Source organism: Trichosurus vulpecula, chromosome 4 (genome assembly GCF_011100635.1).
Source record: "Trichosurus vulpecula isolate mTriVul1 chromosome 4, mTriVul1.pri, whole genome shotgun sequence".
Classification (NCBI taxonomy): domain Eukaryota; kingdom Metazoa; phylum Chordata; class Mammalia; order Diprotodontia; family Phalangeridae; genus Trichosurus; species Trichosurus vulpecula.
In genome coordinates, this window is record NC_050576.1 from 435,217,603 (window position 1) to 435,289,691 (window position 72,089).

Here is a 72,089-nt window from a genome sequence, read left to right on the forward strand (position 1 = left end):
TTTCCCCTTCCCTTCCCTCTCCCCTCCCCAAGATGACGTGCAATGTGATATAAGCTATTCCACATTAGTCATGTTGTGAAAGAAGAATCAGAATAAATGGGAAAAACCATGAGAAAGAGCAAACAAAGAAAAAAAAAACAAAAATAAGAGAGAAAGAAAATAGTCTGCTTCACTCCGCATTCAGCCTCCATAGTTCTTTCTCTGAATGTGGACAGCATTTTCCATCATGAATCTTTTGGAATTTTCTTTGATCGTTGTATTGATGAGAAGAACTAAGTCTTTCAAAGTTGATCCTCATACCATGTTGCTGCTCCTCTGGTTCTGTTCTCTTCAGAGAATTTTTGTGCCTCTTTTGCCATTAGGCCCATTCTCTTTTTAAGGTGTTATTTTCTTCAGTATTCTTTTCCCAAGAGGTTAATTGTCTTTTCATAATTTTCTTAAATCACCCTCATTTCTTTTTTCCAATTTTCCTCTAGAATTCTTATATCTTTCTTTAACTCATCCAAGAACGTTTGCTGTCCTTGGGTCCAAATAGAATTTTTCTTTGAGGCTTTGTTTGTAGCTTTTTTCACATTGTCATCTTGTATGTATGTCATGGTCTTTCTTGCCCTTATCGTAGCTTTTTATGGTCAGGTTCTTTTGTTGTTATTGTCGTTTGCTCATTTTCCCAGCCTATTTCTCCACTTTGAACATTATGTTAAAGTTGTGCTCTGATCACCTGGGGATAGGAAGGCCCTGTCCCAAGCTTTAGCCTTTTGGTGCTGCTGTTTTCAGAGCTAGTTCTGAGGGAGGTGAAAGTTTTTGGTATTTCCAAAGTGGTGTTATCCTAGGAGATGTATGGTCACTGCTCTCCTGGTTTGTGCTCTGCTCTTTACCCAGGAAGGGCCCCTGCTCTGCTTCAGCCACAGGTACCAGTATTCCTCATGGCCCTGAAACTGTGACTAGATGCCCTGAAGTCCCAAAGCCACAAAACCTAGCACTCCTCTTGACCCTGGAACTGTGTCCAGGGTCCCTGCTCCTGTGTGACTGATGATGAGTGCTTCTCTCTGTCCTGAAACCGTGACCCAGAAATGCTTATGGTCAAGAGAGTTGTCAATTAGTACCAGATACATCCAGTGCCAACAAAAGGTCCCCTATAATGTTCCTGACCATTTGGACCTCCCCCCCCCCCCCCCTTACAGTCTCTGGGCTGCTGTCAAAGATACTGCTGCTGCTATGATGGCAGCCTCCAAAACCCACCACTCCTACTCTTCTCATGCTCTAAGCAACCAGCTGTGTCACTGTATCCCAAGGCTACCTACTCTCCTTTGGAACAGATGAAATGGTTAGGAAATTCTTCCTGACATCAGACCTGAATTTGCCTTTTTGTGAATTATATCTCTTGCCTTAGTCCTGCCCTTGAGGACCAAGTAGGACAGATCTAATCCCTCTTCCATGAAACAGTCCCACAACACATGAAGGCAGCTATCATGCCTTCTCCAAAGCTTTTCTTCTCAAGGATTAATACTGCAATATCCTTTAAGGAATTCAGTGCTGACTGGAAGAGCTCCCCCTGCAGTGGGAACTCCTGGTCCCCATATCCTTGGTCCCATTCCCGGCTCTACTTAACAGATGGGCCAATTTATATATGATCTCCTTGTTTCTTCTGTCAGTTTCCCCTCTGTCATTCCTAAGGTAACCTAGACGCAGCTCTGGCCCCCTCCAGTAGCAGCTGACAGATCTGTAGGCTCAGAAACTTACAATTCCATGGAATGAGATAAGACAGTGGCTTGGAATACATTCCTCTTGGAAAAGAAGGATTATTACTTTCCAAGAGGAAAAATGAAGAGCTGCATGGTCAATTAAAAGTCCTTGTAGTGAGAGGTGACAGTTGCCTGATAACACCTGATAGAGATGCTACAAGTATCCTAGGCTTCGCATCAGTGTGTGTCATGGGTATCTGCCCATTGGAATTCCATATCACCCAAGTTAGGGGTAATCCCTGGCCTCTCCACTGGCTACAAAGCTTGTTCACTGGACCACACTGTTTTTTGATGGGAGATAGCCTGCTGCTGAAAATTTTCAGTCAGTTCCCTCAAGAACTCAAATTCCACCACTGACACATACTTTCTTTGTGATTCTGTGCAGTTAATTTACTTCTTTTAGGACTCAGTTTTCTCATCATTTCACCTTTGAAGAGCCACTTTGTATAGAATTGACCAACCATCAATTTGGTTGGCTTTGGGAGGTCAATGTGGTAGAGTAATAATGAAGATACTGATGATTGAGGATGATGGTGGCGATGAGGGTGATGATGATCATGATGAGCCCATTATATTGGGAGCTTCTTGGGGGAAGGCACTATCTTTTGCCTCTTTTTCATTTTGTATCCACAGTGCTTAGCACATAATTAATTCATGGCACATAAAAGGTGCCTGATACATATTTATTGGCTGACCCCTCCTCCTCTACCTCCTCTTCTTCCTTTTCCTCCTCCTTGTCCTCCTCCTCCTCCTATTACTACTACTATTTAGATTTAATAAAGATCCCTTAGGTTATTTACTATCGCCCTCACTCCATGTTGACACGAAACCCATAATGACTGAACTGTTTAGGAACAGAATATCAGAATTAGCTATACCATCATCTAGCCTGTATTTCTCCAGCTTACCTCCAAAGATAACATAAGAGACTTTGTCTGACTATTTGCTAAAATTTTAATGTGTTATCTCCAGTGCGTTGCCCTGATATGTCAGTCTGGTTGTCTTACCAAAAAGGAAACCAGAGCATCCGACACAATAGGATACAATATCATCTACAGGAAATATCTGAGTCTGGGAGTCAGGAGAGATCAGGGCTTGGCTACATGACTTTGGTTGTCTTAACCTTTCTGTACCTCAGTGACTCCACCTTGGAAAATGGGGACAATGGATAAATGAACAATCGAGTCAATAACAACAAGAATGCACTTATTAAGCCGGTGTCTTGTGTCAGGCACTGTTTGAAGCTAGAGGACACAAGTACAAAGAGAGTATAGTGCCTTCCTACAAAGAGCTTACAAGTTAGTAGGGTTTGAAGACAACAGAAAAAAGTGTGCGGTGGCCAGGGAGGGATCTTTCCATTTAAGATGTCACAGGGATGGTGAATGGAGCCACGGCATATTGGATTGATGTAAAGCAATGAAAGTGGTTTTCTGCTTATTTTTCCAGAAGCTAGAGATGGAAAGCAAGGCCTGGCTGGAGGAAAATGGAGGAGATGAGTGGTGAGGGGAGGCACAGCATGGCATGACACATGGCGAGTATGGGTCAGGATACAAAAAGAGAACTCACATCCATCAGTCACCCAGGGGCCCAGGGAGGGAGCTAGAATGCTGGCTGTGGAAGCTGAGTGGAAACCCAGGAGGCATAAGATGAAGGTAGACAGGGAGCCATAAATTAATATCTAGGACATGTACATAACAGGATTATCAGGCAGCTCGCATGAGCTAATGTTTAAAAAGCATTATATTGATGTCAGGTATTACCTGTTGTTGGGGAAGCCAGGACCCAGAATGATTACTGCTTCTTTTTCGACATACTCATAAGCAATCTCTTCGATAACACCTTCTCGAATTCCCCTGCCTCCCAAATCAAACTAACTGGCCTATAGTATGTCGACTCTTTTGGAAAACCAGAACTTTTCCCTCTCCAGCTCCATTCTTCTAATGAGGATGCTGAAAGTGAAACTTTAAAATGTTTTACATAACCCAGGAGACTGGAAAAAAGTGGAAATTGAGCCTTGATTCTAAGCTTGTTTTACTCAAGAACTTAATGCCAAAGAAAGCAACTGGCAACGAGGAAGAAAGGACTAGGAGGGTGGGACAGAATCAGGAAGGAGAAGTGCCACAATGTAAATGAAAAATACACAATAACTCATAAGAACTTCCTCTTGGGGTTTCCCCTGGTAGGGGAAAACCTGAGCCAGGTCCTGCTGGCTTTTCTGTTTGGGTGATCTGGATGAGGCCCTGTCCAAGTGGGAACGACTCAGGCTTCTGGACAGGGAAGAATTTGTCAGATGGAGTGTCAGGAAGGCTTATATCCTCTACAGAGTTGGAGCTGCAGTTCAATGTTCGACTTTGGGTTGTTGAAGATTAGAAGGGTTTTTTTGTCTACTATAAATGCTTGGTAAAAATGAGTAACTATATGTTAGGAATATGATAGGATTCTCTGTGATGCCCCTCACCCCACACCTATTCCAACCTAAATAGATCCTTGAAGTTTACAGGTGGAAAATAATCTAGTTTATCCCAATCAAAGACCAAGAATCCTCTCTAGGTCATATCTAGCTAAGACTCATCCAGCATCCCCTTATTGGTGCCCAGTGTTATCTTGCATAAGAAGAACTGGACCCAAAGTAACAGTTTTCTCCATTCTCTGGACTGGAGGGGACATTATGGCAATTTACTGGAGTACAAATGATTCTTAAACATGAAGCCCCTCGAGAAGTCACCCAAAAAGTGCCCCTTCCCCAGTCTTTGTCTGAGGAGCTTCAGTGAGGAAGACCTTTCTAGTTCCTAGGACAGCCCATTCTGATTTAGGCTCGCTCTAACCCAGTTGAGGGATTGGGGTTCAGAGTTGGTTTTTTGTCTTTACTTCATTGTATCAAAGGGCTTCTTTCCCCTTCTGAAAAACAAAAACCACAAAAAAATCCATCATAATTCTTATATTATAAGAATGTTTTCTCCTCCCTTTTCTCTGCTGTTTCTCCCCCACACCACTCAGACTCCTTCATCATCTATTTCATCCTCCACTCATTTCACATGTAAAGGTGGCCCTCCTCCTTGCCAAGGTAAATCCTCTTCATGCACCAGTGACACCATTCCATCCCCTGTCTTTCAGCAGATTGCCCTCTCTCAACTATCCTCATAGTCCCCCTATCTACTTTCCTATCTATCCCAATCATTTAAATAAAAAAGCCTCATTCAGTCCTACTATAATCAGTACCTGTCATTCTTTATCTCTTCTCCCAGGCTCAGTGTCTTGAGAAAGCGATTTTACGTATGTTGCTTGTACTTTTTCCACTGCCTTGCTTCTTAACCTTGTGTAATCTGGTTTATGAACTCCTCATTCGAATGGAATTGCTTCCTCCAAAGTTACCGCTGCTTTCTGATTTGCCAAAGCCAGTGGTTTTTCTTCCATCTTCATCCTGCTTGACCCCCACCAGCCTTTGACACTCAGTCATCTGCTCCTAGATAACCTTTTCTCGGGGCTCCCTATTATGTCCAGGATGCCATATAAAATGCTCCGTATGGCTTTTAAAGCCCTTCACAACCTGGCTCATTCCTCACTCTCCTGTTTTCTTTATATCTTACTCCCTTCCACTGACTTTATGATTAAGAGTACCAGCTGCCTTGCAGCTCCTCGAATTGACCACTCCGTCTCAAGACTCTGGGTCTTTTCCCTGGCTGCGCCCCTCCCACGTGGAAAGCTCCCCTACTCCCCTCCTCCTAGATCTCTTGGCTTTCTTCAAGAATCCCTTCCTATCCTCTCTTCTGTAGGAAGCTTGTCTTGGTCAACCCTTGCCTCCTCCGTGCCTTCCCACCAAGGTTACCTTCTATCCACTCTGTACCTAGGCAGCATGTGCGTTCTTGTTTCCATGGTATGTTTCCAATGAGAATATGAACTCTTTGAGGGCAGGGACTGTCTTTTTGCCTTTTGTATAAGCAGCACTTAGCACAGCGTGTGACAGACAAGTGCTTAATAAATGCTCGTTGACTAGGAAAGTTCCGATTAGCCCTCCTACACTGGTAAGCCACTGCGAATCAAGCCCATATTCCTCAGTCCCCTTGGGCTCATCATCTCTGTACAGAACTAGGTGCTGTATATACCATAGGTGCTAGGTACCTATGTACCAATGCTGTATATGGATAGGTGCTATGTATACCAAAGGTGCTCCATAAATACTAACATAAGACACTCCATCTCCTAATTCTGAGCCCTTTCACTGGCTATCCCACAGCCCTAGGATGCTGTCCCTCCTGATGATGTCCTTGAAGGCCCAGCTACAGTCTCGGATCCTATGAGGAGTCTTTCCTAATCTCACTCAATGTCAGTGCTTTCCGTCTGTTAATTATCTTGAGTTTTTCCTGACTATATCTTCTCTGTACAGAATTGTTTGCATGTTGTTGTCCCCATTAGACTTTAATCTTCTGGAGAGCACGGGGCTGCGCTTTACCTTTGGCTGTATCTCTAGCACTTAGTACAATGCATTACACATAGAAGATACCTCATAAATGCTGATTGACTGCCTGGCATCGAGCGAATGAAAAATTTGTTGAACTTCTCCCCATCTCTCCGCCACACTGTTGCTTATGCCACTGCTAAGAGCACAGTATCTGCCACATAGTGGACAAGGCCATTATTTGCCTCCTGGTTTTGTTAACGAATAGTCACAGTCATGGGATTGTTGCAGAAAGATGCATTACTGATGCTTTTGCATCAGTGAAGGTACAGTATGATCTGGTAGAAAGAATATGAACTTAGAGTAAAAAATAAATCTGACTGTGTGACCTTAGCCAAGTCATTTAACCTCAAGACCTCAATTTCATCTTCTGTAAAAGGAAGAGGCTAAACCACATGAAGTCTGGGACCCTATGATCTGTCACTATCTGTACAGTATTTTATGATCTTATCCATTGGACATGCCATGATGGAAGGAACTTTGGGACTGCATTTTTATTCTACTTACTTATGGGGGGGGGGATTGTTCTGTGAATATTACTTCCACTGATGCAGATGGACAAGTCATCTGCATTAGCTCCTCATGCTCTAACAAAGCAGGCTGGGGCTATTCCAGTGCCTTCCACAGGGTGACACAGCCACTATGTGTCAAACTTGGGCCTTTTTATATCCAAGTACAATCCTTTCATCATTGTGTCATGATGCTTCTCCTTAAACTGATTACTGTTAGGAAAGGGGAAAAAAAAACGTACAAATGGCAAATGTGGCAAATGCTTTCTTATCTCTGGTTTTCAGGTGTAGACTGGAAATGTGACCTCCCCAGGAAAATCACTACACTACAGTTAATGTCATTGGAAAATCACCCTCAGACTGATCCTCAGAACCTTCTAGGTCTGTGATCACAACCTGATCAAACTTAGATGAAAATTTAGGTGTTCTTACCCTCAGGCCTATGAAATTGGGTGTTTCTTATTTAGATAACTATTCAATATAACAGTAATCCTCGGACTTTAATTTTATGCATTTAGAAACAAGATTCTGAGAAGGCATCCACAGGCTTCCCCAGACGGCTGCCCAAGGGGTCCATGGCCCAAGAAATGTAAAGTACTGCTGGAATAGGTATGTGTATAAACCATTCTTATACACAGTTTAGGGAATGAATGGAAAATGTTTATTGGGTGCCTACTATGTGTCCTGAACTAAAGTTCTGGAGATATAAATAGAAAGGAAAAGTAGTCGCTGTTCTAAAGGAGCTTACATTCTAGTGGGAGTGACTGCTGAAGAGTCGCTCCCAATGCCGTCTTAGTCACGCTTTCTGAAGGACGACAGAACCATCATTCCCATGATTTTGGAAATGTATACCCTCTTTCAGAGGTCCTGATGATCAATCCAGTGGCACAGTTCCATTTCCTCTCATCTAGATGTCTTCTCCAGGGAGCTGCTCAGGGACAGCTGGTTTGCTCATCTTTATCTTCTGATATGCAATTCCCCCTACCCATGCAGCACACAATGGCCTGTGCTGTCCCAGGCCAAACATGTAGACTCCTGTTTCAAGTGGTGAAAGTTCCCGTGGTGGGAATGTGGATGGACCTGCTCCATCTCGAGATGCTTGTTGATACTAGAAAGAGGACATCAAGCACCTACAAAAGAGAACAGATTAGGCACAGAAAGGAACTGCCAAAAAAAGATATGGGGTTTATCATAAGTTAAAGCTTCCCTTTCCTGTAACCCTTCGTCAGACTCTAAACAATCATGCTCGCGCGCGCGCGCACGCACACACACACACACACACACGCGCGCGCGCGGCGCGAGCTTGCTCGAAGAGTTTGCTGGAATATGGTTTTTTTTTTTTTTTGTTTTGTTTTTACTTGTAGGAGTCCTGGAAGTCCTGTCTTCATTGAAAGAATCATGAGCTGTGATAAAAATGTTGATATCCTGAGAAGCAGAATTATTCTGGGTTTACAGAAAATCCTCAGTGTAGACAGAATGTATGACAACACCATTTTGCACCATGTCATACACCATGACTTTATCTAAGAAATCAAACTAAATCCACTTCAGTGACCAGCAAACTGATATAATTTATAATTTCACTGGCAATCTTCAATATAGAATCAGGCCAAATTTGGAGAAATGGACTGACTGTTCATCCAAGGTAAGCTTAATAGCCAATGTGATAAAAGTGTGATTTCATGATTAATGATTAGAGATTATGTGGCTTAGTCTTCTGAACTCAATACCAAATCATGCAAAATACGTGATGGAAGGAAGAAGAATCCGAAAATATTAAATATTAAAGGGTTTTTCTTAACAGATACTAAAAAATTGTCAGGTTGATTTCATGTCATGTATTCAATTATTTTATTTTGTCCCAGTTAATTTGCATAGCATTTACTGATTTCACCATAATGAGGTGAGCAAATGAAAGCCCCAGGGTTTGGCCTGAGTTATAAAATCATTCTATTCTCCCTAGCAGTTGGAAAGCCTCCCTGACCACACAGGAAAAACAATTCTTAAGAGCCAATGAAGAAGACTTTGAAGCTTGGGAATTAAATACACAATTCAAGGTGAATTCAGATACTTGGAAAGACTTGGAACGAATGTGGTAAGCACTCACAGTAATGCAGGGACTTTTAGATGGCCATATTGTGGGACCAACTTTGTCTGAATCCAGTACTTGGCCTTTCTAGTTCGTTTCATATCTGTTACCTACATTTAGAGAAGGTTTATCAGGGTGATTACCTTTCTTTTGTCTTTTCTTTTTTAAATAAAAATATTGATTTTCTTTGTAACACAGACAAAGGAACCTTTTTATTTCCTCATCAGGATGAACTCTCAGTCACCTAATTTTGTAACCTCACTGTGATCCTTGACTCTCATCTCCTCTACCTCAATATCTGAAGCAAGGCCTTTAGCACTAAATGGAGCTCAGACTCAGAAAGACCTGAGTTCAAATCTTGTCTCAGATACCTTTAGACTGTGTGACATTGAGCAAATTGCTTCACCCTTCTCAGCCTCATTGCCTTGTCTGCAAAATGAGGATGGTGATAATAGTAAATATTGTGGTGAGTTTATTGAGTTTATGCAAACACTTCACTTGGCCAACTTTAAGGTGCTATGAATTAATTAGTTATTTTTAATATATATTATTTATATAATTAATTATTAATTAATAATGCTAACTATTAAGCTTGAAACTGCACAGAAAATGGGGAGCAGTGGGTTAGATGATAAAAGGGTTAGCTGCTTTGGGAGCCAATTATGAGGTGGAAAGGGTAGTTAGTGAAGAGGAGATGATCACATAAAGGGAATCCTCCAATACAAAGCCCTCCTCCTTGGCACTGTACTGTTCAGCATTTCATCAGTGGCATGGGTGAAGTTCTAGACAGCATGCTCATCAAATTTAGAGATGACAGGAAGCTAGATGGGGAAACCAAAGATTTATTAGACTTGCATTGAGATGCAAAAAACCCATCCTAAGAGACCTGACCAATGGGACAAATCCAGTAAGATGAAGTTTAGGTAAATTGCTAGCAGTTTTCAGCATCCACAAAAAGCAAAAATAGTCTCTGTTTGGGAATACCTATTGTCCTGAACATGTGACTACCTTCCATTTCATTTTCATTTTTTATTCTGGGCCAGATGTTTGCCTCACAGGTAGTCTGGAAACATAAAGTGAGCAATGTGTGTGTAATTTTTATGATATGGAGCAGGGGGGAGCAGGGGGTGGGGAAGCAACATGTAGTATAAGAAAAAGTGTTCTGGCTTTGGAGTCAGAGGTGCTGGATTTGAAGCTCAGTGGTCTGGCAAGTCGATCAACATTTCTGGGCCTAAGTTTTCTCACCTGTAAGAAAGGGGATTTGACCAGATGACCTCAAAGTCCTCCTCCAGCTCCAATCCTTGAGGCATCCTCCCTGGAACCTTGGATATCTCTAGAAAACTCCACTTCCTAATTCTGGTAAGTCAATCTAGAAAGAAAATGAAGTTTTCCACAAAGCAAAGTATAGCACCAAAGCAAATGGGTCTTGCTGCTAATGGATGGAGCTCAGGTAGGAATATGATGTGTGTAGATAGAGAAAAGTAGATTTGCTGCCTTAGTTTTCATTTTATTATATCTCCATTCATTTGACTGTTACAGTCTTTGACTGGAACTCTCTAACCTTAAGTTAAAGAGGTATCTGCCCAGACAAAGAGATAAAAAAGAAAAGACAATATTAGCTGAGGAGTATTCTGTTAGCCTTTTGTTAACTGGGTGTGGTGTTTTTGAATAAAGAGCTGGCAAATGCTTATCAAGATGGAGAGATTTTAGCCCCTTCATTTTAGCAGACAGAAGCTGATATGGTTAGCAGGTGACCCAGAAGAAATACGGCAGAGAGGAACCAATGTCTGGCAAAGACTATGTTCTCAGTGGTTTCTCACAGGCACTCTGAGACCAGCAGAATACCGTATCCACTGGAGATGCAATAACCAGTGGGGGAGAAGTTCCCCAAGAGTTCAGAGCGATAGCCTCAAGAGAAGACATCACTGGTCCATCAGTTTCCCTTCTACATGTGTGCCCTGATCACATATGTTCGATATGTATGTACTCTTCGTGCATGATCCCTAAGCATCTCCATTCTCTCCAATAAAGGTATATACATTTGTGGGATAGTGTGACCCACAGTCTGAAAGGAATTGTTCTATGGTATGCTTCCTTCTGAAGTTATTTCATTTAATATTTTGTTTGGTTGGGGGGGGGTAGGTGTTCACTGGCTAACTAATGGAAAGATAAACACATCCTTTCAAGCTTTTGAAACACTTTTTTTTCCCAATAAATGTGGATTCAGAGGTAGCTGAGGTAAGCATTGCAGGTGCCAGACTTTGGAAAGAAGAGATCCTTCCAAATAGCTTTATGGATAGACAGAGTAGGTAACCACACCAGTGATGGGTGATTTTAAGGATCCCTACCCCAAGGTACACCTTTGCCAACTAGCCAGGTAATCGATGTGATTCTTTTACATATGAGACAAGCTTTCCAATTACAATTGAAATCGATTGTGAGACACAGGAGAGCCTGGCCCAGGCCCACACAACATGGCATGCCCACATCACAGAAGGTGCTGTGCTCTATGAGCAAAGCAGAATTGAAACAGCTCAAAAGAAATGTGAGATGTGAACCCCACATGTTCACATAGACTACTTGTGCCCAGCCTATGGTAGAACATTCCTAGCTTGTGAGGGTTTGATCGACCACAGTCGGAGACACTGTACCTTGCATCTAGCACACCGATGTCATTTTGGCCCTCTTTGAGAACAAAGGACAACAACCAACCAACCAAAATACAAATATCTTTCATGATCCCTGGTTTTTTTCCTGATCTTCCTTAGAGCTACTGCCTTCCCTTTAAAATTATTTATAATGTAACATATATGTATGTAAGTACACATGTATATGTGTATATAAAAGAAATATTAGAGAGAGAGAAAGAGATTTTGGTTGACTACATTTGTTCACAGGCTACCTCAGCCATTAGATCATGAGCTCCTTGGTTGCAGGGCATGTCTTTTCCTTTCTCTGCATCCCAGTGTTTAGCACAGTGGCTGGAATGCAGTGAGTATTTCACAAACGCTTTTTGCTGACTTCTAGTTCTGCTTGGAATAGGATGGGAAGTGCTGGCCAAGGCACCAGCCCTCTCTGGGGCCCATTGGACTTCTGCAGACTCAAGCAGTAGAGCTCCCTGAATTCTAAGATCTCTTACAGGAAAGCTCAGCAGATTACAACATTTTTTTCTCAGGGAAGGGCATGAACTAGGCCATCTTTTACAAGCTCCTTCAAGGTGCTGACACTCTACATGTCCACGATTGTTGGTAACATTAACCTAATTCATTCTGATTAGTCCGACGACTGATCATAGACCCTCTGATTCTCAGCATTGGAAGGGACCTCTGGCTTCATCACAATCCAACCTGGTTCTGAAGCAGCATCTCCTCTACAGTGTAGAGGCCTTGGCTTGAAGATACCTCCTGAGGACAAGCACAGTCCCTTCCCCCTAGTGAGCCCACTCCACCAGCCTGCTCCACTAGCCCACTACAGCTTTGTTAGGAAATTGTTCTGGTTGTTACTCCTTCACGGCAACCCCAAGTTTGCCTCTCTGTGCCTTCTTCCCCCCTAGTCCTAGAACTGACTAGTAGCTTGCCCCCCTGGGGTCAAGCAGAACAGGTCTAACCCTCTTCAATGTGGTAGCTCTTCACATGGTTGAAGTTAGATGTCATTTCCCTTCCAGATCCTCCCCACTTCCCACCATGAATTCTCCTCTCCAGGTTAAACACTCTCCGCTCCTTCTGGGGCTCCTCTCAAAACTCTTCTTCATATATTTTTGCTTCTTTGTTTGTTTTAGGGGAAGGTGATGGACAGGCTCCCATTTAGCTGTGGTTGAATGGGTCCAAAAAGTCAGAAGGCAGGGGAAAAACAATTAAATATCTAAAATATATGGCTTATGTTCAAAGTCCCACCTCCTTTCCAAAGACAAACCTGGAAGTCTTAACTTCGTTTCAGAATTATGCTGGGGTTCAATGCCCTATAGGGATGTTAGTAGTTTTTCAGTCATGTCCATGACCCTTTTTGGGGTTTTCTTGGCAAAAACATCAGAATAGTTTGTCATAACTTCTCCAGTTCATTTTGCAGTTGAGAAACTGAGGCAAGCAGGGTTAAGTGACTTGCCCAGGATCACACAGCTAACAAGTGTCTGAGGCTGCATTTGAACTCAGGAAGAGAAGTGGTCTTGACTCCAAGTGACACACTCTATCCACAGAGCCACCTAGCTACTCTGTGTTAATTCAGTAGGTCCGTATTAGCATGATCTGCGTTTCTCTCTTATGCCAGCAGAGGACTCAATGGTACCTGGGTCATCTTCAAGCCTTCAAGATCTCATTTTCCTCCCCTTTACTATGAGGGGGATGGACCAAATGAACTCGAAATCTCCTTCTAGCTCTAAATCTCTGTTCCTGTGGTTGACAGAAGAAAAGCTCCACACGGAATGTACCTGCAACATAGCACCTTGTACTGCAGGCATGGCTGCCCTTTGGCAAGCACCAGCTTGTCCAACTTGACTTTCCTGTCAGAGGCCCTTAGGCAGGAGGCCCTCAGCAAGGAGCCTGTGGAGCCAGGCAGCATTAGCAGCCTAATTGACAGGGAGGGGGCCAGCTGCCTCTGCTTTTCAGTGGAACACCAGATGCCCCAGGCAGTTTCGGCCAGTTCCCTGAATAGATGGTGAGTCCCCTCTTCAGACTTTAACTTCTTCTCATTGGAAGGGGTTTCATTGTGCTCTGGATCAAGGCAACTTTACTGAAACAACAAGCTCGGGAATTTTACCAGCTCTAAAGGGAAGGGAAGGGGGGGGCCCTGAATATTTCTCTTGGTGCTCAGCTCTTGCCCTGAAAGGGATATCAGAGATCAAAGACTGAAGGCATTTGTCTTCTGGTGGCTGCTCCCAGAATGACTAGCGCCCCTTGCCTAAATCTGGGCTAAAGAAGGCTTTGCATAGAGGCAACATAATCTTGGGGAGGGGGGGATGGGAAAGGCAGCTTGAGGTGAAGGTGGATAAAAAGAAACAACAAAGGAGGAAGAAGTCTGGAGCTGTAACTCCAGAGACAAGAGTCTGTGGGTGTTGGTGCCCAGGTACTAAGCTTTAGGTGGGAGCTTTTGGTTTGTTTCCTTTGACCAGGCAGGGTGAGAAAAGCCCAGGTGAGAGTAAAGGTATACAAAACTGCATGAGGATTTTCCATTCCTTGTCTGAGATCATTGGAAACATCTCTGGCTGCTTCAAGTGCCTGGGGAGGTACCAGATGAGGGGTGCCTAAAATAATTCAGGGGCAGATAGGTAGCACAGTGGATAGATTCCCATGCCTTGGAATCAAGATGAGTCTTCCTGAGTTCAAACCTGTCCTCAGATATTTACTAAACTGTGTGATCCTGGGCAAGTCACCTAACTCTGTTTGCCTCAGTTTCCTCATGTGTAAAAATGAGTTGGAGAAGGAAATGGCAAGCCAGTCCAGTGTCTTTGCCAAGTTGGACATGACTGAAATGACTAAACAACAGAATAAGGGGAGAGATGAACCAGTATCATCATCATCCCTGTGGTCTTAGGACACTGAGTAGGCTAAACGCAGAGGACAAAGATATCAATCTTCAGCATGGCTTGGGACTGGCTGAATAGTATCCAGGGATTCATGTGCCTCAGGACTGGGAAAATGGGGCAAAGACAAAGAAAAGTATAGGAAGAAGAGGGAAGAGGGCAGGGAACAGATAAAGCCAGAGAGAACCAATGATTGCTATAGAATGAGAGGGAGGAAGGAGAAAGAGAAAATAAATGAATGACAGAGATGGAGGCATAGAAAGGAGGGAAGGAGTCACAGAGATAGCATGAATCAGAGATTAAGCCCTCTGTGGGTGAGGGGAGCCACACGGAAAAATGTTTGTTAGACTAAGTCCTGCTGGGATTCAGAAATCAGGAGCTTTTCAAGAAGACAGAGAGAGAGCACCAAAGTTTAGCTTGGCTCAGGCCTGTCCCGTTCATCCTCTTGAAAGTGTTGACGCAATATCAAGCAGGAAAAACTGGTCCTACTTTACCCAGTCTATTTCTTGCACAGGAATGGACTGCACAGATCTTGCAAACAAAGCCACATTTGAGCAAGCAGCCGACCTATTCCTCAGGGCTGGCCTTACCTGAGTGGGAAGGGTGCAGCCAGAACAGCAGAAGATCTGGCACCAGCCACTGCCCATTCTAATGGAGGCAAAATGGGAACTGCAGTATTTACAACTTCATTGTTTTGACTTAAAACAAACTAAACCTGGCTTCTGCTTAGAATGTGAATCTGAGAAGTAAGACATTACACCTTATTTCCTAGAACAGAAGTAAGTGGAGAGAGGAAGAAGATGGGAAGAACAAAGGGAAGAAAACTGTGCCTCATGAGAAAGGAAGAGGAAAAGTACAGGAGCAGGCCAACCCACAAGCTGGAGCCTCTCTGCTGTTTCGCCCAGGACCATTCTTGGCTCCAGATCTGCAGTGTGAGCTCCTTCAAACCCCAGACTGGCATTTGCCTCCTTTGTCTTCCCCTGAAATTAGCACAGTGGCACACAGCAGATGCTTGCTAAGTACATTGTGCAGTCGGGGGCAGTTGGGACAATAAGAATTAGCACAGACACTCTGGTCACTCCCATTTTGATTGAGATGAGGGTTGTTGACATTCTGACATTCTCTCCAGGTGTCAGGATTGGCCTCTGAGCTGGAAGGACTTGAAGAGGCCATCAAGTGAGTCCACCAACTCTCCTTTCAGAGAAGGAACTTGATGCCCAGAGAAGGACCGAATCTGCCTGAGACCAAACAGGAAGAAATAGGGTTTAAACCAAGCTTCCTCTGACTGCGGATCCAGAACTATTTCCAGCTTCATCACAGGCTGAGACAACATCAGAAGATCCAAAGTGAGAAACTTTTCTTCTTTAGAAAAACAACAAACCCCAAATATTTATTGAAAAAAACTTTCTTACAAGTTTACATTTTTTTAAAAACCCGTTCACTGTTTCTCAGTTGTGCAAGCAGAATACAAAGTAACCATTGACACACTGGCATTTGGTTTTAACTGGAGACCTTTCCAATCTGGTACCAGCATTGACTATACATTTATACTGTCACTGGGCCCTGGGGCAGGGAGAGGGAGGGGCAGGATTAATAGACGAGGTTTTTTGAAATAAAGGTTTCTGGACATCTACCATAGTGTTCTTCATGACTGTTCTCGACCAACACTGACAGTAGCTTTGAAGGTGATTTGTTAAAATGTTTTATTGAATTTTTTTAAAAGAAGGAACACTAACAAAAAGAAAGGAAATGAACAAAAACATGGAAGGCAATATCTTTCTAGGAAGTGCCCCAGTTTTCCCAAAGAGCTACAACTACTCATGACAACATCAGTTGCTATATTTTAGGCAATCTTCCTCCAAAGTTACCATTGGTTCTGCCAAATGTTTATTGGGAAGGAAGGGGATACATAGCCTGGATTAGAGGGCAAAGTCTCATGGCAAAGCAAAAGTTATGCCTGAATTAACCAGACAATTGTGGCCTTCTAAGGCCTTTCACCCTTTAAAGTGAACTTGGTCCTTTGCAATTTTCTGTTCACTTGAGATGGCCACCATGTGGGAACCCAGGTGTGCTTTATAATTTTCCCATCAGCCATTTGGAAAGAAAGACCAGGGGATATCTACATGAAGACTTTCCCCTGCCTGGGAAGCCACACGTAGGGACACATATACATTCAGGGGCACACACATACATACATACATATGGGGACCCATATACGTACGGGCAGGGAAGGACTGATGAAAAATGGACCACGATCACTAATATAATAGGCATAGCTGAAAGAAAATGGGCAATGAGCAAGAAGTGACACCTGAGGTGCTGCAGAATGGGGCAGGAGGAAGGGGGTGCCTTTTTCTGGTTTTCATCAGTGCATCAGGCCGTACTACTCAGCATTTTTCAAGTTCAAAGAAGAGAGAGAAACTCATCAATTCTCGTACCTCCCTGAACCAGTGGGTTAAGTATCATTATCCACATTTTACAGACCAGAAAATCAGAGGTAGAGAAGCTGCCTGAGGCTTGGGGAGGGGGTGGGGGTATTCAGCTCTAGATTATCACTACAGAATATCTAATCTTCAATCAGGCAAACAGACCACACCTCTATGGGAGAAGCAAACCGGAAGATAATGACCTGGTAAACAGGTAGGAACCCAGAACTAGGGTGGGAAAAGGGAAGGGGGAGGACAAGGTGCTTCTTGGCCAATGTGCAACTTTGAGCGAGAGACCATTAGAATTATGTCAGTAAAGTGTTCTGGGCAACATCTGGACAGCCCTGCACTAGAATGGATGCTCAATGAGGGCAGGGATGGTTTCAGCTTTGTATTTCTCTCCCAGAAGCCTAGTACAGGGACTGGCCCATAACTTGCACTTAAATCAGCTCTTTGATTGAACTGAATCCTAGATCAGTCTAGGAAAGCTATGGAGCTTTACACTGGTCCATGGCTCAAGAAACATGGAAAGGTGGGGAAAGATGTATATTAAGAGAAATAGAGCAGACAGTAGGGCCTAGTTTCAAAAAATGCCCTTTTTCTCCCCTCAGAGCACCCCAGATTGGGGGTGGAGAAGCTAAGAACATAAAATGAGCTTAAATATCCAAAGCAAAAGAACCAAGATGGAACAAATTGGCTCTGGGGATAACTGGGCTGAAACATGGAACATGGCAACAAGATGGTGCATGCGCCTCCCCCAAGTTCAGGGTCTGAAGGCTCAGATGAAGCATTTAGAGCAACCACTGTGACCTGTGAAACTGGACAGGCAATTGGTTGAGTTAAGGAAATCCAAGTTACTTTGATGAGGAAAGAGCCATTAGTTATGCTGGCTCAGGCCCTCCAATGTCTTTTCCATGAGATCCTTTTGTGTTTGGCTGATTGTGGCACAAACCAAAATACTCAAAACAAAAGAGCCAGACACATGGCATACCCAAAGTGCCAAGTCAAGCTCATCCAGGCTGTCACTGTAGGATTAAATACATGAAAAGAATTGAAAAAACAGTATCTGGAATCATAGACAGGGGCCTGGGAAGTGTTCTTGTCCAATGCCCTCATGTTATAGATGAGGTGAAGACACATTGCAGGTGAACCCACAGCTGGGAATAGGAGGGTCAGGTTTTGAATCTTCCTATTTTGTTTAAAAAGCAAACATGAGAGTGAGATTAGGGCCTATTACCTACACAGTTTTAGTTTTTATCATTTTAATGTATTTTTTTAAATTTTATTTTTTTTACAAAATGAAGTAGTTTTCCCTCTGGGTGGGTAGCCAACAGAGAAATATCAAAGCTTAAGGATTACATGGATTAGAGAATCAGAATGTTAGATTTCTTATTAGGGGCAGGATATGAAAGAAGGTATGGAAATTACAAAAAAAAATACATTTTAATACAAAAATGTAGAATATTATAGCAGAAGGTCTGAGTGCCTCATGATTTTAAAAAATGAAAAAAAAAAAACAAAAAAAACAAATCGAAGTCCTTTTTTTTTTCCCCCAAGCAGCTGTGTCCCCTTACTTTCTGTTACACATAGTCCTTTCCACTGGAGGGTGTGGTCTTTGGGTATGGGCGAGGAGTTGGGTAAGAGGTTGTTTTCCTGGGACAGGAACAGCAAAGTAGGGCACCTCCCAGTAGGCACAGAGAAGCTGAGGCCCAGCCTATGAAGAGAGCCTGTCCAAACTCATACCTATGAGAAAACAGCAGAGTGGAAGAAGAAAAAAACCAAGTCATTAGTCACAGAGAGGAAAACAACTAGCTGTCCATGTAAAATACTCCCATCTTCTGCCCTCCCAACCCAGAACTGTAAACATTAGAGTCTTAAACATGTCCCTTTTCCGCAATGGTGGGGGTGGGGGGGGGGAGGTAATTATTACTTGAGGGAAGCAAAGGTAATACTTTTGAGTAGCTTAAGTCATTCCAGAAAACCTTTCCAAGGCAATGGCCCAAACCTTTAAATGCTCCCTAAGAAATTTCCATCTGCCTAGGACAAAGCTCTTTGCTGGGGGGGCGGGGCTCGAGTGGTAGGTGGATAAGTTGTTTCCAATCCACTTAGGCTTTTCAGTGGACTATTCTAATCCTTAACAATAAAATCTCAGTTTCAGGAGGGACCTCAATGGCCATCCAGGCCAACCCCCACCGCAGCAGGTGATAATCCAGGTTTTGTTTGAAGGTATTCAATGAGGAAGTCTCTTCTGCTTTAGGAAGGCTCTGTTGTCTAGAAATTGTTCCTGACATCAAATCCACACTTGCCCCTTCTCCACTTTACCCCATAACTCTGGGTTTTGCCCTTTTGAGCCAAGGAAAACAAGGGTGATATCTCTTCTACCTGACTGCCCTTCACGTACCTGAAGGCAGATATTGTGTACTCCCTGTTCCTTCTCCTCTCTATGCTAAACATCCCTAGTTCCTTCAATAGATTCTCATATGGCATAGACTAAAGGCCCTCACCATCATCCAGGCTGCCTCCATATGGAGATTCTTCTGTTTATTAGTGTTTTCCAAGACTTTGGCCCTCATAATTACACACCAGAGGTGTTTTGAGCAGGGCACAGAATGATGAGACTAGCATTTCCTTATTCCTGAAATAGTTCATTTTAACTCATTCATGCAGTTTTCAAAAAAATAAAATAAACCATTCTACATAAGTAAAATGATCACAGACACAGGCTTCTGAAGTGTTATGCTCTGCCTGTATTTGGGAACATTTCTCTTCTGGAAGTGCTGCCCTTGAATGTTCTAAAAGGCTAATGGGAGGAATTCAATCCTAACCAAAGTAGCGCAGGATGGGAGTGAGCACACTGGATTTTAGAGTTGGAGGACCTGGGTTGGGATCCCAGCTGCACCATTTGCTTCCTCTGCGACTTTAATGATTTTGCCCATCTACAAAATAAGAGCATTGGCCCAGTTGTGCCCTCTGGTCCCTTCCAGCTCTTCAGTCTCCCTTGTAGACAGGTATTAAATAAATGTACTTTTCTGCTTGATTTACATTGTCTTCTAACTTTCATCCATTTACCTCACAGCACTTATACACATTAAATCCTTAATGTGCCATATATCATGCCAAATGCAGAATTAGTTGGTTGCACGTAAGGAGACAGAAGAAGTGGTGGTCTCAACCATTGGTCAGCCAGTCAGAGAAAGGATTCTAGGCCTTGCCTTAGTCTTTTACCCACATGACTTAGCCTTCCTGGGTATTTTAACCTTCAAGAGTCAAGCTTATGCTGACATCAAAGTTTTAAAACTCAAGAGACTATACTTAGCCCCTGAGCTGAGAGATTCAGCCACAGAACCACAGGACTGAGAGCTGGTGGGATCTTTAGCTAATCCCACCTATACCTGAAAAAGGGCCCCCAATATCCCAGCCTGCCAAGCCATGGCTGGCCAGCCTGTTGGAAATGCTCCAATAATGGGGGAGCCAGTGACTCCTATCCCATGTGCAGATGCCTTTAATAGTAAGGAAATCTGTCCTGAGACCAAGGCTATATTTGTCTCCTGGGACATGGCTCACCATGGCTCCGGGGACAAGCAGAAACAGGTATATCCCTCCTTTCCTTGGCAGCCCTTTGAATAGCATCCTTGAGATGAGGTCAGAGGAGGGTCAAGTGCAGAGGGGATCATCACTTCCTTTATTCCCTAAGGCCTCTCAAGAAAGCCCAAGGTTGCAGTAGCTTCCAAGTCTGGCTGCAGTATACCCCTACTGCTCACAAGGAGCCAGGGGTTGCCATGTCCCAGAAGACAAATGTGGGCTTGGTCTCAGGACAGATTTCCTTACTATTAAAGGCATCTGCAGTACTTTAAATCCACTATACCCTTTTTTCAGACAAATTGTTAACTAAACATGTCTCTCTCATGTGAAAGCTGAACTTCTGATCCCAAGTGAAAGACTTTACATTGATCCTTAGGGGATCTTAATGGAATCAGCCCAATGTTTTGGCCTGTTGAATTCTTTTTGGATTCTGCCTCTTCCTGCATTCCGGTCTAGACCCAAGTTGAACTGCTGGGAGTTAAATATTTCTTCTCAGTGTCAGACTGGGAATAAAGCTCTATCAGCCACCTTGGGTAATTACCATTTAATGTTTGTCTCCCATGGTATGCCAGTAATAATTAACAGCCCAGATGTTGTAAAAGCACATCAAACAATGTACTTCAAAGCTAAAGGTGCTAGGGTGGAATTGCGACTGTCTGTATTTATTAATAGTCTCCAACGCCAGAGAAAGACAAATAGAAATCATAATCTTTCGAGCCCAGACTGGGGGATGGATCGGGCTTTCATACAGTCTATTTTCTCCGCTTAGAAAGCTTTTCATGTGTTCCTTTTAACATTTAATCACATGTCAAACTATAAAGAGTCAGCCAGCAAGCTTGAAGAATTCATCTACAAACTTGGAAATGTGAGGAGGCCCGGCATTAGCTGGTGTCCATAGAACACTGAAAGACAAACCACAGAAAACCATAGCCTTGATGAAAAAATGAATGGCATTACCTAGAATTGACTGGGGTCATGGGGTCATAGAACTCTCGAGCAACTCTATTTCCATACCATGCTGTGGCAACCAAGACAGACAGGCCTGTGGGAATTCACAAGAAAAAAAATGGTTGATGAAGACAGAACTCTGAGGATAAACACAAGTCCTGCCCCACTTCCCAAGGTAAGTCCCACCCCACTTCCCGAGGTCCAGACCCTCCATTCTCTTGGTAGTATCATTGGACAGAAGGGAAATGGGGGTGTGGAGGTAATGTTATTTGTTCAAGCTCACTTAAGGAGTTAATGATGAAATCAGCCAAATTACTTAAGCCTTCCTACATCCCCTGGTTGTAAATTTACATCTGTGACGTTATTTAAGACGTTGCAGGGGGACCCTTTGAAAATCGGCTTAATGACCTGGACTAGACTGAAAAGTAAAGTATGCTGATATTCTAACTTGTAAAGTCAAATTAGATTAAGCAAATAACCAAAAATTCCCTGGTTAAATCAGTCATTCTTGGTTGCTTTTTTTTTTAAATTGGGGTAAATAATTATCTTTACAGTCTCCATCAAAGGGTGAACACATTTTTCTTTAGAATCAATTTATATTTAGCTCCAACTGTATGCCATATACATGGCTAGGCCCTAGAGGAGATGAAACTGTAGATGAGTCATTGCCCCAACTCGATAAACTTTACTGTGAAGTATGGGAATAAGACAGAAACACCTACAACTATCATACACATTAGAACCTGTCAAATATATTTGAAAGGTACAAATGTTAGGCTCAACCCCTGGAAATATTCTGGGTTCCAAATGGTTCATTTTTACCTTATCTCCCCTACAATCATACACTGACCTCACTTCCTGGCCACCAGACTTATGTCACGAGCCATTATCCCCTCCACATTCCCACCTGAAACTTGGACTCTGCCCATGGAACCACCCTGGGCTCTGAGAGGTGAGTGTTCATCTTATCTCAGCTACAGTCAGACCTTCACCTGATTTCCATCAGCACAAAACCTCATCAGCCGGGATGCATTTCTCAGAGTCTCCCCTTTGTATATTCTTTCTCCATCAGAATGTAAGCTGTTGAGGACAGGGACTATCTAGATGATTGTATTTGGGACCTTAGTCCTTAGAACAGTGTCTGACACATAGTTAGCTCATAATAAATGCTTTATTTATCTGCAAAGGTCTAAGGAGAAAGTGAAGCCATTACTGGTGGTGGAGGAAGGGGATCAGTGAGGATTACACAATTGGGAATCTTTAAAGGATGAGTAGGAATTCAATGAGTGAACAGAGGAAGAGTGCATTTCAAGCACATGGATCAGCGAAAGCCAAGGAATGGATGCCAGAAGAATATAAGGTATGTCTTTGGCATAAGTGAATGGGAGGGACAGAAAGTATTCCAGCTTCACTGGATGGGAGTAGTATGAGATAAGACAAAAAAGAAGGCAGGATGGATCTACATAGTGGAGGCCCAAGAATGATGGAGAAGACAGCTCTGAACTTTGTCCATTAGGCAGTAAGAAGCCACTGAATAGCTTTAAGCTGAGTAGTGACGTGAGATCTATACATTAGAGCCATTCATCCACCAATGGTATGGAGGATAATGAATTGGAAAAGCGAGAAGACAGAGACAGATCGACCACTGAGAAGATCCTGCTGTCATGGGAGGACCGAGAGGAAGAAGTAGAGAGGCAGAGATATTTAGGACAGCTAACTGAAGGAGCCTGGGAAAGGACCAGCAACTTTGTCAGCAACAAAGGAGAAGAGTCATTTCAAAAGCAGGAGACCTCCAGTGAATTGGAGTAATGAAAATGGTCAAGTCAGAAGGAGACCAGGTAGAGGGGAAGGATAAGACACTGAGTGCTCCATCAAGACAATACCTAAAAGGAGGGGAGATTTGGATCACTGGTTTGGAAGATGGTCTAGGGATAGAAATGTAGATTTGGGAACCATCAAACAGAGGGAATGCATTACTGTGGATAGAATTGTCCTCAGATATAAGAAGACCTGGATTCAAGTCCTATCTGGGTCACATTATCTTCATGACCCTGGGCAAGTCACTTAACCCCTTGGTGCCCTCAGAATTTTCTAAGACTCCATATTGTTGATCTGCATGAGTAGAAGGAATCTCCTTACTGGGACCTTTGGACATCCCAGATCTGATCACCATCTAGTCAGTGTTAATCAAAGCCATAGGAGAGAATGAGCTAGAAGGAAGAACCAGGCAGGCCAAAGAGCAAACTCAAGGGCCAAACCACACTAAAGAACTGAGAAGAAAAAGAATCACTGAAGGAGACCAGGAATGTTAAAAGTCTTGAAGAGGCCATGGAGAATCTGGGAACTTTGAAGCCCAGAGATTAAAAGAGGAGGAAGCAGTTGTTCACAGTAGCAAAAGCTGCAGAGTGAAGAAAGAGAAAGTGGAAAGCATACCAGTCACTGACTTTGGTGATGAAGAGGCCAATGGTGATCATGGAAAGAAAGGGAGAAGTGTCTGTTAAGTGGTGAGGGCAGAAACTAGATGGTATAAAAGGGAAATGGAAAAAAGTGGAAGTGGTAAAAGGGTGACCACTACCTTCCTCCTTGCCTCACAACCCTCAGATGCCTTCCCCCATCTCATATGAAGAGGTGGCCTTTCTCCTTGCCACAGCAAACCTTTCTCTATGCACAAGCAATCCCATTCCATCCACTTTCTTTAACAGATTTCCCCCTGTATCATCCCTACTCTAATCTTCAATCTCTCCTTAAATCTTGATTCCTTCTCTGCTGCCTATGAAAATCCCCACCCACATCTCTCCCATCTTAAAACACTTTCGCTTGATCTGACCATCGCTGGCCTTCATCAGCCATTTCAACATGAGTCACTCACGTAAATTCTCAGTTTCCTGATAGGAAAAAAGACAAAGTGACTCTATCACTGAGCTGCCTTGAGGGCCAAATGAGATAATATGGGCATACCACTCGATCAATGCCAATACTTACACTTTGTCCCTTTAGACTTTACCATCTTAAAATATTTCACCACAATTCACCACAGGCATCTGCTTTCTAATGAGATGCAATATCAGAACAGGAGAATTCTTGCTCCATACTCCGAGCTGGAGAGAGGAGTACACTGGAGGTTGTCCACCCTTCATGCTGATAGCAGCACTTACATAGTGCTTTGAGGTTTGCAAAGCACTTTGCAAATATTATTGCATTTTATCCTCAGAAAAACTCTGGGAGGTAGGTGCTGTCATCATCTGTGTTTTTTTATTATTGTTCAGTCATTTCAATTGTGTCCAACTCTCTGTGACACCACTTGGGGGTTTTCTTGGCAAAGATACTGGAATAGTTTTCCATTTCCTTCTCCAGCTCATTTTACAGATGAAGAAATTGAAGCAGAGTTAAGTGATTTGCCCAGGGTCACGTAGCTACTACGTGTCTGAGGCCAGATTTGAACTCACGAGGACTCCTTCTGACTCCAGGCCTAGCGCTCTATTCACTGTGCCACCTACCTGTTCCTATTTTCCAGTTGAGAAAACTGAGACCCAGAGATGTTAAGTGATTTTCTGAGAGTCACACAGCCATTAAGTATCTAAGGGAGGATTCAAACTCAGGTCTTCTTGATTCCAATCCCATCACTCTATCCACTCTGCAAGCTGGCTGTCTCTAAAGAACTTACAAAGCTTTGAAGAAAGCCAAAGATTTAAGGAAGTGTAGGTTGATGGGGGGAGGGGGGAAGGAGAGGGCATTCTAGGTATGGTAAATAGCCTGGGAATAGCCATGGAGGTGAGAGAGGGAAGGCCAAACACCAGGATCATCAGATTACCTGACATGGAGAGTAAGGGGAAGACTGTGAGAGAAGCCTAAGGGGAGGCTGAAGGCCACCTGTGGAGGGCATGGTCTTACCTGCCACAAGGAAGATTACTCCCCCAAAGACAGCCATTCGCATCTTTTGCACCTCATCGTCTTCCATGCACTTCATACATTTCATGCCCACGGTGGCTACAAAGATGGCGATCAGTCCCACGATGATTCCAATGACCATCAAGGCTCGGGTAGCCTGAAGCGTACCTGCAAAGAGCAAGGGCAAAGCCTTGAGTGTTGGAGGCCACGTGATGGGGAGAAGTAAACCTGGGATCAACCCGAAAAGTAACAGAAAGTCTAACAGTGTCAGCCGAGTGAAAGCTAATCCCTCCTTAATGGCTCCTCCAGGCCTCCCTGAGCTCAGGAATCAGAACTAGATCTGCCATGATTAACAAGAAATCGTTGTCATGATCAGAACCCATAATTTCACTTTGTATCAGGCAACTGTTTGATGCCTATTAATCAGTCTTGGCAACAGGCTCGTGAGAAATGCAGAGTTGCCAAAGGGACATGACTAATAAGAAGGACTGACAGTCCCAAAGTGCTTGTAGCCTGGAGTAAATAACATTTATCCTTTGAGTAGTGGTGGGGGGGGGTGGGGGTGAGCTCTAGGCTGGATCTGGTCAGCACGGTGCAATGGGAGGAGGGCCAGCTTTGGACCTGGGAACACCCAGCTTCTAACCCTGCCTCAGATGCCAGCTGTGCAATGCTAGGCGACTCAGCCAACATCTCCAAGACTCAGTTTCTTCATCTGTAAGATGGAAATGATAATGATACCTACCTTAAAGGCTGTTGTGATGATCGAATGAGATAATGTAGAACACCTATTATTATTTTTATTCTAAAATGGAGTATATTTTTTTAAATATAGGCTTAGAACCTCCATCTTAAAAGCCACCATAAGAGACAAAGCTACAGACCAAAGCCATGCTCTACATACAATTTCCAGTGTGAAGCTACCCCGGGCTGCATTCCCTTTCAGTTGCCCTGTGTCTGATCTAGGAATGATGTTTGCTCAGGTTGCTAAGTGATGCCCATCATGCATGTGGAGTGATGCCAACCTTTTGGAGACTCCAGCTAACTAACATCATTAGAGCTGAAGCGGCTTGGACAGGGGCTAAATCACCAATTGGCAAAAGGTACCACTGCTGAAGAATAGACATCACCTTCATCCTCCTGAAAAGGCCAAGAAGGAGCTTCCCTGCTTCAGTTACTGACTTTGCAAAAAGGCCGACCAACTGATCCATCACAAAAAGTTAAAGAAAATGCTTCTGTAAGCACAGAGGGAGGATGACCTAGACTCACTTGGACCACTCACAATTCCAGCCCTTGATTCCTCATCTGTACAGTTGGGATATCACCACCTGTTCTGTCTGGAAGCAGAAGGGACGGTCCCTGAATGGCCCCTTCCAGTGAAAAGCCCTAATTCCTTTTGTTAGTGAGTGAGGTGGCTAAGACCCACATCGATGAGATCACAGAACCATTGGAGAATTTGTACAAGCATGAAATGAAGGACTTAGTTAGGCATCTTCTTCACTTAGCCAAGAAATGTAATGGGACTACCTCCTCCTCCTCCTCCTTCTGTTCCTCTTCCTCTTCCTTTAACCTTGGGAATTTGTGATTCCAATTATAAGGAACAGAGCTGGACCTAGGATAGGGATTGTTGAGACTGTCCCAGGCTGCTAAAATGTGGGAGGGGATGAAATCTACAGATTTCCACTCATGGTCCTCCACAGGCTGTGTTGCTTAGGACAACTGTTCTGAACCCCTTGAAGACCTACATGAATGACCACATTTGAGACTGACCTGGCCTCCAACCAGAACTCCAAAATTGTTTCCCTGTCCCTCCCTCCATTGCCACTCCCCCTGCCCCCCAAATCAACTGAATCTGCTGAGCCAAGAACTTCAAACTGCAACTGTGGTAATGTTCACATTCTTTTCTCCTTCAAAATAGAAAGTCTGCCCCCCCAAAAACAAGAGTTTATTTTGCCCCCCCCATTCCAGTCTCCACTGTAAACACAGGTACACATACACACACACACACACATACACACACACACACACACACACACACACACACACACACGCATATTCTCTCTCTCTCTCTCTCTCTCTCTCTGTTTCTGTCGTTGTCTCTGTCAGTCTCTGTGTCTCTGTCATTCTCTGTCTGTCTCTATGTGTCTCTCTGTCTCTGTCTCTGTCTGTCTGTCTGTCTGTCTCTCTCATTACAGGTGCTATTTTGATGCTACACATCACCAGCACCCTCTTTTCAGCAAGGCCAAGGGTGCTTTCCTGCCCTACCTTGTGAAATACTTTTGAAACCCAGCTAATTATCTGTGTTGATTTAATAGGAAACTGAACATACATGTTCCAGGGACATTTCTCGGTATGAGCCAGGGGAAAGCAGACATGCTGTTCATGGAGCATGGGCTTGGCAGATGTTGATCTTGCTGTTATCATCTTCAGAGAGTGCCTTCCATGGAATCCAACCATGTCGACATCTCCAGAATGAGGCAAGGACAGGAAAGTCCCAGTAATCCCACTCCGTAGTTAGCGTGTGGCTGTGATGCCACCATCGGGTTTGGGTACATGAACTGGGCTGTCCCTGCGTGGTCACTTTTACACCGAATCCAAAGAAACAACTGGTGTCATCATTAGGGAAAGCCCAATTTCAAGCTACAGTTATTTGGGGCCATATATGGATTCTGATTTTTTTTTCAATTCAACATCCATATATGCTACAAAGTAGGCACTTGACATAATCATCTCACTGTTACTGGAGTCCTTTCAGACCAGGACTATAATTCTAAACTTGAGTCAGTGAAGACCTAGTAATTTCAACAGGGCCCCACCTCCCAGCCTCCCCATGATGTTAAGATTGATTCCTATCTCTCTCTCTACCACCCTGTAGAAATAGCTCCACAAGTACAAGCATGGCAGAAAAACACCCACGGGACCCATTTCTGGAACCCGCTACTTAAGCTGGACTGCTTAGGGAAAGACAGAGTGAGAATACGGGCCACTTGGGACCTCGCATTATCTTTATGGCTGGTGAATTAAGGAAGAAAGAGTGAAGGACTTTTCCAGGGACAGTTGTTTAAAAATCTACCACATGGAGCAAAATTTGGACTTGACAAAAGAGGGGAGAAGTTAAAAATCTCTTTAAAATGAAAACTACAGGCCTTTTTTAGATGGGAGATTTTAAAATCTTCTAAAGTGATCTTTCAGGAAAAATATGTATCATTGGAATTGTGCCTCCTTCTCTCCCTTTTTTTTTCCTGTTTTTTTTTTTTTTCTGCAAGAAATGGCTTTCCAGCCCACCCCATTATGGTAGGACCATATGGAAAACTTCAAGGTATGCTGAGGAACTTCCAGAAATCTGTTTTATGGAATGAAGGCCATGGCTTCTTTTAGTTCCTTTGTTTGATCATGGGTACCTTTTTGCCCTGAGACTTTTTTCTTGTTTCAATAAAATCAAATTTTACGTAAAAATTTTTCTCTGTCTATTCTTCAGTGATCTCCTGGATATATGGACTTCACCCAGTGGTATAGCTTCCAAACCACCCATGTCTTCTCACCTCAAGTCACTCTTGTCCAGGGGTGGAGAACCTACAGCTTCAAGGCCACACGTGGCCCTCTAGGTCCTCAAGTATAGCCCTTTGACTGAATCTAAACTGCACAGGGCTGTACTTGAGGACCTAGAGGGCCCCATGCAGCCTTGAGGCCAAAGGTTCCCCACCGTACTTTTTTCCACCTCCTTGCCGCAGAGAAAACTAACCCACATTGGTCTGGTACCCTACCTAGCACTAGGTCCCTAGGAGTATTGAGTTCTACTTTTCCATTAACACTGAAGCCCTATCTAGGAGATCAGCTGGGGTCACAGTCAACCTAAAAGTATAAGAAAACTATTTTCCTACAGAAATGGAAATAATTTTCTTAATCAAGTCACCTTTCCCATAAAGGAAATCTTGGAGCAGAGAAAGTTATTGTTCAGTTTATGGAGAGGTTCTTGACCTAGGTGACCCCAGTTGGAAGGGAAAATGAACATTATATTACAGTGAACATTACATTATTTTTTCCCCCAGAGCTCATGTGAGTCATGTGAATGTCAGAATTTGTATCTTGGGTCTAAGGAAAGCACAATGATTCTGGCACTATTAGGAAACCCAGAGGATAGCTTCTTGTCCCTGTGCTAATAGCCACTGGCTGCAGGTAGAATACTGAAGGTCAGTATTCTTAGAAGGACATATTCCCATGGAGAATGACAGTTTTGTTTTTCCCTACCACAGACTAATTCCTTCATGTTTTATAATCAAGGGGTGGCTTCTCAGATGGAAGAAACCTCAGAAACAATCTATTCTTTCCTGTGGCTTCTAGACAAATATTTATTTCTTGGAAATTTGGCTTTTAAAAGACAACTCAATCCAACAAATACTTGTTAAGCTCCATTAAATGCCGAGTATCATGCCAAGCCTAGAATGCAAAGATAAAAAAAAGACACAGGTCCTGCCCTAGGTAATAGCTGGGTGGAACAGGAGATAGAGCTCTGGGACTGGAGTCAGGAAGACCTGAGTTCAAATCTGGCCTCAGACCACATCAGGGCAAGCTAGCAGGCACGGTGTTTTATTCCTAGTTTATCCCTAGCACATAGTTAGTGCTTAAAGGAAATGTTGGTTGATTGGAGAGTAAACAGCAGCAGCCTCATTGTTTAAGTGAGAAATCTGAGGGAAGAGAGATGATGTGTCCAAAGTCATATAGCTCATGAGAGGTTCAGGACTCCCACCTCTCAAGTCCGTGTCTTTTCCAGAGGGAAACACTACAGCAGCAACGATTTCTCAGGAAAAATGTGCTTCAGCTGTCCTTAAGGAATCACTTCTATGACTTCAGTTGGACAAGCCTTCACTGAACAATTTCCAAGTCCCTAGCCTTGAGCCATGTCTGTCATCGATGACAGACTCATTGACAGCTTTCTCCCCTTGCTCAAGTGAAAGAAGAAGCCATCCATCCTCAAACCAAAGGAGCTTTCATTGGGTTTGGGAGTTCCATCTCAATCCTGTTCCCCTGAAGCCTTCAGAAGTCCAGGTCTCCTCCTGGTCACTCCTGTTTCTCCTGACATCCACCCCTGTATATGTATAGAAGCTAGGTTATGTGCAACCCATAGCCTTTCCAATATCTCTTGAACTCCAGCAGCATTTCTCCTGCCATCCATCCCTGTGCATGTGTAGACGCTAGCACGGTCCACCCCACAGCCCTTCCGATATCTCTTGAACTCCAGCACCATTTCTCCTCCTTGGCAAGGCAGCTGGTGGTACAGCAGAGAGAGCTCTGAGCCTAGAGTCAGGAACATGTGGATCCAAACTATCCTCAGATACTCACTAGCCAGGGGACACTGGCAACATTACTTAACCTTTGTCTGCCTCAGTTTCCTCATATGGGGATAATCTTAGCATTTCCTCCCTGGATTGCTGTGAGGATGAGATATGTGGAAAGCACTTTGCAAACCTTAAAGAGCTATATAAGGTCTATCAATATTAAGACACGAATTATTATTGGAGCTTCCCTGATCTGAACCCTCCCCAGGTTTTCCACATCTCACTAGTGGCAGACCCCTGTAGTGGACACAGCCCATGGATTAGGAACATTAGCCTGGCCCTCCCCTCCCCCACAGGGGAAGCAGTTGTAGACTGGCCAGACAGGTTGGAGCAGTCACAGTTCTATCCAGGGCATTGAGCATTAGGATATGTCTGTGGAATCCCCTCCCCTCCACCCTGAGTCAGGCTCTTAGAGTTAGGGCCACACAGACACAGCCAGCAAACCCATCTGGGATCGTTCTGAGAACTTCTGGTGTGCCATGGATCACCACTGGGAACCTCATAAAGATGAGGAATTTTAGCTGGTGACCATGGATCCTGGATAACTCGTGTTTGCACTTAGATTTTTGGTGTGTCGTGTCCCTGCCAAACTGTGAGCACCTTGAGATCAGGGACTGTCTTTGTCTTTCTGTGTGTCCCCACTGTTCAGCATTGAGTGTTTATGGATTTGGTTTCACCTTGTCCCTCAACTCATTAAATGTCTCTTAAAACCTTTATAAATAAAGTTTGAGGAATCAGGGCCGACTCAACTAAATATACATTTATTAAGCACCAACTAAGTACAGGGAATTCTGTTCTATATTTGAGACACAAGTACAAAATTGAAATATTCCCTGCCCTCATGGAATCGATATGGCAGGAAGGGTACATAGTGCCATGTATACTGATTAATATAATCTAATGTAGGAGGGGAAAGGAAGAAAGTCAGGCAAGGTACCCTAGAAAATTTGAGGATGCAATGATAGGCTCACAGATAGAGAGCTGAGAAATCGGAGGTCATGTAGCCCATCCTGTCATTTAACAACTAAGAAGCCAAACTGAGGGCCAGAGAAGTTGAGTGGTCTGTCAAAGTCATGTACTGAGTAAGTAGTAATAACAAAAACTAACATTTACACAGCATTCTAAGGTGTGCAGAACATTTTACATACATCATTTCTTTCAAGAGCCAGAATATGAATCCAGGTCCTTTGTTTTCCAAACGTAGTACCCTCTCTTAGTTATTTTAAAGTGGGTCCGCCATGTTGTTTAAATGTAAGTAAAGTGCACAAAAGGGAAGGCAAGAGAAGAGATGGCAAGGGAAGACAAGGGAAGGCGAGGAAAGGCAAGGGAAAGCAAGAGTATGCTGTGCTAGTCATAGTCAAATATTTGAAGAATTGTCTCCTGGAAGAAGAATTGGACTTGTGTTTACTTGATGCTACGGGACAGACCTAGGAGTAATGGGTGAAAGCTGAAAAGAGGGTCATGTCTGCTCGATATAAAACTCCCTAATGATGCACCTTACCTTAGCACATTATGGATTACCCATTATTGTAAGCTTTGGAGCAGAGCCTGGACAACGGCCACTCGTCAAGGACACAGATGAGGGGATTCATGTTGAAGGAACCTTTGGACAAAATGGCAGTCAAAGTTCTTTCAGCAATGAGATCCTCAATGAAGTGTTGGTGTTCCTAGATTCCTGAGACTTTCTTGAGGGCAATGGCCGCTTTCTGTCTCAGCAGTTTTCAATGTTTTCTGAACAGGAAAGAGAACCTTCCAAATCCTTCCCTCAAGTCCTCCATTCAATGGATTGTCAGAAGGATTGTGGAGTTTCCTGATTGAAAGGAAGTAGATTTTCATGAATGGCCTCCCATTCTCTGAACAGGGAAATGTCATCCTGCTTTATAATATGGGGTCTGTCTGTTCAGAGTGAGCCCTTCCCAAGGCTATTTGCTAGGGCTAGAAAGGCCTTGGATGTGGGCCTCAAGACTGATACTCAGCACTGCTTTTCATTTACTGGTCTTCGTCAGAAGAGAAAACTTCAATACTAAAGAAATTAACTGAAAACCTCTACAAAGAGCTGTTTAAGAAAAGTGAGTGTAAAGTAGGCTGTAAGTTGGGGGAGGGAGGTTGTCTCAAATTTCACAATTCTTTTTAAACCTGGGCTATGTGGATCCTTATAGTGAAAGACTTAAATTTTAGGTCCAGGGTCTATATTTTTTTTTCTTTAGAAAAACAAAACAAACTTCCAATTACCCTTTAAAAATTTTAAGATCAGAATTATAGCTCGGGAATAATATTTTCAACCCTGCCCATATGTGGTCCTGAACAGAGAACATACTCTCCCCACCTCAACCCTGTTTTGGCACCAGAACATGGTGGCATAAAAGATAAGACTTAAACAGGGACTTCAGAAGTTCCAGGATTTATAATTCCATTAGAAATTTTAAGTTGGGGATATATACTAGTTATAAAAATATAATGCTTTTTGACCTGCCTTCATGGATGAGCTTAAATTATCCAGTGAATTCCATAGATGAAGCCCGTTAAGAAAGTTAAAGGCACAGCAAAAGGATGGGCAGAGAGGAAATTGTTTGGATACTTCTCTATGGAATTAATCCCTAAAGAAGTATATTGAGAGAGAAATGCAGAGGTGGGGGAAGGTGTTGCAGCAGAAACAGACCTTCTAGAGAGTTCATTTTCTTGTCCTAATTCTAGGACAATGTTCTTGAGTCTTTCATGGGATCAGCCATTTAGTTATGGGCCTCAGTTTCCTCATTCAGTTTTCTGGAAGGTCATAGATAAGAGAGATCCATCAAAAAGTACAAACAGAATTGCTAAGAGTCTTTATGCCAGTCCATAAGTAGTTTGGCTAAAGGTACTGGGAATGTTCATTTCGGAAACAGGAAGACTTGGGGAAGGGTTGGAAGATACAATCAGTGTTAGCTTTCTTTGAAGACTTGAAAGGTTATTTAGGGAAGAAAAATTACAGTCTTGGCCTCCATGGGCAGAATGTGGAACAATGGGAAGTTGAGTGTTGGTTTCAAAGAAGCAAATTTAGGCTTGAAGACAAGAGGAGAGGGGAACTAACTTTCCAAAGATTAGAACAATTTCAAAATGGAGTGAGTCACTTGAGAGACAGTGAGTTTTCCTTCATAGAAGGCATTTAAGCAAAGCTTAGATGGCCATTGCTTTTCTAGGTTGAAGGAGATACTATCAAAGTCTCCTTGTACTCTGAGATTCCATGATCATAGGATTTAGAACCAAAAAAAAAGACCTTAATACAAATCTAGTCTCCTCTGTCCCCATTTAACAGATGAAAAAACTGAAAACAAGAGAAGTTAAATGCCTTGGTTGAGCTTGCACAAGAGCTTAGAGTCAGGATTCAGAACCATGACTCCCTAACTCACATGTCCATTTATTGTTTTTTAAAGTTAAGAGATAATTCTGAGGGTGCAGACTGTCATTGTTCAAATCGTATTGTATGTACTGATGATCCTCTATTTACTCACTAGAAACTTCTTGAGGGCAGAGGCTGTTTTATTTTTGTCTTCATGTTCTGAGAATCTAACATAATGCTTAATTTTACCAGAGATGAGGAAAGTGAGAGACGGATTCCTAGGTTTTTAATAAAGGTCTTTGGAATGGACTCAGTCTTCCTAATCACTGGGGACAGCCGCCCAAGAGAATCCTAGCTGGCATCTGCCCAATCTCAGCTGTCTTTCTCACGGGTCACTTTGCAGATATCAGAGGAAGTCAGTTTCAGAGCACTATTGATCTGGCCTGCATTTGAACTGATGATCTGAAAGCTGAGGACAAACAGAATCAGTTCTTTGCACACTTACTGTAAAGAAATATCTATTGTGGTGGTGGTTAGTTTTAAAGAAAGCAAAGGTTTTAAAAGACCTAGCAGCTATAAGAAAAAAATTAGGCAAGTGTTAAGTACTCCTACAAACAAAAGATAAACCAAGTCCCGAAAGATGAGCACAGAAGCATCTAAGATCAACCAGGAGTTTGAACTCTGAGGACATAAGAAGACAGAACTAGATATGAACATGCAGTGGATGGCACCAGATTTTGCACAATATCCAAGTTCAAGCTGAAATTAGAGGCAGTCCTTTCTTGTGCTTGTGAGACAGTTCTCCTATCAAAAATGAACTTCATACAACCCAAAACCTTACATACAGATGCTACTGGTTTCCTGAGACTTACTTTTACTGAAGCCTATGGGTGGCATGACTCAAGAATGATCAAGAAAATTTTGGTCTAGTTGGTAGAAGTGGCTATGTCCAAGTGGGAGGAGAATTCTTCCAACTCATTGGGTGGCTTAAATGGGAAAGGAAGTGGATGTAAAGCATTTCTCAGAAAGCCCCAAAACAGCAAATGGAGTTGTGATTTCACTGATCCAGGTTACTTCCTTCAATGGGGCAGATCTTAATGATCCATGGCTGAAGGTAGTGCCTTTACATGTTATCCAATCATGGGCACTGCCCACTCAAAAGGATCTATAACAAAATCAGTTCAAGGAACTTCTGATGTGGGAAATCCCTCCCCTGACACACAAGGAGCTACCCGTCCAGGACTCAGGTGATAAATCTTAGAGATGCTCGAGATGCTCAGAGGTTAAGGGACTTATCCAGGAGCTGAGATCTGAATCTAAGTCTTTCTGACACCAAAGCTAGCACTCCATCCATTTTCCTATGCCACTCCCTTCTTCTTCTTTCTCCACCTACCCCCTTTTCATCTGGACCCATATAAAGCAGCCATTTCTCAATTAGGTCTGCTTCCTCTTTACTTCTTTCTCCACTTCAGAGGCTACACAAATCTTGCTACTTGTTCTTTGTTCCAAGCATGGTAATTAGTGATGACAGATTCTTTGTCAAATAGCTCTGGCCTGAAAACCAAGACTGGGATGAGACTTGAAGACTGGTATGGCACATTGGAGTTAGAAGAAACTGGGTTCTAATCCTGCCCCTGTTGTTTCCTACCTGTGTGATCTTGTGCAAGTTGCTTAAACTCTCTGGGTTTCAGTTCCTCCAGGGTTTGGGCCTAGATAAATATTAGGATTCCTTCCAGATATGAATCTTTCATTCCATGAAAGCTGAGCATTTAGATGTGAATACTCCATCCACTTTTCAATCAACAATTCAGAATATAGTCTACAAGAATCTGTTTTCCTTGAGGTGCTTTGAAAGGTGCGCTAGAAAAACTACTGATCAGACCATGGTTGGGCCTGATGTCATGGTGAGAAGGTGCTTCTGGGAAACCACCCACACCAATGTGCTCTAAGCACACCCACTCATGTGCATCCACAAAGAACAAGTTAAACCCAAAGAGGAAGCTTTCTATTAAATAGGCCAAGCTGGAGGCTCACAACCCAAGGCAGGGCAGGAAATGAGGGAAATGGGGAATGGTTCTTGTACCTTCTTAACTGGGGAAATATTGGTTTGAGACTTTTCTATTGAGTGAGCATTGATCTAACAAAAGAACCCTGCATCACCCTCTCCAAAGAATTAAGGTGCTCCATGGCTTGGAAAAATCAATCAGCATACTTATTAAGCACCTACTATGCACCAGGCTTTGTGTCAAATACTTTTTCCCCCACTCCATAGAAATCCCTATCTTTTTCAATGGAAAAAATAATGTCTACTGGGCTACATACAGAGCTCTGAAATTTGAAGTTTATCTTGGCTTTAATCACTGAGGGCTAGATTGAGCAGCATTGGTGAGACAGGGCAAAGAACCAGCTGATGCCATCAAAGAAAAAGGCAAAACTGCTTTTATATAAAACCCAGTAAATGTGAACTTCTTCTTTGTCTTTGTCTCAGACACAGTGAAGTCTTGGAGAACTAATCCCTCCAAAAAGATTTTCTGCTTAAAGTATCATGAGTTTTAAGGGCCTCACTAAAACCAACACTAGCTACTTTACCCCCAATGCATTTCCTTTCTTCCTCATAATGGAGATAAAATAAGAGATACCGACATAGGGTGATGTACCAGCTTGGAAACCTAGTGGGGAGCATTGAAAATATATTCCACTCTGAGTTGGCTCCCAACTTTGGAGTTAGTGAGGACTCCCCCCCATCCTGGGGGATGCCAAAAGCTCCTTCTGGAGTTCAGGAAAGCTACAACCTTGAGGCCTCACATCTTGTAGAAGAATCAGCCTACACATGACCCATTTCATCAGGAATTCAACCGATTCTAGATGTTAGGAAACTGTTCCCAAATTCCACATTGAATCATTGATCCACAGAGTTATCTGTGACAGTAGATTATGGCTCCAGCCCCAGGTCAAGGAAGTCAGAGAGACAGAGATTCTCTGTCTTATCTAACAGCATCAGACGCCCTGTGGATAGTAAGGGACAAAGGCCCTGGGAGTGGAAGAAGGCTTTCTTCCCTTGGAATCAGCTCCCAACTTGAAGAGTCCCCTGTGTACCATGCCCAATCCTTGGGAATAGCCAAACTCAAGAAAACAGTCAACCAAAAATAGATAACCAAGAAGGGGAAGAAAAGATGAACTTGTGTAGGTCTTTACAGCTTTCCCAATCAATTAAGAAGCATAACTGGAAACTCAAAAGTTAACTCAGAAAGACACTAGCTATCCCAAAATTCAGTAGCCAGAAGGCTCCATAGATTACAATTTAACCTTCTCATTCTACAAATGGGGAAAGTAAGACTGGGGAGAGGGGACAAGACTTGGCCCCGGGTTACATAGCTGGCCAGAGTAGAGTCAGAGCTAGATCCCTGAGTTCAGGTCCTAAGGTTTTCACAGCTGCACCTTGCTGCCCTACAATGCACTGGGGTATCCTCATTTGGGGAGCTAAGGCCAACATCTAACACCACGGTTCAGTTAAAACTTAAATGAAATCCACTTATGTCAGGGATCCTTAACCTAGAGTCTGTGAAATTGTTTTAGAAATTATATTGATAACTTTAATGTAATAACTCTAAAGTAATTGGTTTCCTTTTAATCCTCTCTATTTTATGTATTTAAAGACCTTCTGAGAATGGATTGATTACATACACACACACACACATACACACACACACACACACACACACACACACACACACGGCTAATTGCCCCTGCTTTCGAAAACTTACTTGTAAAATAAAAAGCACCTTAAGAAAACAGACATGTCAAATCAGCAACAGGTGCCTCCAGAAAGACCGGCTGTGATGAATCAGAAAACACCTGTCTGCTGGAGTTTGAAAAGTCAGACACTCTCGGCCCTGCTCTTTAGTCTCAGAGACCAAAAGGGCCAGTTCTCACACATCTGTGGGAATCTAAATGCCAGGTTCGGCAATTGCAGGCAGGGCCAAAGTATAATTACGGAAGCTCTAGACTGCTGACGAGCACTTGGCAAAATCAAAGGCAAAGACCCAAAGGAGGAGAGGAAAGTAGATAACGTCCATAGGATGGAGATACCATCCTTGGAGGAGGAAGCAGGATGGGACAAAAGCCCCCATTGGAAGGATACCCTCATCACTTCAGAAGATGTGCTCCTCAGCTTAGTGGCTGCATGTGTACTCTAAGGAGCTCTGGGATAGCTGTCATTCACATATGTGATAAAGTTTGCAAAGTTTATGTGTATACATACATATATACAGATTATATACACACATGTGTATATACACATATATGTATCTATAAATATTATTTGTTGTGTTGTTGTTTGCCGTTCATTCTGGAAGAAGATAGATAACATCAGGAGGATAATGTCTTGACTTGAAAGTAAGATGGATTGTGCCTGTGTGTGTTTGTGTGTCTATGTATATATACACATACCACCTATATCTACATACATATACATACACACATACACACCTATCACCATTTGAAACTGTATTTCAGTGGAAAGCATGCTAACTCTGAAGTAAGAAGATCCAGGTTCAAATCCCGCTTCTCCCATTAGCTGTGGGACCACCTTGGCCAGGCCCCTCACCTACTCTGGGCCTGTTTCCCCTTTTTTATAAGGGAATAGTTCCCTTTGTAGGAGTCCACATGAATAAACCCTGGGAGGAAGATACTCTCATTTCTATTCATAAATGAATGAGGGAACTCCAGCTCAGTAAGGTGACAGGACTTCTTCCCCAGGATCACAGTTCTAATAATTGTCTGAAGGAGGATTTGAACCCAGAACTTCCTGACTCCAACTCCACTACCATCTCACCAAAACTATGAAAGTTGCTCCTTTTCAGGAGGCAAAGTAAAGTGACACAGTCGATCCTATCAAAATGAAGGAGGCTTCATTGCAGGGAGAGGTTTCCAATTCATCTGTAGCTTTAAGCCAGTATAACTCCTGAAGTTTGGTGGACATAGCCCTCAGGACAGAGTGTGTTGGCAGGCAGCCCCCGGCTGCTTATGCAGTGCCATATCCATGGCCCCTTTCTTCAGGTGCATGGAGAGGCCATTACACACAGTTCCTATAAAATAGAGCTGATGGCTCAGTGAGCACACTCAGTGACTCAGAGCTACTGAAGGCAATGGAAATTCCAGGAGTGGCATAGAGGCACCAACCAAAGGTGCCTTAAACTCCTTCCCTCCCCATCCACCTCTTTGCTCGTTGCTAGGAAAGAGGACAGTTCATCCAGCAAACAAAACTCCCTTCAGCAGAAAGCTCCACGACACAACCCTCCCCCCCATTAACTCTGCAAACTAGATGTCTCCAGTTCCTAGACACCCCACTGGAATCAAAGGTGCGAACTTGTTGTGGACGTAGGAAATGTGTCGGAATTGGTTGAAGAACTGAAGCCCCCTCTCCGTGCACCTTTTTGTTTGCGTTCGCAATCGAGCTCCCTTAAACTAAGGTGGAATGTTCTTTGGCCTGCCCCTCCCCCTTCCCCATATTCCATCCAGACGTGGGGCCTCCTTGTGGAGACCCAGAGCTAACCTGAATTCCAATGGAAAAATCTTGCCAGATGTGTCCGCATCCCTTTGGCCTTGGCAAAGAAGAGATACCTGGGGTCAAAGCTGGGGGAAACATTGCCTGCCCGAGACCAAAGCCACCAGAAGGAAAGACAAAGGCATATGCAAACTGTAGTGCTCATCCACGGAAATCTCCAACCTTTCCGGAGCCTGCCACTCACAGACAAAAATCTGTGTGGGGATCAAAAGGTGCAAGAGACCTTGAAGTCCCATCCCCTCCTTTTGTAGACGGGGAAACTGAGGCCCCATTTGCTCCGGGATAGAGCAGCTAAGCAAACAAAACAAAAGGCACCTCCTCTGTTCCACCTAGAGCTAAACAGGTGGTCAGAGCTGACCTAGGACTACTTAGAAATACTGCCGCACTGCCATCCAGTCCGCTTCTCTCTAGGTCACCTCTCCTACCTGGGCTCAAACTCGGCCTCCCTCTACTTCCCAAAGCCAGGCACCACCAGTAACAAAAGCGGTGGTGGCGGCAGCAGCCCGTCTGCTGGAGGCCGCCGGGACAGAGGGAGCCCTGATGGCCTCGCGCGCCTCCCCAGTCCCTTCTGGGCGCGTGCAGCCCAGCCCCGCACTTACTGCTCAGGTTCAGCAGAGAGTCGAACACCTTGCACTGGATCTGGCCGGTGCTCTGGTACACACACGACATCCAGAGGCCCTCGTAGATGGCTTGCGCCGTCACGATGTTGTCCCCCGCATACGAGGAGATCTTCCACTGTGGCATGGCGGTGCTCACGATGCTCCCGATCCAGCCCAGGAAGGCCAGGATGAAGCCCAGCAACTGCAGTCCCGCGTTGGCCATGCTGGCTGCCGGCCGGCCTCCCGGGGCCCGCTCCCTGTCTAGCTCGCTCCCGGGCTCCGGACTCCTGCCCCGCAGCCGCGAGCTCCCTCCCCGTCGGCGCTACGAGGGGCTGCCGCTGCGCTCACTCTCCTGCGCTGCGCTGGGCTCGATAGTTGGCGATCGCTCCGAGGAAGGGCTTTAGGGGGCCCCTCGTGCGGGAGGGGGGGTGCTGCTGGACAGTAGGGGAGCTCTTGCCGGGCGGCTGCTGCTGCTCTGGGGCTGCTGCTGCTTCTGGGGAAGTTGCTCCGTCGGCTCCTGGGCACCTGCTCTGAAACGCCTCCTCCGCGCGCCCCGCAATTTAAATGGGTCCCGCCTCTAAGCCCGGCCGCCTGGCGGTTTCAGGAGAACTCACAGCTCTGACCTGTCTCCTGGGAGAGAGAAAGAGCGAGACCGAGAGAGAAAGAGGGAGAGGGAGAGCGAGAGTCACCTGCCTTTCCGCTGAAGCGGACACGCATCCCCGCAAGTATGCTCTGCTTGCAACATGGGGAAAATTCCCCGGTGCGGACCAGCCCCGGCCGTTGGCGCCCCCGCCCTTCCCCCAGGGATGGCCAAGTGCTCCCAACTTTTCTTCTTTAAAGGTCATCAGAAATCGGACTGTGGTTGGAGCTAGCCGAGCGCCCTGGCACCCAGTCCCCTTGCCCCCAGCCCTGCTTTTCTTGGGAGTTGGGGTGGGGGAGGGATCCCGAGGTTAGCTAGATCCCTAACAACACAAAAGCCCTGAAGCAGAAAACAAAACCCAGCCTAGGGTCTAACGTGGGTGGCGCCTGTCCATGGTCAGGAAAAGATACAGTCCTGCGTCTGTCAGTAAAATAGCCCCAACTCTCATCTCTGCTCTGAAATCTGCCGGGTCCACTGAGACCAGCTGGGAGCTGTGCTCTGCTTTACCAGCCGGTAGGTCGGGACACTGCCCGAGGCCAGAAGGGAAAGCGCTTGATCCGACCCTGGGAGAGCTAGCTTTGACTCCCGCTCTTCTTGTCCCGTCTTGTGTGACTTTACCCTTCTCCCCTTCATTCTCTGGGCCTCAGTTTCCACGTTTGTCAAATGAGAGAATTGGTCTAGACGGCTCCTGAAGGCATTTGTAGTTCTAATCTGGAAATTGATGATCTGATGATGCCATTTCTAAGGTCCCTTCAAACCCTGAGTCCTACGGACCTATTCTGAGAGGCCAGATAAGTGGGTGAGCAGCGTCAAGTTGGTCCAGTTCAGTTTTCATTCCCCACCCCTTAGGGAAGAGGCCGGCTTGCCTCAAGTTCTGGGATACCGGTCTAGACGTGCAGGGACAGAGGACCTTACCTTCGCAGGTTTAATTCCAGGCTTGAATTAGATTCTGTGATTCAAAGCCACTCAACCCAACAACCATTTAGTACGTGCCTACTACGCACCGGACAGATCCTGGCCTCAAACAGCTTAGGTCATATGGGGACAATCCAGCAAGCAGTCACCAATACCCTATCCTTTCACAAGCTTCAGACATGGACCCTCTAGAGTGGAGAATTATGTACATCAGAAGCTAAAGCAGAGCCTGGGAGCAATAAGGGAGTGGATGCCCAGGTGACTCCTCCAGACCAAGAGAGCTGGTGGCAGAGAGGCATAAAATATCTGGCTTGGGAGGAACTTTGAAGCGCCTGCTCAGGATTCTGGCTAATGCAGTGCTGGTGGTGCCCATGATCAGACTGCCCTCTCTGGTCCTTCTTGTTTAGATCACAGCCTCCTAATGTTCTATCCCCAGGGGCCAGAAATCAAACCCGTGGGTGCTGGAGGGAGGTACTGGGTGGGGTGCGGGAAGAAATGGCAAATAAATAACTTACTCTCTTCCCCTGAAGATTTTACCAAAGTTTACATCCATCAGCAGTGGGCGACAGGAGGGCACAAGGGATAGCCAGAAGAGATAGCCAGAAGGATCTTGAACAGAGAGTGGCACCGAGTGGGACAGATAGTAGGAACAATCAAAAGGCAAAAAACAGTCCCAAAGGGAAGAAGAGGGAACACCTAATCTCGAACTATATCACCCTGGAGCTGGAAGGAGCCTTGGGCCTTGTCCAGGGCAATACATTCATTTTACACTTGAGGAAACAGACCCAGAGAGAAGAGATGAATTGCCTGTAGTCAATAGCTAATAAACCAAAGAGTGAGCATAGTGGTAGATATTCAGAAAATGGGTAGGACTGTAAGTGATAAAGCCTTTGGCATACAGGATGACTCCTCAGACTTCAATACTGTGATATTTCAATGAACTGGTGGTCTCTTCAAGGTAGATACTCTTCCAAGGAAGCAGATTATAAGTCACCTATACCTTTTCATCCTTCGTGACTCATGTCGGTGTCTTCCCTTGAATCCTACCAAGGGGTCTCCTAAGTATTCCTGTGAAACAAATTCATAATTTTGTGTTAAAATGTAATTTCTATCTGAAATCCCTTGTATATATTTTATTAACCCAGTAATTACAAAAAAGCCATTTTAAAGAGATTTTTATTAAAGATTTTTAAAAAAGGAGTAAGTGACTTAGTTTTACTTAAGGGTAATCAGTAAGGACAGAGATATCAGTTCTGAAAATTAGTGATTTAAACCTTTGCCAAACTAGAGTAACTTGGATAATTAACAAAAATATCAGGAACAAAAATATGTGGGCTGACAGTAAAATCTGCCTTTCAGATGTTTGCAGCATGCATGTTGCAGCTGTCATAATTAAACTAAACTTCATAATGACCTCTAGGATTTTGGATTGTTTGTTTTTGTTTCCAGTAGAAAGTTCCAATTTTATTGGTCAACAATCTAGGTCCCAGAGACCTATTTTTCTTTTTCTTAAAAGGGCCTTTTTGCCCCCTTCATTTGCTTGAACTCCCACCTGATTCCAGAGTGAGGAGGTCTGGATACAGTGAGTACCCCAAAGTGTATCAGGAGTAAGAGACTGAAGTCTGCCATTAGAAATCAAAAAGGAATTGGGGATGGGGTGCTCAGGAAACCTGAGGGCTGGAGGCTTTCCAAGGCCCTTCTCCAGGCCAGTATACACACACCGACCTTCAGGTCTGTTAAAGGTTACATACCTTTCATGGCATTCAGAAAAGGGAAGACCTTCTGGAGATATGAGATCCCACAGAGGCCAAGAAGTAAGAAGGCAGAGCCAGAGTTTAAATGCCAAAGTATCTCCAAGCAGAATGCTGATATACTTTGATCAAGTAAAGTTCTATGCTGCTTTGGTGAATCGACTTTCTCCCTCCCTCCTTCCTTCCTTCCAAGAGTCAGTTCCATTTTGGAAATCAAATTCGAATTAAGACCATAAAGCGTACCCCCCTCCCCCACCGCAACAGAGTCATTTTAAGATGAAGCTATGGTGGGCCAGTGGGCCATTTTGTAATTTCCCACTCTGTGAAAGATTCCCTGAGTCCCAGCGCACTTGGGAAGAATGCACAGCTATATGGAACAAAAAGTTCATTTGATCATCCGGCAGGCAACTGATCAGCATGCACTGATTAATCACTCTCCTTGTGCCAGGCACCAAACAAGACACTGGGGAATCTAAAGACCCAAATGAAAGGGGCCCAGTCCTCATGGAGCTTACGTTCTATTGAAGGAAACAAGCTGTGCATATTTAAGTATCAGAAGCCAGGGTCAGAGCTGTGATATCCTTATACTTTTATTTTCTGACAAGGCAGGGGATTCATCTTCTATTTCCTTCCTGATCGTCCTTGCCCCCAGGACCTAGTGCAGTTCTGGCTGTATGGTTGTAGTTTGTCCTTCATTCTCGAAGAGGACCATGATGGCAGGAAATGATGACATGACTTCAAATGAATTGGATTTGAGTGAGGAAGGGCTGTGCAAAGTCACCAGCCTCACTTTTTCTTCCAGAGCCATCTGGGTCCAGTGACCAGACATAGATCAGGGCAACGAGAGATGGTGCCAGGCCTAGTCCAGTGCTCCAGACACAAAGGGACCAATGTTACTTTAACCCGTATTTCATTTAGTTTTATTTCCACAGACGTTAAGCTCTTCGTATTTGGAGGGTTTGACGCTGCATGTTGAGGATACAAAAAAAAAATGGTAAAATGCATAGCTTTTGCTCTCCTAAGGAAAGAAGAAGGGCAAGGAGAGCTGGATGGGTCCCCAAGAACAAATGTGTAATACTATATTTGCATCCTGGGTCATCTTACCAATTTTCTCAGCCTTGAGTCAAAACTCACAGTTCTTTTGTTTTGCATTTGTCTCAGGAATTTGGAGCAATATTTCACAACCCATCCACCTGGCTATCTATTTCCCCAGAACCCTTTACAGATTAATATGATTTGGGGGAATTGAGGAGATCTCTGGAAGCCTAAAGCTCTTGAAAGATAAATTTGTTTACATTTATTAGAAAATTATTATTCCACTCCTAGTTCAACCAAAAGAATGATGGACTGGCTTTTTTATATTGTTTTCTGGATAAGGTTTTGGGGAACAAGAGGAAAGGTAGATTGTGATAAGAGCCAAATTCTGATTGGCAAATTCCCTCACTCAGAGGGTGTGTGTGTGTGGGGGGAGGGGTTCCTTGTGACTCAACAGACAAGCCACCATTTATAATGCCAAGTTGTGCACTTACACCAAAAAAGGACGCCTGAAGTCAAATTTCACCATAATGAGTAAAAGGTGTTGTTCAGTTTTCTAAGTTCCCAGAAAAGTTGAAAGTTCTCCTAGACAGAGTCAGTCCAGTCAAAGTACAGAAAACGTCTCCAATTGGTGTTTTCTTGATCTTCCAGCTTAGCAACCCTGTTCCAAAAGGAAATGAAGTCAATTTCTCATAACTAAATATTACCTTGTATTTATTCTGTATATACAATACTTTATGTGTCTGCTAAGAGAGTGTAGATTCCAGGAAGGCAAGGAATATTGGGTCTCTGTTATTATACCCTCAGCACCAATCACAGTGTGGCACACAGTAGCAGCTTAATAAATGTTTGCTGAATGAATAATTGATAATCTGTTCTTCTTGAAGTTATGCTAATATTTTGTGATTACTGCTTCTATTCCTACCCAAATTTTTCATATTGAGATAACAAAACATTTTAAAATTTTATCATCTATGAAAATCATGCTCACTGGCCTATAGTTTAAAAATATACCTTCTTTAAAAAAAATAAAGACCAAATTTGTCTCCAGCATCACTGCTTCTAGTATAGCTTCTAGTGAGAGTGTGTCTGCAAAATGCTTTGAGATCAGAAAATAGTGGAATGTTAGAGTTGGATGGAAACGACATTGTCTAGTCCAATCTCGTGCTGTTGCTCAATGATGTCTGACTCTTCTTGACCCCATTTGGGGTTTACTTGGCAACAATACTAGAATGGTTTGTCATTTCCTTCTCGGGGTCATTTCACAGGTGAGAAAACTGAGGTAAATAAGGGTAAGCGACTTGCTCAGCATCGCCCAGCTAGCAAGTATTTGAGACCAGACTTGAACTGAGGAAGATAAGTCTTCCTGATGTTAGGTGTGGCACTCCATCTACTGCACCACCTAGCCACCTGATCTCCTGTTATAGATGTAGAAATGAAGACAGCAGAGAAGTTAAGACAAGCTTTTCTACAACTACACAATAAGCAAATAGGAGATCTGAGGCTACAACCCAAATCTAATAATGCAGGATTTTCCCCCCATTATATTTTTGTTGAAGGAAGGAGATGTTCATTGATTCCTTCATTTAGACATCTCATTTCCCACCAACCAGCACTTCTTTTGGAATTATTTTACTTCTCCTCCATGCCCCAGTATGCTCACCTCGAGAAATCTCGCCATCCACTTGAGGCTGACCCAATTGGCCTTGTTCCTCACACCTCATAGACTGAGGTGGAGCCATAGATTCTTCTATTGAAAGAAAAGAGACAAGACAGATATCTCCTTAAGCTCTCCTCAATTCCCACCTGGTTGTACTTATTTTCTCTGACTGGATCATTGTGCCCCCAAATCAAGGAATGCCTAAACCCCAATTTTCACTTTGTTTTATGTATTTCCTTCCCCTGTTAAATTGTAAGCTCCTGGAGCTCAGGAACTGTCTTCCTTTTATTTTCTTTCTGTATTTGCCTCCTTAACATTTAGTACAGTGTCTGGCATATAGTAGGTGCTTAATAAATGTTTATTGACTATGGACTCTTTCATTCTACAACCACTAACTGTACATTATGTGCTAGACATTTTGCTAGGTTCTGGAAACCCAAAGACAAAAAAGCACAGTCCTTGACCACAGGGAACTTACATCATGATGGGGGTGGGGATTGGAGGGAGGGAAACAACATACACACTGAGAAGTAAATGCCAAAAAGTATACAAATAATTTTTGTAAAGGGACCGACTCTAATCAATTGTGTCGGGGCGGGGGAGGGGAGCAGCGCAAGCCTCATGGAGAGGGAGGTTGCAGAGTGAACATTGAGCCTGGTATGTTAGGAGATGAAGAGGAAGAAGGAGTGAGGAGGGCCTTCTAGGCATAGAGGACAACCTATAGAAAGGCAGGAAACTCTAAATGGAACATTACAGATAGGAAACAGCCTGCAAGCTTGTTTAGCTGGAAGAGCTAGAGTGTGTGAAGGCTAGAAATATGGATCCAGCTTGAGTGGACAGGAGGACACTCATTGGGAAAGACCTCAAATGTAAATAGAGGAATTTATATTTTGCCTTCTTGATAATATGGTGCAACTTCCTGAGCAAAGGACTTGCAAAGTCACATCTGTGCTTTGAGAATGCTTCTTGGAAAGCTGGGTGAAGGATGTATTGGATAGATCCAGTGGATCAAATGGATCTGATGGATTTCTGATCCCTTCAGCCTGTCACTGTGCTTAGACATGGTGTTTCTATTCAATGTAAACAAGGTCTGTCCAGAAGACTGGGAAGAAAGATCTCTAAGCTGCTCTATGTCAGCTTAAATCAGAAGAAACACTGTTAGAAGGATGAAAAGATGCTGGATGCAAGGCAGAATAAGCTAGGGAAAACACACACATATGCATATACATATACCATTTTTTGAAGTCACATACAATATATAAGAACAAAACAGGAATATATTCAATAATCAGAGGGTTATTCATTTGAAGACAAAGTACAATACTGCTCAAGAACCACAGAAGACAAAGTTTTTAAAAAAAAGAACCTAGATTCAGTAGTTGCACCACGATCGCCAGCATCACAGGTTAAAGCAGATATTAGACCTGAAGTATGGCACTCTCTCTCTCTCTCTCTCTCTCTCTCTCTCTCTCTCTCTCTCTCTCTCTCTCTCTCTCTCTCTCTTTCTCCCTCTGTCTCTCTCTGTCTCTCTCTCCCTCCCTCCCCTAAAAACACCTAAAGCAGCTAGGTGGTGGAGTGTGTAGGGTGCCAGGCCTGGAATCAGACAGACTCATTTTCCTGAGTTCAAATCTAGCCTCAGACACTTACTAGCATTGGGACTCATGACACTTGTCATGACATTTAACCCTGCTTGTCTCAGTTCCCTCAGCTGTAAAATGGCAAACCCCTCCAGAATCTTAGCCAAGAAAACCCTAAGTGCAGTCACAAAGAGTTGGATATGACTGAAAAATGACTGAGCATGCAGAATGGATAGATAATATATATTTTTATGAATTGTCAAATTGTTTCCAATCATGGTGTCAAATTTAGTTTAGTTGTTACATATCTATTTTGTTCTAGCAGATTTTTACTCTCATGTCAAATGCTTATGATGTATTAGGAAAAAAAAGTCTGTTGACTTTAGAGCACTCATAATTTGGTCAAGGTAACTGAGAGGCAAGCAAACTTTTGCACCCACGACACTGTGGCACTGTGATATGTGAGCAGCACATGAGACCTACAAGAGCTATTGGGAAGTACAAGATGAGGATTTTTTCAACCTTAAATTAGCCAAGGAATAACTCCTTCAGTTAATGAGATTTTCAGCTTTTAAATTTCAAGAATTTACAACATAAGTTGGTTATAAAATTGAAAATTTTAAAACTTTAAAATTCTAAATATATTTGTAAGATTGAATCGAGTTGGCACACTTTCCCACATTGTGTGAGTCCTTCACCCTTCACCTAGGCTAAGGAGAAATTTGCCTACAGGCAAGCTTTTGTCTTGTCACCTTTTGCACAGGAACTGCTGGTAATCAATTTTGCCTTTGTGACTCAATTCTTTTGGGTTCTCTTGGTGGAGTTGCTGAAGTGGTTTGCCATTTCCTTCTCCAGCTCATTTTACAGATGAGGAAACTGAGGTAAATAGGGTGAAGTGACTTATCCAGGGTCACATGGCCACTTTCTGAGGTCAGATTTGAACTCAGGAAAATGAGTCAGCCTTATTCAATATAGTAGATCAGAATCCTGTGGTTAACTTTTGTTTTTGATATATTCTTTCTCTAGACTGGTCTGCTTCACCCATTTGTGTGTCCTGCACCCATCCAGCGGTCAGTCTGCTGAAGCCTCTGGACCCCTTCTCAGGTCATGATTTTCAGCGAATAAAATAAAACACACCAGATTGTGAAGGAAGCCAATTTTATTGAAGTAGTTATCAAAGTATATAAAAAAGAAATAGACGGTGGATCTCAGGTTCAAAACCCCAGCTCTTAAGAAACAATTCAAATGTTGCAAACTCTTTTTGTTGTTGTTCAGCCATGTCTGACTCTTTGTGACCCCATTTTTGGTTTTCCTGGAAAAGATATTAGAGTGTTTTGCCATTTCCTTCTCCAGCCCATTTTAAAGATGATGGAACTGAGGCAACCAAAGTTTTAATGACTTGTCCAACGACACAGATAGTGAGTGTCGGAAGCTGGATTTGGACTCAGATCCACTTGATTTCAGGGCCAGTGCATTATCAACTGTGCTAACTAAATAAACAGGAAGGCAATCCTTGATTACAAGGAGATACTACTTTACATTTGCTGGAGAAAACACATATAAGAAAGTTTAAGGGGCAGAGCTAAGAAATGGAGAGATAGAATGGGGTAAATTTTCTCACATAAAAGAGGCAAGAAAAAGCTGTTCTTTTTGGAAGGGAAGAGGGGGCAGGTGAAAGGGAATGAGTGACTCTTGCTCTCATCAGATTTGACTTGAGGAAGGAATAACATACACACTCAATCGGGTATCTTACTCTATAGGAAAGTAGGAGGGAAGGGGATAAGAGAGGGTGGATGATAGAAGGAAGGGCAGATTGGGGGAAGAGGTAATCAAAACAAAACCCTTTTGAAAAGGGACAGGGTCAAGGGAGAAAATTGAATAAAGGGGTACAGGATAGGATGGAGGGAAATATAGTTAGTCTTTCACAACATGACTATCACGGAAGTGTTTTGTGTAGTGATACATGTGTGGCCTATGTTGAATTGCTTGCCTTCTCAAAGAAGGTCAGTGGGGAGGGAAGAAGGGAGAGAATTTGGAACTCAAAATTCTAAAAATAAATGCTTAAAAAAAGTTGTTTTTACATGCAACTGGGAAATAAGATAAATATAGGCAATGGGGTATAGAAATCTATTCTGCCCTACAAGAACATAAAGGGAAAGGGGATGGAGGGCAGACTGGTGAAAGGGGCAATCAGAATATATGCCATCTTGGGGTAGGGGGGAGGGTAGAAATTGGGGAGAAAATTTGTAACTCAGAATCTTGTGAAAAACAATGTTGAAAAATAAAAATAATAAATCTTTAGCTGCAGAGCAGATAGAAAGACCCCAAGTTCCCAAGGGAAGAGTGGAAAGTGTAGAACAAAGCAGCTCACTAACACTGGGAAGGAGGGAATGAGCAGAGGGCTAGGGTGGCGGATATTCTGGGCTCCCTGTGCTGGGGAGTAAATGGTTAAAGGGGTTAGGAATTGGCAGCAAGATTAGGGTGAAGCCTGGGGCAGAGAAGGCAGAGGGTAGTCTGGTTTGCTGAGAATTCTTACCGAGGCTTCACAGGCACCAACCTGGGATGTTGAAAGAGGCTCTCAATGTGCATAAGCTCCTTGAGATCTGAGACTATAAATTTTGTTTCTGTATCTCTGCTGTCTGGCAGCTAGGTGGTACAGTGGCTAAAGGTGCCAATCCTGGAATCAGGAAGACTCATCTTTATGAGTTCAAATTTAGCCTCATACACTTACTGGCTGTGTGACCCTGGGCAAGTCATTTAACTCTGCTTCAGTTTCCTCATCTGTAAAATGAGCTGGAGAAGGAAATGAAAAATCTACTCTAGTATCTTTGCCAAGAAAACTCCAACATGGGGTCATAAAGAGCCAGACACAGCAGAAACAACTGAGTAACAAAATGTCTGGTGCCATACATAGTGATTGAAAGTAGCCAATGCTTAATAAAGGACTGTTGATTTATTGATTGAATCCTTTTTTTAAATAAAAAGGTACAGATAGGTGTTTTTCTTGTTTGACATTTTACCTTTTAATAATAGAAGGAGCTGAAATTAGGCAATCATGGCATGAAAGTCTTGCGTCCCATTATGTCCACCTGGTATTGTACAGAGTCCAAGAGTTCTGTAATACTTGCTCTACCTGGTGTGCACCCCTAGCTGAATGTAAACTCCTTGAGGGCAGGGGCTTTTTGCTTTGCTTTGTGTAATGGGGGTCTGGTGCATGGCCACAGTGGCACAGATGGTGTCTATCCATGTGGGGAAAGATTGCTGCAACAGCAGGTTGGGGGGTGGCGGGGTGGAGAGTGGGGGAGTGGGGGAGTTGGGGGGGGATGGAGGAGAGGGATGAGGGGAGAGGAAGTTGCTTCCCTTGTAGTCATGATGACATGGAATGGAAGTGCCTTGTGAAGCATGTATGGACAATCTGTTACTGGTTCCGATGGGCTCAAAATGAGTTGAAGAGGAAACCCTTTGATTGTCTTTCAAGGCCTTCAAAAGGCTGATCAGCTTCATTTCGTGACTCTTTTGATCACAGTGTCCAGGGAGAGACAGAGCTGAAATGGGAAAAAGGCCTTCTCTCCTTCGAGACCATATTTCCCAGTCAAAGGGTCTCAGTCCTTGGCCTCTTGCAGTCTTTCTTCCATCCTTGTGAATTCCAAGAGTCAGGAGAATCCTCTTGCTTCTGAATTTCAGAGCCAATTTGGCACTGAACGCCTGAGGAGTAGAGACTCTGAGGCTCCAGCCCAGTGGTAGCCTAGGCAGGGCTTTCTAGCAGAGATACCTCCTATGGACCTGAACTTGGTGGGACCAATGCTATGTCAGAATGAGCTATGTTCTTAGCCTACTCTCCCCAAAGACTCAGGTGATATAGGAGTATGCCTCCAAGGTGTTGGGGAAATATATTTCTACCTTAGTTCTTTCTATAACTTAGAAGCAAAACTCCCTTTGTAAAAGCTAATAGATGTTGTGGTTTACAGGGAACTGGGGCTATTCACTGGTGCTTAATGGGGGGAGGGTGTCAGCCAATGGGGTCTCTTGCTGAGGGCGGTAAAGCTAGAAAGACATCCCAAACATCTGAGGTGCTCCCTGGAGCCCTGAGGGCCAGATGTAACAGCTTGGCTGTGGGACAGTGAGTTAGGGCACCATGCTCCATTTGTATCCTAAGATCTTAGCTCAGTGCCTGGCACGTAGTAGTAGTCGAAAGTTTGTTGCTTGATTAGTTCACATGTAGCTGCATGAGTCAGGGTTACATACTAAAATGTTACTCTAAACAAGAGCCTCTCTATGATTCTGGGTAAGGAAGACTTGAGGAATTTGCTTCCTTTCCCATTCAATGGTAATATGGGATGACCTCACCACTTGTTTTAATGTTGAAACTACCCCACACCCCCATCCCAGAGAGCTGGAGCTATTTCCATCACGTTTTGTAAATATGTTTCAATCACAGGCAGGACAGAGGACTTGCTCAGTGAGCACACCCTCCGTCGGCCAAGAAAACAGCCCCCCTATAAGTACATAGACAGTCTTTGGAAACTGCTGGGGCCAAAATCTGCAACACCCTGGCATTAACCACCCTGGCACTGATCTTCCTTGACCTTAGGTAGGTTGGTCTGTGTATAACACACACACACACACACACACACACACACACACACACCCAGACTCCTAGCCTTTCGAGCTATATGCAACTTATCAGAGACTGTGCTCCCTGGGAGTAGGCTTTAATATCCCAGAGTCACTTCTGATCTCTGTTGAGGCTTCAAAGGAAGCCTTTAGTGAGAGACATTACGTGTCAGTTCTCGGCTTGGCACAGTGCCTGTCATGGAGGGGGCCCTCCATCATGCTGGTTGAATTGGGTCTGGGATCTCTCTGATTTGGGCCATCCTTCAAACAGGGCAGACTGAGATCCATCCCTTTGCACCATTCTCTCCCCCCAGAAGCTCAGCATGAGGGGGCCACTCAAAGCACTAGAGATTCTCCAACTTCTTCAGGAAACGACAGGCTCATGTTGAAGCAATGAGGCTTTCTTCCTGTCGTCTCCTTGCCTCCGGGCAGACTACTAATTAATGAATGAATTGCTAAGTAGGTATTGGGTTCCTCACATATGTCATGTGACATAACAGATTCTGGGGGTAAAGGTTATTATTATTTATAATTCTTAATAAATATTAATAATAATGCACACAACATTTACATAGTACTGATTGTTGCCACTTGCTGTGCTAAGGATTTTACACATGTGATCTCCATTGATAAACATCCTTGAGAGACAGGTACTATTAATATCCTTATTTTACAGATGAGGAAACTGAGGCAAACAGAGGTTAAGTGACTTACTCAGGATTATACAGCTAGTGAGTATCTGACCTTGATTTGAACTCGTGATGTTTTTGACTCCAGGCCTAGTACTCCATCCACGGTACCATATAAATACAAAGAATGAAATAATCCCTACTCACAAGGAGTTCACACTCTAATGAGAGAGATAAGTACATGTTAAAATATGACTATATATATATGTATTTATATAGTTACATATACATACAATGCATATATGAGCATCTGTGTGTTGTATTTTATAGATGTATTAACTACTTTAATCATATACATATGGAAAGAGAGGGGTGGAGAGGGTGGGGAGAGGGAGAGGAAGACAGAGAGAGAGAGGGAGGGAGGGGGGGGGGAGAGAGAGAGAGAGAGAGAGAGAGAGAGAGAGAGAGAGAGAGAGGGAGGGAGGGAGAGAGAGAGAAAGTTGGGATGATAGGGCACCGACAACTTTGGAGTTTCAGGAAAGCTTTCATGCCAAAGATGGTGTTTGAGATGGTTCTTTAAGGAACAGAGGGATTCTGTGAGCAGGGCAAGGAGAAAGGGCCCTCAAGGCTTGTGGAAAGGCCACTGTAAGTGTGGAGCTGAGCCTTCTCTCTTTCTTCTTTATCTCTTCCATCACAATGTAATTTACACTTGATCTTTGAAGTTTCCCATTGGTTAGGAGCACCCTGCTCACTCCTACCATTTACCTCTCTATTGTGACTGTCTGATATTCATGCTCTTTTAAGAAAAATTCCAAAATTTTGAGAACAAAGTAACTTTTGTTTCTCCATATAGGAAGTCAGAACAAAAACCTAGTAAACAAGGAAGAAAAAATCCCAAATGAAAATTAGACTTGTTGGTTTGAGAGAAAATTTTGAGAGGAGTAACTGAGAATTTCTCCCAGGATCATTGAAGCTGGGGTGCTTAGCTGCCCCACTGGCCACATTCTGCGGGGAGGGAATCAGACAAATTCCTTCATGTAGACATGTCCTTCTGTAGGCCAATATTGTTTTACACCAGGAGATGGCAAAAAACAAAACAAAAACAAAAACAAACAAAAAACAAAAAAATGAAACGAACACAAGCACACACACACACACACACACACACACACACACACACAAACCCAAAACAGAGAAGAAGCTAGAACCAACCATATTGCTGGAGAGGTGTGCCCATCTTGAGATTGAAGAGGCTGGAATGATCAGGCTGGTACAGGAGGGCTGCCCCTGATCATGGCATGAGGCCCAAGCATGGCAAGTTGGAGCCTGTCCCAGGATAGGACTGAATGAGATAAGGATCTGGATCTTCAAGTTCAGAGAACATTTCCCTGTGTGTTGACGTCTCTAGATAGATATTCTTTTCATGCCGTGATCTGTCTCAGCTAGTGGAATACCCCTTTCTGCTTCAGATCACACACTTCTTGAACTTGAGGAATTTGAGTTCATCTCCCTGGGTTACACATTTTCTCAAGGCACTTAAGGAATTTGTCACTGGGTTTTTCATCCTCGCATTGGTGAATCATGTTGTTGAGTGTTGAAGGTTCAAGTTACTTGAAAATATTCTCTTCCCTCTTAAAAAAAAGGCACCCAGTATTGATCTAACCAAGATCATTGTTCATCCAAGGTTCCATCCATGGAGTGGGTGAAATAGCATGAAAAGTTTAGGAAACCTGAGTTCTAGTCCTGGATCAGACCTCTAACTAGCTGGGGAACCTTAGGGAAGTACACAAACCTTGCCTAAGTTCACATTTTTCTTTAGAAAAATCAAGGGGTTGGGCCAGATGAACTTGAAGGGGCCTAGGACATTCCTCAAGTTTTCTCTCTGACCCTGCTCCCTTTTCTCTCTCCTCTCATCTTTCTTCTCCTCTTTTTCCCTCCCTCTCTTCCTCTTGCCTTTTCTCCCACCGCTTCCCTCCTGTCCTGCCCTCTGCTCTCCACTGCTAGTCTTTGTTCTGCTCTGTTCTCCCCTCTTCTCCTGTCCCTTCTCTTCCTCTTCCCCTTTCATCCTTCTCCCCATCTGCATCTTTCCAGCCCTCTCCTTTCCTCCCTCTTCCTGGGCCTCCCCTTCTCTTTTCTCCTGTCTTACATTGGGTTAAAATGTAATATATCTAACTATGTAAACATACAGTGGAGCCTACATACCAACTTAGCTATAAACAACAGCCCAGTGTCCTGCAGGGGCCTCACACAATTCATACAATTGTGTAAATTCCCTCACATCTCTGAGTTTTTCTCACTGCTCCAATCTGCCTGCACTCTAGCAGGTCTGAGTTCCCAGAGCAGACGATCGTATATCTTCCAATTCAGCGTTCTAGGAATAATCTCATTGAGGCCAAATATACTCCCCCACTCAGTTGTCTATTTATTGAGGCCAAATCCAATGTGTTTTCTAGCTATATAACCAGTCACTTGCATGACAATACAGCCACAAAGTTAATAATATTTACACAATCAGCCATTCACAATAATGAAATTTTTAGGTCTTAAACATTATCATTTGCTTAATAATAAAGGAAATGAAATAATATTATAGCTAATACATTAAAGCAAATACACCAAAAAATAGAATGTATCTCAGTTTCACTCTATACCATCCTCTTCTTTTGAATCCAGGGGACTTAGGTGCCATTTCTATGCTAAGTATTCTCAGATCTAACTATTCTGCCTTAACCTCTCTGCTGACCTCCAGTTCGACATTTCCAGTCGTCTTTCAGATATCTCAAACCATGTGTCCAGTAGACAGGTCTTCCTGACTCCTGAATCAAAAAGTCATATCTGACTTCAGACACTTATAGGTATGACTCTGGGCAAGGTTCTTATCCCTGTTTGCCTCAATTTCCTCAGCTGTAAAATGAACTGGCAAATAAAATGGTAAACCCCTCTAGTACCTTTGTCAAGAAAACCCCAAATGGGGTTGTGCAGAGTCAGACACAACTGAAACAACTTAACAATAACACAAATCCATCTTTTAAAGGAAGCCTTTCCTTTAAAAGGAAGCCTCTAAATTCTAGTGCTTCTCTTTGCGTCCCTTCACTAGACTATGAGCTCCTTAGTGAAGGGAGATGTCTTTTGCCTGGTTTTGTATCTCAAGTGCTTGGCACAGTGCCTGGCATTTACAGGTACTTGATAAATGTTGATCAGTTGAAACACATATAAATCCAGGTCACAATTTTCCACAAATGCACTTGGTGGTGATGGAGAAGATTGGACACACATGTATAGGAACCAGGAAGTAAGACATATGAGGTGGGAAAACACATCCTTAGGGAACTTCACAACTACATGGATGGCTTCAATGTCTTGTGGTCCACCACACAAAATCACTGCTTGGCTCCCTGATTGACTGCTGATTCCCAACACTTCCCAACTGGGGAAATCCTCTTCTCTTCTCCACTTAAACATAGCCTTTAAAGCTTTTTCAGATAACTATCAGCCTTCATCAATAGTGTTTAGAGTTAGGAGGTACAGCCAAGATGGAGAAAGGGCAGGAACTTACCTGAGCTCTCCCCAAATCCGTTCTGAACAACTTTAAGGAATACCTCAAGAAAAATTCTGGAGAAGGAAAGCCCCCCAAAAGGACAAGGAGAAAAAATCATCTAGCCTAAGAAAACTTAGAAGATATGAAGAAAATGTCTATTGTCTATCAGTAGGCCTTAGGGGTGACTGAATCAGTGGCAGAAGCAGTGGTTTATGGACCCCTTAGCCCACAGATGCTAATGGGGTCAGACAATTGGTCAGAAGGAGATTACAGAGGTCCTTTTGCTGACACTGGGAGCAGAATTATCTTGTGTGGCCCATACTGGGATCAGGGTCACAGTTCTCGGTTTCAGTCCCAGGGTAAAGAGGAATGTTAGCACACCAGAGCTTGTGGCTATAGGGGAACTGGTACCCCACTCACAATTCCAGGGTGGGAAAGGGTGCTTGTGGTCACTCGCAGACCAGAGCACAATTCAGGAGAGTAGTAAACATACCTCTCAGTATATCATATCACCTTGGAAGAACTGAAAACTTACAAGTCCCCAGAATGATCTCTGAAAACAGCTGCACAAAATTCTGAAGCTTTGGACCGTGTCCCCTCTACCCTGGAAGCTGAATCCCATTTTAGCATAGAGTTAAAAGTCAAGAAATGGGCCATAAAATGAGCAAACAGTAAAAAAAGTTGCTGGCTATGGAAAGTTAGTATGGTGACAGGGAAGATCAACACAAAAACTCAGAAGAAGATAAAGTCAAAACTGTGACATCAACAGCCTCAAAGGAAAAAAACAGAATATGATTTGGTCTCAGGTCATAGAAGATCTCAAAAATGATTTTAAAAATCAACTAAGAGAGGTAGGGGAAAATGGAAAGAGAAATTAGAGTGATGTAAAATAATAATGGGGAAAAGAATCAACAACTTGGTAAAGGAGGCACTAAAAAAATACTGAAGAAAATAACATGTTATCAAACAGAATAGGCCAAATGGTAAAAGAGACAGAAAATCCAAATGAAGAGAAAAATGCCTTAAAAGCAGAATTGGCCAAATGGAAAAGGTGGTACAGAAGCTAATTGAAGATCATTACTTGAAAATTGGAATCTAGCAAATGGAACCTAATGACTTTATAAGACATCAGGAATTAACAAAACAAAACAAAGAAGAATTAGAAAATAGAAGACAATACTAAATATCCCATTGGAAAAACAACTGACCTGGAAAATAGATCCAGGAGAGAGGATTTAAAAATTATTGGACAACCTGAAAGTCATGATTAAAAGAATAAAAAACATCCCAGACATCACACTTCAAGAAACTATCAAGAAAACTGCTCTGATGGACAAGATGGCGGCTAGTAAGCAGGGACTAGCGTGAGCTCCGTACCGAGTCCCTCCAAAAACCTATAAAAAATGGCTCTGAACCAATTCTAGAATGGCAGAACCCACAAAACAGCAGAGGGAAGCAGGGCTCCAGCCCAGGACAGCATGGATGGTCTCTGGCTGAGGTCTATCCCACATGGAGCTGGGAGCTGGGAATGGAGTGGAGCAGAGCACAGCCTGAGCGGTGTGGACCAACAAGACCAGCAACCGGGCAGAGCATGCCCTAGCGCCCTGAATCAGTGAGCTGCGGCAGTTACCAAACTTCTCAACCCACAAACTCCAAAGACTGCGGAGAAGGTTAGTGGGAAAAACTGCCGGAGTGGAAGGAGTTCGAGGTTTGGCTTCCAGCCCCAGGGGCAGCGGAGGTGGGGCAGCTACAGGTGTTGTTGCTTCAGGCTCCAGGCCCACCTGGTGGGAGGAATTAAGTGGCGGATCAGAGCAGGAGTGCAACAGCCTGCTGAAGATCTAAGCCCAGTTCGGGTTGGGGGTTCTTGGGGAAGGAGCAGTGCTGGTGTGATAGAGCTGGCACCTCCCCCCCAAACGTGGAACATAGAACTCTCTAGTCTACAAGCAGTCATACCCCACTGAAAAACTCAAAGGTCAAGTTAGTTGGCTGGGAATACGGCCAGGCAGCGAAAACGCACCGAGATTCAGTCTCAGACTTTGCATTCTTTCTTTGCTGACAAAGAAGACCAAAACATACAGTCTAAAGAAGGCAATAAAGTGCAAGAGCCTACACCAAAAGCTTCCAAGAAAAACATGAACTGGTCTCAGGCCATGGAAGAGCTCAAAAAGGATTTGGAAAAGCAAGTTAGAGAAATAGAGGAAAAATTGGGAAGAGAAATGAGAAGGATGAGAGAAAACCATGAAAAACAAGTCAATGACTTGCTAAAGGAGACCCAAAAAATACTGAAAAATAAACTGAAGAAAACAACACCTTAAAAAACAGACTAACTCAAATGACAAAAGAGCTCCAAAAAGCCAATGAGGAGAAGAATGCCTTGAAAGGCAGAATTAGCCAAATGGAAAAGGAGGTCCAAAAGACCACTGAAGAAAATACTACCTTAAAGATTAGATTGGAGCAAGTGGAAGCTAGTGACTTTATGAGAAATCAAGATATTATAAAACAGAACCAAAGGAATGAAAAAATGGAAGACAATGTGAAATATCTCATTGGAAAAACCACTGACCTGGAAAATAGATCCAGGAGAGATAATTTAAAAATTATTGGACTACCTGAAAGCCATGATCCAAAAAAGAGCCTAGATATCATCTTTCAAGAAATTATCAAGGAGAACTGCCCTGATATTCTAGAGCCACAGGGCAAAATAGAAATTGAAAGAATCCATCGATCGCCTCCTCCAATAGATCCCCAAAAGAAATCTTCTAGGAATATTGTCTCCAAATTCCAGAGCTCCCAGATCAAGGAGAAAATACTGCAAGCAGCCAGAAAGAAACAATTTGAGTATTGTGGAAACCCAATCAGAAGAACCCAAGATCTGGCAGCCTCTACATTAAGAGATCGAAGGGCTTGGAATACAATATTCCGGAGGTCAATGGAGCTAGTATTAAAACCTAGAATCACCTACCCAGCAAAACTGAGTATCATGCTCCAAGGCAAAATATGGATTTTCAATAAAATAGAGGACTTTCAAGCTTTCTCAGTGAAAAGACCAGAACTGAATAGAAAATTTGAGTTTCAAACACAAGAATCAAGAGAAGCATGAAAAGGTAATCAAGAAAAAGAACAAGAAAATGAAATGCAAGAGACTTACTAAAGGTGAACTGTTTTGTTGACATTCCTACATGGAAAGATGACAAGTATGATTCATGAGACCTCAGTATTCGGGTAGCTGAAGGGAATATGTATACATATATGTTTATGTATATATATGGGTGAATGTGTATGTATGTATATATCTACATGTGTGTATGTGTATACATATATGTATATATATGTGTGTATATATATATGGAGAGAGAGAGAGAGAGAGAGAGAGAGAGAGAGAGAGAGAGAGGACACAGGATGAGTTAAGATGAAGGGAAGATATCTAAAAGAAATAAAATCAAATTAAGGGATGAGAGAGGAACAAACTGAGAGAGGGAGATAAGGAGAGATAGAAGGGATGGATTACCTCACATATAGGTGGAAGAGGAAGCAGTTCTGTGGGAGGAGGGGAGAGGGCAGGTGAGGGGGGAATGAGTGAATCTTGCTCTCATCAGATTTGGCCTAAGGAGGGAATACCATACATACCCAATTGGAAATCTTACTCCACAGGAAAGAAGAGGGAAGGAAGATTTAAAAAAATGGGGGGGGGATGATGGAGGGGAGGGCTGATGGGTGTGGAGGTAGTCAAAAACAAACACTTTGGAAAGGGGACAGGGTCAAGGGAGAAAATTCAATAAAGGGGGATGGGTTGGGAAGGAGAAAATACAGTTAGTCTTTCACAACATGAGTATTGTCGAAGGGTTATACATAATGATACACATGTGGCCTATGTTGAATTGCTTGACTTCTTAGGGAGGGTGGGTGGGAAGGGAAGAGGGGAGAGAATTTGAAACTCGAAGTTTTAAAAACAGACGTTCAAAAACAAACAAAAATGTTTTTGCATGCAACTAGAAAATAAGATACACAGACAACGGGGCGTAGAAATTTATCTTGCCCTACAAAAAAGGAAGGGAAAAGGGGATGGGAGGGGAGTGGGGTGACAGAGGGGAGCGCTGACTGGGGAACAGGGCAACCAGAATATACGCCATCTTGGAGTGGGGGGGAAGGTAGAAATGGGGAGAAAATTTGTAATTCAAACTCTTGTGAAAATCAATGCTGAAACTAAATATGTTAAGTAAAAAAAAAAATAAAAAAAATTCACACACAAAAAAAAATTAAAAAAAATACTGCCCTGATATTCCAGAACCAGAGGGTAAAATAGGAATAGAAAGAACCTACTGATTACCTCCTAAAAAAGAACCCAAAATGACAGCTTTCCGGAATGTTATAGACAAATTCCAAAGCCCCCAGGTCGAGAATAACATATTGCAAGCAGCCAAAAAGAAACAGTTCAAGTATCATGGAGCACAGATGGGATGACACAAGATTCAGCAATTTCTACATTAAAGGATCAGAGGCCTTGGAATATGATATTCTAGAAGGCAAAGGAGCTAGGATTACCACCAAGAATCATCTATCCAGCAAAACTGAGTGTAATTCTTTAGGTCTAAAATGAATATTCAAGTGAAATAGAGAACTTTCAAACATTCCTGATAAATCAACTGTAGTTGAATAGAAAATTTGACTTTCAAATGCAAGACTCAAGAGAAGCATAAAAATCTAAACAGGAAAGGGAAACCATAAGGGACTTATGGTGAAACTTAAGGGACTTAAGGTTAAGCTTTTTACTTTCCTACATGGGAAGGTGATCCTTGTAACTTGTAACTCCTTAAAAAAAAACAAACTTTCTATTTAGTTCAATAAGGTGTATACATAAGTAGAGGGCATGGGTGTGAGTTGAATATTATAGGATAATTATCTAAAAAACAAAATTAAGGGGTGAGAAAGAGAATGCACTGGGAGAATAGGGAATGAAGAGGTAGAATGGGGTTCATTCAGAATTGTTTTGGAAATTACCTGACATAACATTTGCCCAAAAGAGCTTTTACAGTGGAGGTGAAAATGGGAGAGGTAGGGGGAGCCCAGTCGGGTAGAGAAATCTATCTGACCATCCAGGAAAGGAGCAGAGGAAGGGCATAAGAGAATGTGGGAGGAGCTGGGGAAGAGGGAGATTAGAATGGTTGAGGTGAAAGTCAAAAACAAAACACTTTAGAGAATGGACAGGGTGAATGGAGAGAGAGAGACAGAGAGAGGAAGAGAGAGAGAGAGAGAGAGAGAGAGAGAGAGAGAGAGAGAGAGAGAGAGAGACAGAGAGAGAGAGGGACAGAGAGAGAGACAGAGAGAGAGACAGAGAGACAAAGAGAGACAGAGAGAGACAGAGAGATGGAGAAGGATAAAAAAGGGGGAAATTGGATGGATGGCAATACATAGTAATCATAACTGTGGAAAAATACAGCAAGTTTCTCTGATAAACACTTTACTTCTCAAATTTATAGAGAACTAGGTCCACGTTCTAGAAATAAGATCCATTCCTCAATTGATAAATGGTCAAAGGACATGAACAGGAAGTTTTCAGATGAAGTAATCAAAGCTATCCACAGTCATATAAAAAGGCTCCAAATCACTATGGATTAGAGAAATGCAAACTAAAACCACTCTGAGCTACCCCCACACACCTATCAGATTGGCTAATAGGAAAACGGAAAACGACAAATGTTAGAGGGGACTTGGTGAAATGGAGATGCTAATACACTATTGGTGAAGAGGCATATTGACTCAAACATTCTGGAGAATAGTTGGGATCTATGCCTGCAGGGCTACAAAACCATGCATACCCTTTGGCTAAGCAATAACACTACTAGGTCTGTATCCCCAACAAAAAAGAAAAGGGCCTACATGTACAAAAACATTTATATCAGCTCTTTTAATGGTGGCAAAGAACTGATGATTGAGGGAATGTCCATCAGTTCAGGATTGGGTGAAGCTGTTATATGCCATTGTGATGGAATGCTATTGCATGGTAAGAAATGATGAGCAAGATGGTCTCAGTAAAACATTGGAAAGACTTACATGAGCTGATACAAAGTGAAAGGAGCAGAACCAGGAAGACATTGTATATAGTAACAGGAATATTGCATGATGATCAACAGCGAATGCCTTAGCTATTCTGAGCAATACGATGAAGCAAACCAATTCTGAAGAACTTATGATGAAAGGACTACCCATCTCCAGAGAAAGAACTGATGGAGTCTGAATGAAGATTAAAATATACTTTTTATTTATATTTCTTGTTTTGGGTTGTTTTTTTTGGTCTGTGTTTTCTTTCACAACATAAGTAATATGGAAATATGTTTTGAATGACAACACATGAGTAATCTATCTCAAATTGCTTGCCTTCTCAATGGGTCCAGGGAGAGAGGAAGTGAGAGAATTTGGAACTCAACATATTTTGGACTCAAAACTCAAAATATTTTGAAAAACTAATGTTAAAATTGCTTTTACATGTAATTGGGGAAAAATAAAATATTATTTTTTAAAGTGTGTTTAGGGTTAACAGTTAATATGAGTAGTAGTTCTCTTTAAGCTGGAGGACTGCAAAGCTCATCTTGCTGGCTATCCCTGAGCCATAGAGACCTATCTAGCCAGGTTTGAAGTTCCCCGTCACAGAGCTTAACTTCACTCTTTTAGCCCAGCTCAGCAGGATGCCGAAGTAACTACAAAGTCCCCCTGCTATTCCTTCCCAAGCCAGAAGTAGCAGCAGAGAGTAATAATAAGCTTTATCAGAAAGCTTCAAACCACTGTTGCTCTTGGCCAATGATATCTGCTGGATCCAACCAATCAGAAGTCACTCAGGCTGAAGTCGTCTCTCAGCTATGTGCCCCAGCTCTGGCTAAACAGCCAGCATTATTGTGCCTTCACTTTCCTTTAGGTATCTCTTCTCCTGAAGTCGTACTTGGTGATGCCTACCCAGAGTCTGAGATGAGAACCCCCTGATTCACCTTCATTTCCCTTTTACTTAAGTGTCATAACTCCCGAAATTTCCTTCACCAAAGGAATAGTCTTTTTTAACCATACGTATCTCTAAATGTTTACATTATTTCTTGTTTTTTATATTTACACTCTTTATAAAATGTGCTTATGCAAATTGGGTAGGTACCCATCATGCCTTCCTTAGCTCCTCCTGGGTGTCTTCCCCTGTTTTTTTGGAATGATATGGTTTAATAGTTTTTAATAAAAAAGATCTCTTACTCTTTAAAACATAAAATTATTCCCACACAAGTGAGGTAACATTGAGCATAGTAACTAGAATGCTCGGGAATAGTCACTTAAACTTTGCCTACCTCAGTTTTCTCAGCTGTAGAATGGGGATAATAATAGCACCCATGTCCTAAGTGGTTGTGAGGATCAAATGGAATAATGATTGTGAGGTGCTTGGCACACTGCCTGACACACAGTACATATATAAGTGACAGCCACCATCATCATCGTCATTGTCATCATCAGTATTAATCTGGACAAATTCCGAGTCCTCACTTCTACTGATAATTTTCCACCCAAAATGATCCAAAATCTCATCTGAAAGTTGTTTCTTCATACTTATTTTTAGGTTCTTGTCCAACTCCTATTAACTACCAAGATGTGTCCATTTTGGGGGGTCATAGAGGGGAGCCCCCTGGCATGAGCAAGAATGGATTGGTAGTGAGCTGCCTGTCTGAAAGGAATTCCCAAATTCATGGGATCATAGATCCATTTGAATGTTGCAATGTAAAGTGCTTTGTAAACTTTAAAGTGTTCAATGAATTCTTATTTCTTCTTATTTATTTTATTATTTTATGTTATTATTTTATTATTCCTTATTTATTAACCGAAGGTCAGCCAAAACCTTGCTTCCTGAGCTTCAGGCTTTTGTCCTGAATTGGTGTAGAATGATGGTCTTTCCTTTTATTCATAGCTCAAAGGTGAGTGGTGGAAGAATGCCATAAGGATATTAATGTCATAGCTCAAGAGGTGGAAGGGGCCCCACAAGTCCTGGAGGCCATTACCCTACTTGTTTCGCAGGTGAGGAAACAGGCCCAGAAAGCTGACAATGCTACTCATAATAACAGAGCAGCAGTGGTGAAATATGAAGCAAATGATTTTGATTCCAAAGCCAGGGGTCTTTTCTATACCTCATACCTTCATCTCCTCTTTCCTCTCTCTCTCTCTCTCTCTCTCTCTCTCTCTCTCTCTCTCTCTCTCTCTTCATATATATATATATATATATATATATATATATAATATACATTTATTCATATATGGCATATAATATATGAAATATAATCAATATAACATATAGAGACATAGGTAAAGATATGCGCATATATACGCATCTATCTATATCTGTATCTATACATATATATATGTGTATATGTATAGATATGGATATAGATGGATAGATAGATAGATGTGCAGAGAGAGAGAGAGAGAGAGAGAGAGAGAGAGAGAGAATCTTCCCCTTAAGAGAGCTGTCCTGACCCATTTTTACGCTGCACTTCTTAGACTAGGCAACCTGAACATGTCAAGATGGCTGCTGCTCTTGGTGCTGCTGCTGCTGCTGCAAAATTCCTTCTAAAAGCCTTCAGATTTCTCTAATTGTTGGCCATTGAAAAAGGGGAAAACAAAAGTAAAACCCCAGATGCGATTTGTGCCTCTTTTAGTATCTAAGCTATTTTCTCCCTGGATAATCCTTCATTTTACCTTGGCCTCTGTTAAGCGCACCGTCATTGCATAATTCTGAGCTAATTAAGGTGTTCCGTGTAGGTGGCTGTTTAGCCCTGTTAAACACTGTGGCTCGCCAGTGTTTATGTGGCTTCTTAAATGCCAGGCTTTTCTTTCTGTAATGTTACTGATCCTGTGTCTCTCACACACCCCTCTTGAGGAGAAACAACACCATTTTTCTACTTACTACATCCTGCATTTGGATTCTTTACGGAGAGTTCTGGGCTCTAATCTGTTCTCTTCTGGGAATCCTTTTTGAAGGTAATTAGGAGCAATCATTTCATTCTTCTGGAGCCTGCTTCTCCACTGGTAAAACTCCCCTTTCTCATTTTAATAAATGGTGAACAACGAATTCAGGGAGTATTAGCGCTTTGTTCTTAAGATGGCTTCAACATAATGAAAACAAAATAGAAAATTTCAAATCCTCTCCCTTGCTTAATGAAGACTATTTTATGAGGTCTATTACTATTTTATGGCATCATTGTTATTATGTTAATAAAGTGTTACAATTACATATAAAATGTGTTTTTATTAGACACATAGTAGGTGTACATGGGAAGCTACGTGGCACAATGGATAGAGTGCTGGCCTTGACATCAAGAAGACTTATCTTCCTGAGTTCAAATGTGGCCTCATTTACTAGCTGTGTGACCCTTGGCTACTCATTTATACCTGTTTGCCTCAGTTTTCTTACCTGTAAAATGAGCTGGAGGAGGAAATGGCAAACCACCCCAATGCCTTTGTCAAGAAAACCCCAAATGGGCTCACAAAGAGTTGGATATGACTGAAACAACTGAACAAAAAGATGCAGGATAAATGCTCATTGATAGATTTTTCCTTGCTTGTTCATTCTCCTGATCCATGAACAGGAGATTTATAATTGCCTTCCTAGTTTCCCAGGTGAATGATTGTCTTGTTCTCCAACCCTTTTTCAGTGGCCTATTCCAGCTCAGAAACATGTTTCAAGTGGTGAGCATCAACCCCCTAGATTCTCCCAGAATTCCAGGGCATGCTGTGCTGTTTTAGGAATCTGGACATCACTGTATTCAGCTTCAAGAAATTCTCAGTCCAACCAGTTCAGGGCCAAACGGAAATTGGGCTTAATCTGAAATAAATGAGGCAAGTGGGAAGAACGATTTTTCTAGTAAAAACATGAAAAGCAGGGTTCTCTTCACCATTTTATCTTCACTCCGGAGATGCCATCCTCATCAAAGAGGGTTCTGAAGCTGGTAAACGTTTCGGCTGGGCGAGGCTGGAATCTCTTTTTTTACCTATCAGGCAGAGAAAGAATGCTATGCCAGTAATTACACTCTTCGGGCCATCTTCATAAGCACAGTGTGTGGGCTGTCGAACACCTTTCTGATTATTCTTTTATTTGCCTAGTAGCCCCATCTTCGTTGCTAACAGTTGCTGTAGCCTCAGCCTCACACTGTAATCAGTACCTTCTCCCCTCCTGCCTGTCTGCCCTAACCATTTGTTTATGACAAACTGCTGAAGGGCAGCCAGACACCTCCTGTCTGCTCCAAGTTCTGCTCTTTCAGACTAATTCTTACTTTTTGCAAACCCTCAAATGGCTAAAGGCCAATGCCACCCTGGTCAGCCTGCAATCTGTGGCCAGCCAGCCTGGGAATGATTCCAGAGCTCTGCCGCCGTTCTCACCAAGCTCAAAGTTCTTGCCCTAGGAGGCATTTTAAACTTCTAAGATCCCAGGGTCCTTGAGCTAGAGCCAGGTGGGACCTTGGTCAGCCCTGAGACCAGAGACCTATCCATTGGTCTGTGATGCCTCAACCACTCCTGTGGACCAAAATGGCAAGAGATCCTATTCCTAGGGGGCTGGAAGGTTGGTAAAGCCCTGGGCATCCATCATGGCCCCTGGGCCTCACAGCAAGTTGCAAGGTTGGTGATGTCATTGTCTACCTCTGAGGCTCAGAGAGCTTAAAGAACTTCCCTGGGGTCAAGTGATATCTAAAGGGGATTCAAACCCAGGTCCTGTTGACACTACATGCTGATCATAATCTGGTGCACCATCCACTTAGGACTCATCTGCGTTAAACCTCAGATGGCACTTCTTGGATCTTAGCTAAAGCACAAGGAATGTGACTTTTTAATCATGCATCTGTTCATTGGGCTCACAGCGCAAATTCTCTCTGCTTAATATAGCAATTAATCAATAAGCATTTGTTAAGTGCCTACTGTGCTCCAGGCCCCGGGCTAAATGCTAGGCAACTAAGAATGGTCTGTCCCCTTAGGGAGCTCACGTTTGAGTGTGAGAAACAATGTGCATATCAACAAATGCATTCAAGGCATGCATAGAAGACACAAGAAAATATTCAAGGGGAAGGCAGTGGAACCTGGGGGAACAGGGAGAGACCCCCAGTGAAAGATGAGATTTAAGGTGCCCTTCAAGAAGGCCAGAGCTTCCAAGGTAAATAGGTGAGAAGTGAGAGTATTTCAGGGATCAGGGAAAGTCAATGCAAAGGCATGAAGGTGGGAAATAAAATGTTGTCTATAAAGAACAAAAGTGTGGCTCAGTGGTGTGCTGGGTCTGATTGAATTCATGAGAGCTGATTGTTAAATTTTCAATATGAGTGTTTAGACCTTGGAAGCTGTCAAATATTATGAATTAGGGCTTGATTTACTTTGATTGTCTAGACTTGAGAAAGCCATGGAGAAAACGTTAAAAATGCAGATTAAACTTGTGTGTTGTGTGCACATCCCCTGAAGCTGGTGTTCGACATTTACCAGCATTGTCCTGGTTTGGATTGCTAGAAGGAGCATAATGTGTAATGAGGCTAGAAAGAGAGCACAGGGCCATGCTGTGAAGTGAGGAATCTGCATTTTATCCTCCAGGCAACAGGGAGCCACTGGAGTTTACTGAGTGGGGGAGTGACCTCATCGGTGTGGGGGGAAGGGTTATACTGAGGCAGAGAGGTTCGGTAGAAGACAATAGTCATGGTCCAGGCGAAGAAGTCAAGCAGAGCTGTCCAAGGGAGGGTTATGTGAGCAGACAGAAAGGGTTGGCCATGTGAGCTGCTGGAGAGGGAGAAGGAACAAGGGTTAACAATGGAATGGATGTGGTGGGGGATGGAAAGAGCAGTCCCTCTTCATTCCCAAATGTTAAAGGAGCACACCATCACACCATCACTGATGTACACACTCCATAAAATCTGCCAATGTTCAGTCTGAGAAATGCACTCCCTGTTCAGAGAAAGCTTCAGCTTGGTTCTTGACAAGAATATAGAAAAGGAATGAGTCAATTGCAGAGATTCAGGTTTTAATTTGTGACACACACCCACACACGCATAGACACACACTAATACAAAGACACACACATACACACAGACACACTACTCACAGACACACACAGACACACACTCACATACACAGACATGCACAGTTGCACTCACAGACACATAGACACACACAGAAACACACTCATATACATAAACACACACACAGACACCGATGTACACATTCATACACACTGACAGACAAACACACATATACACACACACTCCTACACACTGACACCCACAAAGAGATTTGGAAGCAGGAGGGTCTCTCAGGAAATTGGTGACTATGCAAAACTTGTAAGTTTGTGTGGGCTGCCAAGACAGAAGAGGCAGCTGCCTATTCTCTACACAGCTTAATTGGACTCCATCGTAAGACTGTGCCGGGAAATTGAAATGCTCACTTGATGCTTGAAATTCCATCTGGCAAGGATGAAAGCTGGCCCTGGGCTGGGGTCCAAGGACTGTATCTGTCGGAACAACAGGCCAGCATTGACCCATAGTGCAGGCTCCACTGAGCCCAATCCCCACAGACATCATCTGTATTCAAAGGCAGCACAGTTACTGCTGGCATTTCTTCATTCAGATTCCTATCTTTGCCAAGATTCTGAAAGTCCATTAAGAGTTATTGTCCGTTTTCAGGAATATGCTGCCCAAGGAATATCTTTCCTCTAGTCAGAGCTGGTTATCTGTTGTGTGCTTTGGGTAGTTCAAAGTCTGCTGAAAACTTCCTAATTAACACTAATTAAAGAAATAGACACTTTGATAGAATCATGGAGTATTTTGAAATAAATGCATATGGATTTAGGCACTGGAGAGGCAGATAGGTATCATAGTGGATAACAGCATTGGGGAGGAGTCAGGAAGACCTGAGATCAAATCCTGATTTAGACGCTTAGTAGCTGGATGACTCTGGGAAAATCACTTAATCTCTCTGTGGTTCAAAGGGTCTTCTCTCAGCAAAGCAGGCCCAATGATAGCATCTACCTCACTGGGTTGTAGGGAGGATCAAATACGATTATAGAAATGTAAAATGCTTTGCAAACCCTAAATAACATTGCAAATATTCCTCATCATTACTTCCATCATCAACTCTGGCTGGGATATTTTAAGGGTGGGAGCGAGGATGGCATACTGATACATAAATAAACATTATTTTCAATGAAACACATCACTTATCTGAATATAAATGAATGCTTCTCAGGGCCCCCCACATTGCCCACAAGTGACCCTCCAGTCCTGGCTCGATGATCTCCCGGGGTGGACCAGATCACCACTCCTTCCCAGGATGGGTCATTCTATTCCTAGGTCCCTGTAATTCTCAGGAGGTTTTTTTTTTTCCCCAAACACCAAGCAAGTATTTTCCTCTTGCAGTTTCCACACCTATTCCTCCCATTTCTGGCCTTTGATTCATCCTAAACAAATTGAATCCCTCTTCCTCACGACACCTTCTTTAGCTTGACCCTGAGTTATGCAGGCCCTGGAATTCTTTCTCTTAAACATTGGGTTTGATAATTGTGAATTATAATTCCACTGCTCCCAGAACTCAGATTTGGGATGAAAGAGAGGAGAGCACAGGCAGCTGCCCTTACATAGTTGGTTCTTCTCTATTTGTCCTGGTGAGCTGGGAATCGGGAGTCTCAGAAGGAGTTAGACAAGTGAGGAGGTGACCACAGGCACTGGATAATCATTAGCCTTAAAGATGTCTACTGGCTGTTACTGGCGATGGTTGATTATTGTCCTTAAGGCTCAAAGAAGACCAGAATGATATCACTGTGTTGGGGTCAAAGTACAGTGTGTCCGACTGTGGCTGATTAGACCAAGATGATCTCAGAAGTCTCTACCACAGACAGGTACAAATAGTCCAGGGGGATATTTGGCATGGAGATGGCTCTAAATTTGCACATCTTTTTGCAGTTCCTGTTCATTTCTGAATATCTGCCCAAAGAGTAACACTACTGTTTCCTCCCTCCCTCAGTCAGTCAGCATTTATTAAGTGCCAATGATGTGCCAGGTGCTGTGTCCATCAGTCAGCATTTATTAAGTGCCAATGTTGTGCCAGGTTCTGTGTCCTCCAGTCAGCATGAAGTGCCAATGATGTGCCAGGTGCTGCATCTGTCAGTCAGCATTTATTAAGTGCCAGTGATGTGCCAGGTGCTGTGTCCTCCAGTCAGCATGAAGTGCCAATGATGTGCCAGGTGCTGCATCTGTCAGTCAGCATTTATTAAGTGCCAATGATGTGCCAGGTGCTGTGTCCTCCAGTCAGCATTAAGTGCCAATGAAGTGCCAGGTGCTGCATCTGTCAGTCAGCATTTATTAAGTGCCAATGATGTGCCAGGTGCTGTGTCCTCCAGTCGGCATTTATTAAGTGCCAATGACATGCCAAGTGTTGTGCTGAGGATATAAAGAAAGGCAAAAGCAAAAACAATAAACCAAACCAGTGCCTGTTCTCCAGGAGCCCACAGAGTCTAATCGACTCCCGTCTGTAACTATCCCACTCACCCTTCTAGGTACAGCCCATTTAGGCCCATTGCCTTGATCAGACCTCACTGGATCACCTCCCTGCCCTCCACACTGATGGAATTTCGTTACTTCTTCCATCCTAATCCAGGTCACCAAGCCTTTCTTATGTGCCAGGCAATATACTAGATTCTGGGGATGTAAAGAACTTCTTCCTTCAAGGAACCTCCCTTCTGTTGGTGGTTTCTTAAATTTTAAAATTTTAGATTTGAGGTTTGGCTTCTAATCCCACATTTCAGACTGACTCTCTAGGGGACCATGAGCAAGTAATTTAACTGCTTAGTACCTCAGTTTCCTCAACTGTAAAAAGAAGAGTTGGACTGGTTAGCCTCTAGAGCTATGATATTGGAAGTCCTATGAAGTACAGTACTCGACTCAAACTCTCCTTGGTAGATGGACACACAAGGTTAGATGGCCAATGGGGAAGTGTGTGTCCCAGGGAAGATGGCAGAGGGGACCAGGTTATGGTGGAACTGTGAGAAGGACTGGGAGCTTCAGTTCCTGGATTCCCTTTGTTCCCAGTCCCAAAGTCTGTCGGATCTCTTCCGCCAGTAACCTGGATGACACATTAGACACTCCTGCTTAGACCTTTCCTAAGCACTGCTTGTCATGAAGTTCCACTCAAGGATTGCTTTCAGTGAGTGCACACTCTCGGCCTTCAATGGCTCGAGAAAGGCTGTCAATGAACCAAATGGTGTGGGTGTCAGGAATCGTCATTACGCTGAAATCTACTAACTTGGGAAAAACAAAACCAAAACTCAGTCAGCAGCCAAAGCAATTTTAAAAAGTAATAATTTGGAGGTTGGAGGAATGTTTAAAAAGAGAGAAATACAAACCAAGATGTCCCACTCATCTACATTTTGAGACTAGGAAATACATACTCTTTTAAGTAAGTAGCATATATGCTCTTTGGAAATTGGGGGCATTCCAGTTTTGTCTTTATATACCAGGGACTGGGACGGTGCCTGGCACAAAGTGGACCCTTGGCCATCTCTGGCAGAATGGAATTTTATCAACAAAAAACCATAATAAAACATCTATTACATATTGTTTTAAATTAGGAGAGGGAGAAGCAAAAAGAAGAAATGGATATCGGAACAAGAGAGCAGAGACAGAAGGAAATCGAAAGAGATTCACATGGACAGAGAAACAGACAGGAGGAATATCTAGATGGAGATGGCCCTCCTCCCACCGCACATAAAAGAGACAGAG

At 43.2% G+C, this 72,089-nt stretch overlaps 1 protein-coding gene across 1 annotated transcript; it reads right to left on the reverse strand.

Moving 5' to 3' along the window:
* Positions 1 to 18,317: 18,317 nt before the first annotated feature.
* Positions 18,318 to 40,192, reverse strand: CLDN1 (claudin 1). Its single transcript, XM_036757455.1, has 4 exons — positions 39,970 to 40,192; positions 25,159 to 25,323; positions 21,277 to 21,361; positions 18,318 to 18,480 (listed from the first exon to the last, which is right to left on the reverse strand). Exons 1-4 carry the CDS (start codon positions 40,190 to 40,192, stop codon positions 18,318 to 18,320), a joined length of 636 nt encoding a protein of 211 aa, XP_036613350.1.
* Between the last annotated feature and the right edge of the window lie 31,897 nt (positions 40,193 to 72,089).

Excerpts from the sequence above, each read along its gene's own strand:
- CLDN1 (XM_036757455.1), bottom strand. The coding sequence starts at position 40,192 with ATGGCCAACGCGGGACTGCAGTTGCTGGGCTTCATCCTGGCCTTCCTG. Across the intron at positions 25,324-39,969 it reads CTCTCTGCTGAACCTGAGCA|GTACGCTTCAGGCTACCCGA; the intron begins GTAAGTGCGGGG and ends TGCTCTTTGCAG. Across the intron at positions 21,362-25,158 it reads AGTAATCTTCCTTGTGGCAG|GCCTGTCTGTCTTGGTTGCC; the intron begins GTAAGACCATGC and ends GAATTCCCACAG.